At 48.3% G+C, this 65,395-nt stretch overlaps 1 protein-coding gene across 3 annotated transcripts; it reads right to left on the reverse strand.

Moving 5' to 3' along the window:
* Window positions 1-391: 391 nt before the first annotated feature.
* STUM (stum, mechanosensory transduction mediator homolog) lies at window positions 392-47,287 on the reverse strand. 3 transcript variants are annotated; one of them, XM_036918422.2, is made up of 3 exons: window positions 46,879-47,266; window positions 5,864-6,043; window positions 392-1,650 (listed from the first exon to the last, which is right to left on the reverse strand). In XM_036918422.2, the coding sequence occupies exons 1-3, from the start codon at window positions 47,063-47,065 to the stop codon at window positions 1,616-1,618; spliced, it is 402 nt and encodes a 133-aa protein (XP_036774317.2). In that variant the 5' UTR covers window positions 47,066-47,266; the 3' UTR covers window positions 392-1,615. The 3 variants fall into 3 exon arrangements, with proteins under 3 accessions (XP_036774317.2, XP_057363853.1, XP_036774315.2); XM_057507870.1 differs by lacking the exon at window positions 392-1,650 and adding an exon at window positions 1,709-2,768 and having other exon boundaries at window positions 46,879-47,287; XM_036918420.2 differs by lacking the exon at window positions 392-1,650 and adding an exon at window positions 2,775-5,680 and having other exon boundaries at window positions 46,879-47,272.
* Window positions 47,288-65,395: the final 18,108 nt, after the last annotated feature.

Consider the following 65,395-nt stretch of genomic DNA (forward strand, 5'->3'; position numbering starts at 1 on the left):
TGGAAGGATTGTCATTAGAAAGCCTAGGGGATGGGGTAGGTGGGCCACTGCCCCCAGACAGGGCATTTAAGAGTGGAGATTCTGCAAGCAGAGGCCTCCAAAACTGCTCACAGCAGAGCAAGGGGCCTGTCCCCACATGTTCCCATCCAGCAACCAGGAAAGGGGCCAGGCAGCCACTTCTCCTGCCCTGGCCGAAATCCAGCTGAGCCCCTGACTGAGCCCCTCAGAGAGGGACACACCCGATGGCACGGAGTCCCGCGGGGTTGGAAACTAGGCTTTGGGCCAGTCCCACACTGGCACTTCCTGTGTTAGAATGAAAAATGAAAGAAGACAGACATGTGTATGTTCACCTCATCACCGTTACTTTGGATCTCCTGTCTCTTAATTTCAGGTCATTATTTCCTGACCCTTGGGGGCCTGGACAGCTTCTGTTGGTTCTTCCCTCTGTTGGGATCTAACTCTGTAGCAATCACTATTGAAAGGCCTTGAAGGGCAACTGGGAGGCATCCGGGTTTAGTGCCAACAGAGTCACCCTAAAGCATCTGCTTGCAAGAAGGATTTTCAGAGAGAGGTCCACAACCCCACACAATTTTTTTCTGCAATTCTGAAACCCCAAAAGCTCTCAAATGGTAGGTTTTCTACTATTCAACTTAAACCATGACGAGGCTATTTACAGTTTTTATTAATCCCATCAGTCTGACGATTCACCTGCTTCTCTGCAGAAATAATCCTGTGCTTGGTGGTGGGAGCTTTTCCAACTCTGTCAGGGTGTCAGGAATTATAGAGCAAATGTCTCTTACCCCGTTTCTTAAATCCTACATTTCTGAATTCAGAGACCTATTTGGCCTTAAGAGTTCAGAAGAAGGACTGTGGTCTAGAATTGGTGTTAAATATAATGTGAGAGGCTGTCAGGCTGGACTCTCTCCAACCATGCTCTCTGTGTGTGAACATTTGGTGGTTCCAGCAGTTTTGCCCAGGGATTGAGCACTGGCCCCCTTCTGGGGAAACAAAGGTCAAAACACACTGAGGCCTAGAGATTTCAGTGGTAAGAAGTGGGGTGGCTGCACTAAGGGAGGGCAGGGCCAGGAGATATTTATGGGGAGCTGCCCCACTGCTGCCTTGGGCCTGCTAAGGGCACAGTGGACCTTTCCATGCTGGGCTGGGGTTTCTCCAGCCTCACTTCTGCCCTGGTGCTGTCCCCAGAGACCATAGCAGAAATGCTTAGGTAGGGGCTGGGGACCCAGAGGGCACATCCACCACAGTCCTACCCCACAGTGGGGCCCTGCTCCCCGGCACAGGGCCCTCGGCAGCTGGCCTCCGGCAGTGTGGTGGGGGTAAGCCCGCACATTCCAGACTCTGCCAGCACCTGTCTCCACCCCACTTCCTGCCCCACTCGACATGCTCTGGGGGCCTGCCCCTACCTTCTGGAGCAGGCAGCCCTCAGAGCTTGTTGAGAAAAGTAGGTGTGTTCTCAAAATAAATAATACTTTAAAAATCTCCCCTTTCCACTCCAAACCCAGGAACCAGCAGAAAAGAACATGTAAAGGTCCTTGTGCCCATCACTGCCTGTGGGGCTTCCATGAGACCACCCGGGCTTCTTGGCAGCTCCTGGGGCTCACAGCTGCTGTGGGATGCCCTGCTCCTTGTAGCCTGTGAGAAGAAGCAGAGGACAGGTAGTTAGATGCCTGCCTCTTTCAGGAGTTCTTCAGGAGGTGTCCCTAGACTAAGAAACACTTATGAGAACTTATTCACACTGAGGTATAAATGACTGCTGCAGTCAGAGTCCAACTTTTCCCAAGAAAATTGGTGTTTTAATGGGAAACAAAAGGAAGAGTGGAGAATTGTGGAACTCTGGGTTTAGGGGAGATATATGGGAGGAGGGTGTCAGGGTGGGGGTGGGGTATCAACATGCTCCTGAATTGTGCGATGTGTATGAAAAGGCCTCACCAGACTGGCCTAGTATGGCTTCCCAATGCAGAGCCTTGGGAGCAGGTATGAGCAAGCTTCCCCAAGGGACGGCCACCAGGTATATGTGGTGCACGAGGACAGAGAAGAGGAGGGAGGAATGGGGGCAGACAGCGCACAGAAGGCGTGCCATGAACACATGCAGCCCACTGAACATCTGTGATACAGGTAGAGGTGAATGAGGGCTTCGGGCCTTTAGATATTGTGGATATGAGACCATCAGGAAAATCTAAGCACTGTTGACATGGGGGAATTGTTGCCAGTTTGTATGGGTATGAAAGGGTGTTATGGTTGCTTTTTTTTTTTTTTTTTTGTAAAAAATGATACCTACAGAAATATTTAGGTTGAAATTAGGAGCCTGGTATTGCTGAATGGTCCTCACCCCATGAACTGGTAACTTAGCCCACAGAGGAGCATCTGTGGACTTACTGTTTTTTCCTTCTTATTTATCAAGTTATTCATCAATTTTAGGTGCCAGTAATGGTCTATGGGGGTGGGGAAGATGCAGGGAAGGTGTCAGATGTAACCGATGAAACAAAGTGGCCATGAGCTGACAATTGATGCTGCTATGGGTGTTTGGGGCTTGTCATACTGGGTCTTCCCCTTTTGTCCATTTTTAGATGTGTTCCCGAACAAAAAGTTAAAAATAAAAGCCCAGTGGCCAACTGGGGGAGGACCCCAGATCTGTGCATCCATCAGACTCACCTTGGGAAACTTTGGAGCAACACAGGGATGTGAGGCAGCATGAGGAAGGGGAGAAAAAGAGAAAGAGAAAGCACTCTGAAAACCAGGCCTGGGCCTACCTGAAATATAAATAGGGAAGGATGTGCAGGCTCAGGTGTTCATGGCAGCCAGCAGCCAGCAGCCAGCCCCATTGGCATGTGGCAGGGAGCTGCAGGTGTGCACAGCAAGGGCTCCATCCCCAGGCTCACACCTGGTGGAACTCCGCCAGGAATCTCTCTCCAACACATCGCAGCCACTCATGCTCTTCTGCTCACCTCCTGTCTCTCACTTTTTTTTCATACCCAACCCATGTTTGGCTTGAAAAGAATTCTGAGTGGGCCTCAGGACAGACAGCAGCAGGACAGGTTTGACTGTGACCACCTGAAGGTGTTGAAGTGACCCTCCTGGCAGTAGCTTGGCTCTGTCTGAAGCCATGTGGCTTGCCTTTTATATGCACAGGAGCCACATACACCAAAACCAGTGCTTTGGGAAAGACGCAGGCCCAGGGAAAGCAAACAGGTTTTAGCCTGTGGACATCTTGTATCAATTGGCAGCCACTGCCTGAAGCCCTGCATTGAGAACATGTGAGACTGCTCAGCAGGAGTCATGATTGATCAGCAGCATCCGCCATGGGTACTGCAGGAGAAAGCAGCTACTGTCGCACTAAGTCTGATCCCACAATCAAGACAGGCTGTGGTGTAATGTTACTTGTTATTAATATAAATAGAGCAGCGTGATTGTAAGTTCCTGATTTGAACCTCTACTGTGATCTTTATTTCTCTGATTCCCCTCTTAGGAGTTTTTCCTGATGGTGTGTTTGTTGGTGACACCCTAGACAATGCTGGGAAAAATCATCTATATTGTTGACAACTGAAAAGTCCCTTTATTTTTACAGGCAGGGGCTGGAGGGACACCAGAAAGCACTGTCCCTTCCCAGCTGTGTACTAGGACAGACAGGTCAGTCATGGTTATTCCTTTCAAAGTACTCATTCTGGGACACACACACTCCATTGCTGCTTGGATTCATCCCAGCCTACGGCACCATCTCAAGAATGATGACTATTCATCCTTGGAGGGTGGGCTGGCTCTCTGGAGGAAGCACAGAGGCACCCCTCCTGAGATGGGTGAGGGAAGGGGTGGCCAGGAGGGTTTAGTGGGGAGCAGGCAGAGGGGTTTTCTGGTGCAGTCTGCAAGTCCACCCCCAACCGTGTTCTAAAAGGTCTGATGCAAGGAGCCACCTCTGACCTGAGCAAAGGCATGGGGTGGGATGGGGGCTCTCACACTTGATTATCCTGCAGCTGGTGATGGCCCTCACATCAGCCATAAGGAGGCGCTCCTGGCTGAGTCAGCAACCCAGGGTGGTGGAAAGTGAACAAGTGACTGGGTCTGTCTCTTCATCTAGGACACGATAAAGGGAGCTCCCTAGGTTAGCCTCCCATCCAGACCCTGCAGTTCCTGAGTACAGAGGATGACCAAAGGACACCAGAAAGTCTAGGGATCAGATTAGACATCAACATGCGTTCATTGGGACAAGCCTGTGATATAGGTGTGTCTGCTTTAATGGCGAGGGTCCGCTGAAGCCCCGGGGGCACAGGCACTGGGAGGGGTCAGGGGCTTTGAAGGGCAGAAGTGTGGCAGCCTTCACTGGTCTTGGAACTGCTGCTGAGGACGATTTCCTGAGCAGATGCACCTTCCAGGTTCCAGCTGGGGGCAGGGCCAGGAAGCTGGCAGCCACCCCGCAGGCCCCCAGGGAGGTGCCAAGCGCCCCCTGGGAGACTGTCAGATTTTGCAGCAGCTCATTCTTGTTGGCCATGTCCTGTGGCCCCAAATGGAAGCACACCCTGGGCACAGCCACAGACCCTCACCAGGGCACTGGGTGGTGTGTCGCGTCTCTGCCACTCTGCCTGCTCACCTGCCCTGAGGACAGCCCTCCCCTGCGGAGGGGCACCCCTGACCGCTCCTGGAGCTCCCCTCCCATTTTCCAGCTGTTGGAGGTCCAGGGTTGGCCTGGTTTGCCCTAGAGCTGGACACCCCAGCAATCCAGCCAGCCCCTCAACCTCAGCTGCTGGAGGACCTGCTCCAGGCAGCCTGTCTGACCAGTCCACAGGCCCTGCTGGACCTTGCACAGGCTCTGGTATTTTCCCTGGCCAGGTGGCTTGACTGATCACTGGCCTGAGGCCCTGCCTGTCCTGGCATATGTGTGCCTGGGTTTTGGACCCTCACAGGATCCTGAACTCAGGCTGAGTTGGCTACAGATCATTCTAGAACATTCCAGGCCCTGGGCTTCCCCTCCTGTCTCTGCTGTCCTACCTGGCACGGCTTACCCCAGTAACAAGACTGCCTGCAAATGGCTGGGCTGGGTGTAGGATGCAAAAAAGAGAAGGGCCAACTCCCTGAGGGGAGGTGGTTCCATTAGTGAGGCATGCTGCCTAATGAGGAAGGGCAGAGGGCAGGCATGGGGGCACATGGCAGTGTGCTGGGCTGCTTAAAACAGGTGGTGTCTGTCTTAAGACCTTGGTAGGCTATCTATAAAATGTTAATCAAGTCCTCTTTGGTAAACTTGATTTTGTAATGTTAAGCCCTTTTGCAAAACAGTTTTTCTAAATCGATTATTTGTCAAATTATAGGTGAACACAACAAAGAGCTTAGATGAAAAGAAAATTACGTAATTTCTGGCAGTAAAAACACAGTTATAGAGTTTCCTGTGGGCAGGCATTCCACATGGCCTTTCCCTTCTTTCTGGAAACTGCATGATGGAGAGGAGAGAACAGTGGGCCTAGGGGCCTGAGCTCCGTGGGCCACATACTTGCTCTCTGGCAATGTCAGCTGTCTGCATCCTTGACAAGCAGGCTGCCTGCCATGCCTGCTGAACAGAGGTCCCAGGTCTGCTACTCATATGCTCTGGTCAGGTCTGCCACCCACATCCATGATTCCCCTCAGCATGGGGGCTGGGCCTGCAGGGAGGATCCTCTAAGGCCAGGAGCTCCAAGCACTAGTGGGGAGGACACAGGTGAGCCTCTTGAGCACCTGCCCTTGCGGGGTGGGGAGCAGGCCCAGCTCTGCAGGCCTCCCTGTGAAGTGCTCACACCCTGCAGGGCCACCAACACCCAGGCCACTCTGGTTCTTGCCCCCCTCCAGCCCTGCTCCCAGAAGCATGGTGCTGGCAGCTACTCACTGGCGAGGATGACCATGTCCATGCCCCAGAAGATGCTCATGATCCAGCCCACCATGACGATGGCTGTGAGGACCTGGATGAGGGCCGCGGCAATGTTCAGCCAGAAGACACAGCACACGTGCCTGTCCGGGAGGTCAGTGCGGGCTCCGCACAGGACAGTGAAGGCTGAGACGAACGTCCCTGTGAGAGGCCAGAAGGGACAGATTTCTGAGCACTTGGAGACACAGTGTGGTCACTTGCACTTATTGCCACGTGGGGTCTAGCTCTCCACCTCCCAGGAGCTTGGAGAGAAGCAGCTGGCATCCAGCACCTTCCCACTCAGACCCTAGCCCACCTCTGGTCTCCACATTAGAGACCGATGCTCCACCTGGGAGGAGGCATGGCCAGGGCTACCAAGGACCCAGCATGGTCCTGGGGTCTTTAGGGGAGCACAAATGTCCTGCCATTAAGGAGCAAATGTGCAGCCACCTGCAAGGACCATGGGCAGCAGGTAGAAAGGGCACAAGCCTCGTGTGGCAAAGATTCTAAGGGCCTAACAGTTCAGAAGTAGGAGTCGGTGTCCTGGGGGTGACATGGAAGCCACCCACAGAGGTCAACTCCAGGAGTGATGCCCAGCACATTTGCTGATTGCTGAGACTCTGCTGCCTGCAGAGTGGAGAGAGCTCAGGCCAGGGCAGATCTTTTTGAATGCTTCCTGAATGGGGTTCCCCCAGCTGCCCCAGATGAGTATCCACAAGGCACAGAGCAATGTGGTAGGTATGTCCAGGTTCCTTACAGTGTCGACGACTTCCCAGAGCCCTACAGGTAATGTCCTCACGTTTACCGATGTTTTCCTCAAACCTGATTCTTTTCCTATGTGGGCTCTGAGTCTCACAACAGCTCAAAAGGCAGCTGGCCTTCTCCCTGTCTGTATTAGTTTCCTATGGCTGCTGTAACAAGTTAGCACAAACTTCGTGGCTTAAAGCAATCCCAATATATTCTCTTAAAATTCTGGAGGTCAGAAGTCAGAAATGCATCCTCAGGGCTGGTCCTCTCTGGAGGGTGTTGGGACAATCAGTTTCCATGCCTTTTCCAGCTTGTAGAGGCTGCCTGCATTTATTGGCTCATGGCTCCCTCCTCTACCACCAAAGCCAGCAGCATCAGGTCTCTCCTCTGACCTCTGCTCCCATCCGTCTGCTCTCTCTGCCTCAGATCCTCCTGCCTTCCTCTCACAAGGACCCTTATGATCACATTGGGCCCACTGGATAATCCAGGGTAACCACCCACATCTCCAATCTGTAATTTAGTCACGGCTGCCAAGCCCCTTGTCCCATGTCAGGTAACATATTCACAGGGTCTGGGAATCAAGGTGTAGACACCTCCAGGGAACATTATTCTGCCTACCACAGTATCAAATACACAGCTTTAACCAGAGTTTCTGATGCTTTGACATCTGGGTCTTGCTGGCTCTGGATGATAGCCCCTCCAGGGCTGGCTGAGTCCTAGAAATAGGAAATGACTTTCGTTTGCAAACCAACTAATCCAGAACCCACCCCACCACTGTATGTATCAGCCTGTCACTTAGGGATGTTATTCCCCTGCCTTAATCACCCAGGCCCAGATACCAGACAATGAGGGGCCACACCTACACCCCAGATACCACAGACGTTATTCAAATGAGCCAGTCCTAAGTCTGCTTACCCTGCCTTGCCCCTTCCTCCCCACAGAAACCACAAGAAAGGCCCATGTTTTCCCTCACTCCTGTGCCTCCTGACCATCTCTGGTGCTTCCCCAGGTAGCCCCTCTATGGCACGGGAGCCCCTTCCTCTTAGGAACCATGAGTAACAAACTGTCTTTTCAATAGCAGTCATTTCCTGATCTGGTGCCCTCACCATATGTAAATAATAAGACCTATATTTTAAAGCACACACACACACACAGAAGAAGTGAGTATCTTGTCCAAGGTCCTAATCACAGGTAGGCATTAGCCCCACCGCTGCTGGATGCCAATGGATGCACCCTGCTGCCCTGCACTGCCTCACAGGTGCAGATGACCTGCCAAATCAGGTCCAGATGAGAACACAGTTCACATGGGAAGTCAGCCATAGACCAGTGGCCATTCTCCCACTGCTATCACAGTTCCTGCTCCTTGAGTAAGTTGTGCAGCCATCAGTTTTCCTCTCTCTCTGCACTCTGGCTCCTGGCCCTTCCCTGACCAACTGGTAGCTCCCCTGAGCTTCTTGGGGCCTTTCCCTTATCCCATGCCCTTGTGTCTCTGATCTGAGGCTGACCCCTAAGACCATGTGCTGATCTCTGCTCCATCCTCCTCCTCATCTTAACAACTGCCACTAACCTGTGTGTTTCTGCCCGACTGGTTGACCTCTGAGGTCCCAGGTAGCATCTCATTCACCTGTCTGCCCCTGCCCCCAACACAGTGCCTTGTATAAAGTAGGTGGAATGTGGAGGTCCAAGGAAATGCAACCAATGTTAAGTGCATCCTTGGATCACTTGCATCATCACCTGCCCTATTTGTTCAAAATGCATATGCCTGGAGGGAAGGACATCACCAAGATGGTGACATAGGTCATTCCTGACTTCATTCCCCATCACAAGAACAGCTAACAACTATACAAGAGCAAGACACAACTGAGAGAATCCTAGAACATGGGGGTGAGGATGAAGCAACCCCCTGGAACACAGAGACCAAGACAGATGGCATTAGACGGTCAGAGAAGTGGCCACATGCTCACTGCATTGCCCCTCCCCCAAGACAGCACACACCACATGCAAAGATCTCCCCTGAGCCTCCAGTTCTTCCAGTGGGAAAAGAGAAGGCAGGGAAAACAACCAGCACCCTCAACATTGGGTTCACTTTGTGGGACCCCTTACTCTGATTTTGTCCCACAAGGATTACAGGAGAATCTGCATGACTCAACTACTGGGAATCTGTGAAGGAGAGATGGGAGGAGCTTGCAACCATCAGCACAGAGATCCTGGCAGCCTGAGTTCATACCTGCAGTGCCCAAGTAGCCATCCCAACTAGCAACCAAAACCAGTAAAGGACACTACCAGGAAAGAAACTATAGGCCAATATCCTTGATGAACCTAGAAGTGAAAATTCTAAAAAAAAAAAATAGCAAATTGAATTCAATAGCCCATTTAAAGGGTCATTCACCATGATCAAATGGGATTTATCCATGAGATGCAAGGATGGTTCAACACAGGCAAATCAATCAATGTGATACATCACATTAATAGAACAAAAGACAGAAAAAGCATTTGACAAAAAAAAAATCCATTTGTGATAAAAACTCTTAACAAAATAAGCATAAGAAGGGGCACATCTCAACATAATAAAGGCCATTTATATACTAAACCCACAACAAACATCATAATATTGAAAGATTGAAAACTTTTCCTCTAAGATCAGGAACATAACAAGGGTGCCCACTATCACCACATTTTTCAACATAGTACCTAAAGTCCTAGCTAGAGCAATCAGGCAAGAAAAAGAAGTAAAAGGTATCAGAATTGGAAAGGAAGAAGTAAAATTGTCTCTATTTGAAGATGACATGATTTTATATATAGAAAATCCAAAACAATCAAAAAGCTGTTAAATCAAATCAACATATTGAGTAAAGTTGCAGAATACAAAAGTAACATAAAACTTTCAGTAGCATTTTTATACACAACAAACTTTCTGAAAAAGAAATAAAGAAATTGATCACATTTACAAGGTCAAAAACAATAAAACATGTTGGAATAAATCTAATCAAGAAGGTGAAAGATCTCCACTCTGAAAACTACAGACATTGAATAAAGAAATTGAAGAAGACACAATAAATGGATAGGTATCCTATGTTCATGGATTGGAAGAACTAACATTCTTAAAATGTCAGTACTATGAAGAGCCTTCTATGAATTCAATGCAATCCCCATTAAGATTCCAATGGCATTTTTTACAAAAGTAGAAAAAACATTCCTAAAATGTATATGGAACCACACACAAAAAATAATTTTAAAAAACTCCAAATAGCCAAAACAATCCTGAGAAAGAAGAAAAGCAAGAGGCATCACACTTCCTGATTTCAAGCTTTGCTACAAAGCTGTAGTCATCAAAACAATATGGTACTGGCATTAAAGCAGACAAATAGACCAATTGAACAGAATTAGGAGCCCAGAATACACAAGCACATACAGACATAATTTTACTGCATTTTGCTTTACTGCACTTCTCAGATACTATTTTTTTAATAAATTGAAGGTTTGTGGCAACCCTAGGTCCAGCAAGCCTGTAAGCACCATTTTTCTATCAGCATTTGCTCACTTCCTGTCTTTGTGTCACATCTTGGTAATTCTCACAATATTTCAAACATTTTTCATTATTATATTTGTTATGGTGATCTGTGATCAGTGATTATGACTTGCTGAAGGCTCAGGTAATAGCATCTTTTAGCAATAAAGTATTATATATATATAATTATAGGTAGACATATTATTCCATTAGATATTATTATAGATATTATACATATATGTAATAAAATATATATAATAGAATATTTGTTTTGATATTATACATATATATAAATATAATAGAATATATATATACACATTGTTTTTAGCCGTTAAAAAAATGAGCAAATCCCGTCATTTGAGACACTGATGGACCTTGACAGCATTATGCTAAGTGAAAACAGTGAGATAGAGAAAGACAAATGCTGATGCTGCATGATCTCACTTCCATGTCAAATAAAAAATAAATATATAAATAAATTCACAGAAAAAGAGATTGTGGTGGCCAGAGGCAGAAGATGGAGGGAGTGGGAATTGGAGGAAGGTAGTCAAGAGTACAAACTTCCAGTTACAAGATAAATAAGCACCGGGGCTGTGATGCCCAGCATGGTGACTAGAGCCCGCACTGCTGTGTGACGTGCGGGGAACTTGTTAAGAGAGTGATTCCTAGAGAGTTCTCCTCACAAGGAGAGTTTGTTTTTTCTTTCCTCTTCTTTCTTTTCTTTTTATTGTATCTCTGTGAGATTATGGGTGTGAGCTGATGCTGTTGTGGGCATTTTCTAACGATGTATGTAAATCAAACCACCATGCCAGTCACCTTAAACTTAGAGTGATGTATGTCAATTACTTCTCAATAAAACTGGGAAAATGCAGGTGCCTGGGTCCCACCTGAGATCTGAATGTCTAAGGAGTGGCCCAGGAATCTGCATTTCTAAGCAAGTTTCTCCCTCCACTCAAGTAATGATAATGCTTACTGAAGTGTGAGAACCACAGATTCAAGATCAACCGACCTCTAGCCCCTCCTATTCCGGCACAGAGCCCAAAGTGGCCCTTGGGGGAGCTCAGAGGTGAAGTCTGAATAGAACTTCACCAAAGAGAAGTGCAGCCAAGGGTGCAGAGCCTCTGCTGGACCCTCCTTTCTAGGGGGTGATGCTGGGTTGCAACTCCTAAGTCTCTAGGTGGCTAATTCAGAAATCTGACTCAGTCCCTGCCCCCAGAAGCTCCCAGGTTCATGAGGAAGCTCGTTATCATGCCTGCAGAGGAGGCAGGGGACTAAGGCTTGCCCACTTTTGCAGAGGAGCAGTCAATGGGACTGGCACTCAAACCCCAGCCTCTTCCCGAGGGGAGGAGTAGGGCAGGGGTGCTGTGGGGGCTGGAGTGGTGACTTGGGGGAGGGCATGGGGATGGGATGGAGGGCTGCTCAGGCCATTTGTGGAGGACTTTGATGCCTGGGTAAGGAGCTTGCCCCTAATCCAAGGGGAGTAGAATTCAGACAAAGAGTTTTGAGTAGGAGAGAAACATAATGGAAGCAGTGATTTAAGAAAATTAATTTATCAGCAGGGTGTTGGGTGGACTGAAAGTGTCTGAGATGAGGAAGACAAACCGGGAGGAGGCAGCAGCTGAGAAATGGGGGGAGTCTCGGGGCCTAGTAGTGGACACAGGAGGGAACAGGGGACTTAGAGACCATTGGGAGATGTGTGTCACCATCCTTTGCCTCTGCTAGTGGGATATGGGATAAACATAAGATAACACCACTGAAAAAGAGGACACTGAAGAAGTAGAAAGGTGGTAGAAGATGAAGAGTACGTGGGAAAATATTAAGTAAAAATAACAGATGCCACTTACCACACACCTACAACGGGCTACACCATGCTCTTCTCTCTCTTCCTACCTTACCTCCAACTCTTACAATAGCTGGAGGTAGTTATTAGTATCCCCGTTTTACAGATGGGGCAAATCTCAGAGAGACTGAATGATCGAGCCATATAGCAGAGCCTAGATTTAAATCCAGCTCTGTCTAGTTTAGAATCCTGAATTCTTTTCAGCCTAGGATGTTGCATCCCTACATTTAAAAGTAAGGAAAATTAGTGTAGCTGCTGTGGAAAACAGTATGGCGGTTCTTCAAAAAACTAAAATTAGAATTACTGTATAATCCAGCAACTTCATTTCTGGATATACACCCCAAAGAGTTGAAAGCAGACTCTCAAAGAGATATTTGCACACCCATGTTCATAGCAGTGCTAGGCACAATACCTAAAACGTGGAAGCAACCCAAATATCAGTGAATGGACAGATAAACAAAATGTGGTCCATACATACAATGGAACATTATTCATCCTTAAAAAGGAATGAAATGCCAACACCTGCTACACCATGAAGGGACTTGGAAGACATGCTAAGTGAAATAAGCCAGACACATAGACAAACGGTTCCACTTATCTGAGGTCCCAGGAGTCATCAGACTCACAGAGACAGAAAGTAGGATGCTAGTTGCCAGGGGCTGGAGGTGGAGGGAATGGGAAGTTTGTGCTGAATGGAGTTTCAGATTTGCATGATGAAGAGTTCTGGAGACAGACGGCAGTGGTGGCTGTGCAACTGAACCACCACTTAAAGATGGTGAAGATGGTAAATTTTGTGTTACGCGTTTTTACCGCAATAAAAAGAATTGGAAAAAATAAGGAAAGAAACTTCCTCCGTAATGATTTTCAAAATATCCCTGAACCTCTCCACCCGCCCCCTGCCCCGGCCGGAGTCCTTCACAGAAGGCCCTCAAGCCGACAGCACCCTCGCCATGGCCCACAGTGTCCTGCCTTGATGGGAGCCGACTGAGATTCTGTGGCCTCTGCCTCTGTAGCTGTGGCCTTGCCTCAGTCTCCCTGCCTGGTCTCACTAGACGGAATCCCATGGAACCAACTGAAATTTCCGCAGGTCCAGAAGAGCTGAGTAACAGCAGTTTCATATGGATCAGCCTAATGGGAACCTGAAAATTCTGAACAGAAGGAAACTCTGTCCCTGAACTCAGAGATTCTTAGTTATAAAGTCACTGAAGTCCATCTCCTGTCAAAAGATGGGATGTATCCGGATTTACCAGACTGGCTGGAGGCCCCTGGGCCTTCCTGTACACTTGTCTGCTTGTGGTGGAGATAAGTCATCCTGGGAGCCCGCCGCTCTGCGGACACACGGGGCTACACGTATGAGGGACACCCGCAGAGACGCGGGCTCACCTGCTAGTGAAGAAGGGCAGTGGCGCTTCAGTTAGGAGGTGGCAGCCTGTTAGCCAGTTGGCAGGGCCTCCGATCACTACTCTCTTTCCCCCACACTGCCACACCTGTGACAACTCTAAGATGTGAACAAAAATGTAAGCATCCCGTACACATCTGATTGTACCATGTATATACATATTTCCAGCAGTTGCATTCATTTGGATAAATTAACAATTAATTAGTTATTATTAACTAAGATAAGTAATTCCACTAACTAGGTAACAATGGTAATAGGCCCCTTTTGCCATATAAGATGACATGTGCCATAGAAGGTTAAGGATTAAGAGAATGGATTTATAATAAAAAACATTGTTTTAATCTTTTCAGCAGTAAATTTGAAAATGGTTTTGCACATTTGCATATGAAGAGGTGCTAATTACTTTAAATGAGTCTTACTCAATGGCAACATGCTGATTCTAATTTACTCCATTGAGCACCAGCCAGGCACCAGTGCTGGGCCCACTCCCACTCCTGCCCGGAGCCATGCTCTGGTGGGGATGCTGGGTCACAAAGGGCCAATGACTGATTCTGTTTGGTCACATGGGGGCGTTTTCACAGAAGAGTGAGTGGCTGGGTTTGGAGGAAAGGTCTGGAGAGCTGTCGGGAAATCTTAGGAAAAGAGGGGAAGGAACCCCCAGTGCCCGTCTGAAGACGGGGGCTCTGAGCTGCACCAGGTGCATGCGGGGTGATAAAAAGCAAAGCTGGCTCAACTCTGGTTAAAAAACAAAAACAAAAACAAAACAGAAAAACAACCCTTCATAAAGGAAAAGAATGAGACCATGGTGGGTGTGCAGTGGTCAGACGGAAGAGGACCTGAGGCCCTGGCTGTGGCGTCGGACTTCCTCTGCCAGGCAACGGGGAATTGCCTTTCATGGGGAATCGCACCATCAGGTTGGATTTTAGCACAGACACTTTGACCCCAAGAGGGGTCAGAGACAGAAGGGGGGAGAAGAGCCAGTTGCCAAGCCCTGAGAGGGTTGGGGGTGGGTGAGAGAGGGGGAAGGGAAACAGTGAAGGCGAATGTTTGATGTCTAGATGGGAACGATGGTTACAGGAGAGGTACATGTGTCAAAGCTCATCAAGCTGTACACTGAGATTTGTGCATTTTAGTGTATGTACCACAACTAACTAACTAACTAAAAGCTGATGTTCAAGAAAAAAGGCAAAAACCAAATCCAAGATCCCCATGGGAGGGGACAAGAAGGGAGGTGAAGCGAGTTGGCAGGGGAGGAGGCAGGGGCTGGGCTCTGGGCTTGCTGCTCCTGGGGGTGCCAAGGCCTGGCCAACACCCCTTGGCACAAAGGAAAATGAGGGCGGCAAATTGTACTGTTAACCACCCAAATCAGGGTGTTTTAAGATATCCAGAACTCAGGTGCAGGCATGGGCTTTGCACAACCTGCCATGATCCTGAGGAATAGAGGCCTGAGGAGCCCCCCATAGACGCTTTGAGCAGACACCAGAGGGCTTTCAGCCACAGCCCCTCTGGCCACCACCACCTCTCCTTGGAGGTTGCTGTGCTGGCAGCTTCCCCAAAGGGCTCAGACTCCTCCATCCTCCTCTGTCCTGGGGAGACCAGAGGGCTCACTGGGGACGGGCTCCTGGACCTGGCTTGTTCCTGGGCACGTAGGAGGAGCAGCCCAGAATGAGGAGGTGCAGGATCCCACCAGGAGGAGGCAGCTTTGCCCCTCAGGATCCTCTGAAGGAAGGCTGGCTGGGCAGGGAGGTAGGGCACCAGGCCGGGAGCCGGGAGCCAGCCGTGCCTTGTACAGGCTCCCAGGCCAGGAGTCGAGGCTGCATAAGTCTGTGAGGGTGGCTGTGTCCTCATCCAGAAATGTTTTGTGGACCCAAACTGGTCTGCGCTTGCATCTTGCTCAACAAGGAATTTGCAAAGCGGAGACACCCAGAGCAAGGCAGAGCAGGGCTGGATGGGGCTATTTGAGAATTTTTGTCATCCTGACTGCCCTCGAAGTCTGCAATGAATCTGCTAGTGCCTTCCACCCAGATATCCTGGACCAGTGGTCAAAGGGGTCTGTGAACCGTTTTCAACACTCCACACAGTGCACACTCCCTGCATCCACCCCGCCGCCGACACACACACAGGGCACACACCCATGGGACCCTGGCTTAGGAGGGTTTGGTTGGAAACACATCACCGCAGGGCAGTAACTGGGGTCTCCTGCTAATACTGACCATCCCATCTGCCACTGTCACTTAGAGATTGGGAAGTACATTCATTATGTCCTAGATCTATCCAAGCACAGGTTTTATGGAGGAAAAGTAATGCAGGGTGGACAGGTGGGCCTTCTGTCCCTCCAGCAGAGGGGAGGAGTTAGAGCCAAACCACCCTGCTCTCAGCTCCAGCTGCTGCCCCGGCCTGGCCCCTCCCTCCTCTCCCCAGAGAGCACCAGTTTGGGCCCACACTCCATGTTCCTCCCCAGTGTCAGGCAAACGCTGAGGGTTGGGACCCAGGGCCGAGCAGCTCAGGGAAGGCAGTGGATGGAAGTCTTCAGACATGTATGGGGGCTTTCAGGCGAGACCTCGGTAGGTAACTATCCTTGGCGCTACCGCAGCCAGGTGGCGGGCCTTGCATTTTCCAACTGAAAAGGTCAGTGGTATAAAGGAAGGGGGACAGAGAGTCCCCTTGGCTGCCTACAGATAAATCTTTTTTTTTTGAGGACAGAGAAGATGAGACCAGCTCTGTCTTCCATCCCTCTTAGCCCCACCATGACATTCAGTTGATTATCCTGCTGGAGGCTAGGTTGACTGGAGCTGGTAATGAATTTAATGTCGCTGTGCATTGCATCAGCCGCCCTGTACTTGTTAGCATGTGTCCTCTGCCTTCAACCTCCTCCCCTGCCTTCAACCTCCTCCCCTGTCCCCCAGACCCCTGACTGCTCCAAGATGTGCCCCCAGCCCTAGACAGACTGTGTGGGACTGGGGGCTGCAGAACAGAACTGCCTACCTTCCGTCTCTCACAGACCCTAGGCGGCCCTGGGATCTCCCCAGGATATTAATTTCACCACATGGAATTTCTCGGTTCCTGGCTCTGAGCCTTGTTATGACAGATTCTGGGCTTAAATGCTGAGGGTGAGCCAAGGGAAAGGGATATAGAAGGGGTGTGTGTGGGGGTCAGCTGTGCAATGTCCAGGGCAGGGAGCTGGTCACCCAAGGCCCCTGGGGACAGGGCTTGTCCTTCCTGCCCTCCAGCAGGATGGGGGTTAAGGGGGCCAGTCGGGTGGAAAGCTGGGCAAGGACACTTGTTGGAGAGGACAACACAGCTTCCATCTCCTTAGAATTTGCAACCTGACAGATGAAATTTCCACGGGCAGGTAGGCGCTGCAATTAACAACAGAAAGGGGCTCTGCCCAAGGTCATGGCTGCCAGGGAGCCTTTTTGAATTAACACAGTGAGAACCTGCAAATGAGGAAACCCAGAGGCTCCTGGGGAGGGGCAGGCGACTGCTGCAGCCTCTGAGCAGGGGGTCCCCTAGTCTGGCACTGACCCTCTGCCTGAGTGAGGTTTTCATGCACGGGACGAGGCTAAGACATCCTGGCTCAGGGCTGAGCTTCATCCAGTCATTCCAGCCCCCAAATAATACCTCCTCTTATCTATGAAGCACCCTCCATGTGCTCAACACTGAGCTTGGTGAAGGTGAGTCCCTCTCCGTATGGACTCAGCCAGGGAGGAAGGCTGCCTTGGGCCTCTGGTGCCCGAGTGTGTGAGGCCAGGTGTGCAGCCACTGGATGAGCTGTCCCTGGGCTGGACCCCACACTGTGGCCACACAGAGGACCTGCATCTGCCCTCAGAGCGGAGGCCTCGTGGGCTTGACGTGCCTCACTGGAAGCCGCAGAGCATTCCCAATCATGCAACCCAGGCCCGTAGGCTGGCCGGCATTTCTGGGCACAACGTTGTCTGTGCCTTAAAATGATCCAATTCGTCTCATCCATACCGTTTTCCACGGATTCAGGTAGCATTTGGGAATTATCTGCCAGGTGCCAAGAGCTGAGCTGAATCTACATGTACCCAAATAGAAAGACAGTGTCCCTGCTCCCAAGAACCTCCCAGCCAGCAAGAGACACATAAGCCTCCGGACACGCAATGCTGTGTGGTCAGCATTGCCAGGATAACGCCGTGTTTACCAAGGTGACTCTGGTGTCTGAATGCTGAGGGCCCAACTCCAGCTGCACCGCTGATAAGCCCAGAGGCCTTGACAAGGGACGTGACTTCTCTGACTTCAGGTTCCCTGTCTGTGAAATTAGGATCATGACAGCCCCTGGCCCCCCACCGCCAGTGTAAGTCAGGGCATATGAAGTACGTAGCACATGGTACCCGCAGGAAGGGGTAGATGGGAGGGTGAGGAGGACCCTGGCCTCAGCCTGGGAGGCAGGCGACCGGAATAGCCTCTGAGAATCCTGCTCTAGGGCTGGTTCTCGGCCAGCAGGGTTTACTCCTCCACCCCCTCTTGAAAAATTTATGATAATCACTAAGGTCACTGTTCAGCCTCATGAGGCCCAAGGGGAACACAGAGAGTTAGTGCTCAGGAGATACAGAGGTTCTGTTCATTTCTGAGATGTTGGGGGTGATGGTTGCACAACAATGTGAATGTGCCTAATGCCACTGAACTGTACACTTAAAAATGGTAAGTTTACATTATGTACATTTTACCACGATAAGAAAGTGCCCTTTGGAGGCTCACTCACTCACTAGTGATTGGCAACCTTAATGAGAGGTGAGCCTCTGGCTGGGACACACCTGCTTTGGACGGTGTGTGGACACACACACACAGCCGCTCGGACCCTTGACCCTGTGAAGTCTGTCTGCTCATGACTGGGTTTTGTGTCATCATGGCTTTTCGAGTTGTGGAGAATCCCTTTTTCTTCCCTGACTAGAATGCCAACATGATTAAAGAGGTGCAACCCATAGGGAGGTAGCCCGTGAATGCCAAAGTCAAGTCTCCTGGCCCTGTGGGGGCCCTCGTAGCAGGGAACCCCAGAACACACAGCCTGCCCGCCCCCAGTACCGGCTCTGCTCCTTTACCTCTGCCCCTCCACCCATCTGGCCAGCCATTCCAGGAGACGTGTCAACCCCTTTAATGAGGGGACTGAGCACTGAAGGACAGACCATCATCCCACTGAACAGGGAGCAGCTGGGAGAAAACTGCTCCTTCCAGGTGATGCCCATCTGATCACTGAGCCAAAGAGGGAATCAGGGGCCAGTCAGCCGCTTCTGCAGCTGACTGGTTTCTCAAAGCAGAGCTCATCAGGTGCAGGAAGGCTTATCCAGGGCTTTGTGACCTTGGGCAGTCCATCATCTTTGCAGCAGTCTGAACAGGCAGGAAAATGATGGAGGTGGCAGCCTGGAGCTGGGCAGGGCAACTCGGCCCCAGGCCTGAAGCCAGAGCAGGCTCAAGGGAGCAGCTCGCCTCCAGACATTTCCTATTAGGGCAAGAAGACAGTGAACGTGAAAGGCGGCATCTGCACTCTGCATTTAACTTTGGTAGCTGGAACCAGCCATTGTGGCTCTAATCCACCTGAAAGAGGGCAGAAAGTGGCTGGCTGGGTAAGGCCGGCAGTTTTTGTAGAAATAGTGGTTATTTTTTTCCCCTTGGAAACGGCCTTTTGGGATTCTTGTCCTGTGCTAGACCCCCAGAAGTGCCCCCATGTTTTCCCAGCAGGGGCTATGCAGGTGAAGGCTGACCCATTGCCGCTGCCCTCTGCCCCCACCCACTACCCCAATGCCACTTAGCCACCCCCACCCAGCTCCCCACCACGCAGCTCAACTTCATCCTGCCTGCCTCTCGCCTGCCCATCCTGGGAGCTCTGCTAGGAGGACCAGGCCAGACCAATCTGTCTTTCCCGGCACTGTCAGCCCCCAGCTGGGGTGGTCTCCCCAACCTCTGTGTATGACAGGGCAGTGTGACAGCCCTCACCTGCCCTGAGGTTGGCTCTGAGCCAGGGCTGTCCCAGCACTCTGCCTGCAGTCTCAGTCGGTCCTCACAGAACCCCTCGAGGTGGGCATTTCTTGCAAGGGAGGTGGGGAGGGGCTGTCAAGTGGCTGCTCCTGGGGCCAGAGCCTGCATTTACCCGGCTCTGCCCCTCCTGACCTGGGGCAGGGCATGTAGGGTCTCCGTGCCTCAAGTTCTCCTTCTGCATGATGGCAGTGATATTAACAGCACCTGTTCACAGGTGTCAGCTCCTCCAGGGGTGTCCGCACGGGGGTCACAGGTTTGCACAGCAGCCATAACACCATTATGCTCTTTGACACTGATTTATTGACTGTGCTTCTTCAAACGTGTTTTGCTGCCTCTCTGATCTGTCTGTCTGCTCATGCCCATATAGGGGCTCTGCAACATAGGTTTTTTTGTTTGGTTTTTTTTGCAGTGTAAGTTTTTAAGCTGTTCAGGAACACAGAAGTACCAAGTAGGAAGATAAAGAAGGTAAGGGGTTGTCAGCATAGACCCAGGACCCACAGTCCCCTGTCATCCATAAACTAGAGCTGAAAAAAATCAAATGTTTATTCTCACTAATCTCTAACTCAATTGTAGCATTTTTTTTCATTGTGGATATAGGCAATGACCACAATAATAATAGCAGAACCTGGTCTTGTCACCAGTGGCAATCACATGGCAGTGAAATCGATTTCTCAAAATATCATTGAGTCTCATTGCTATTTCAAAGTTACAGTGCTTATTAGACAGGCTGCTGGACCTTATTTACCACACTAATACCGAACCACAGTGTTTCTATATACAAATTTTATTTTTTAAATATTTTGATAAACTGTTTTTCAGGATCATTGGTTTTTCTTGTAAGCCTACATATTAACTGCATTTTAAAAAAATTAACGCTATTCTGAGAAGGGGTCCAAGGCTTTACCAGACTGCTAAGAGGTCCAGGGGAACCAAACAAGGGGTCAGAACCTCTGGTTTGAGTCTAATATCTCCTCCGGGGCTCAAACCTGCCCCTCTTCAAATGAAAGCTTTTGGTTGGACACTGGGTGTCAGGGAAGGAGGGAGATGAGGGGAATGAGACAAGCCCTCGAGTGACAGTCTCAGTGGTCAGGGGGAAGGTGTGAGCCTGGAAAGAAGCCCGGTGCAGGCAGGAGGCTTGGCATCCATGGGTTAGACCTTTTCTCCCCCTGGTGCTCGACTCTAAACCAATGGCTGCTGCATCTGTTCAGGATTCTCTGAGTTTTTGTACCTGTTGGAGGTGTGTGCTCATATCTCTCCTGCTCCACAGATTTTTATTGTATCAGATAAGGTGCCTTCATGTTCTGACACTGCTTTGGATGAGCCCTGTTGCTAAGAAGCAAATCCCAGCTGTGCCTTTAAACGCACATTCCCATAATGGCTCACCCCCCTTACTCCACCCCATACAGTCTTCTTTAGGGCTGCTGAGGTTAAACTGCTAGCTGTTTGCCTATGGCCTCATTCAGAGCCTTAAGGAACATCCAGTGAACTGCTCTAGTTACCCAAACAGATGAGCTACCTGCAGAGCATGGGGTGTCGGCCTTAGGCAAAGGAGGGCATCATCCTGGCCAAAGCTGCCTGGGAACCCCACAGCAGGCTCCTGAACAGGGGCACCTGAGAGCCACCAGCTCAGGCAGAGAGCATGAGAGGGGCCCCGTGTGTAGATACCTGGAGGGACTGGGGAGCTGGGGCCTGCTCCAGGGGTTCCTATCATCATTTCTAGGAACCACTGACCTCAGTTCCCTACAGAGAGGTTCCAAGTTAAACATGCTGTAGCCCAAATCCAGCCCCACTGTCTCTTTAGGGAAGGCTCCAGTCTGCCCCAGTGTTTCTACCAGACAGTGAAGAGCAGGGCCTGGGGCCTGGAGCGCCCCCTCCCCTCCCTGCAGAGAGGCTGAGCCGGCAGCTGCTCCTGGCTCCCTTCTCCCCCAGCCCTGGCTTCGGGGCCACAGTAGAGTGGCACAAACTGAGGTTCCCCAGGAATGTTTCTCAAACGGGGTTCTTTTTAAAAAAAAGCAAGTTCTCCAGCCCCACCCCACCCCTACTAATACTAAATCATACTCTCGAGGGTAGGAGCTGGAATTGGACATTTAACAAGCTTCCCAGAGGATTCTGATGCACCCGAGTTTGGAGAACCACATGTCCCTGGCTGGGAATTCTGTTCCACAATGACTGAGCACTTGCTAGGAGCCAGGCGTTGTATCAGCCTTGGAGGTGCAAAGCTGAGGGAGGCCCAGCCCTGAGCTCAACAGGCCCACAGTCTGGCAGCCCTGCTGGCTCACACAGCATCAGTCCTCCCAGAGCCAGGATGGGAGGGCTGGCTTTACCCCAGTACAAATTCCAGGGATAACAGTGCTAATATTTAATTTAAAAATGGGGCAAAGGACCCGAGTAGACATTTCTCCAAAGAAGACACCCATGGCCAGGTACAGGAAAAGGTGCATAATGTCACTAATCATCAGGGAAATGCAAATCAGTACCACAATGAGATGTCACTTCACATCTGCTAGAGTGGCCATCACCAAAAAGATAGATAACAAGTGTTGGTGAGGGTGCAGAGAAAAGGGAACCCTCGTGCCCTGTAGGTGGGAATGTACATTGGTGCAGCCCCTGTGGGAAAGAGCATGGAGGGTCCTCAAAAAATAGAATTATCCTATGACCCAGCAATCCCATTTCTGGGATACATCCAAAGGAAATAAAATCAATGTCTCAAAGAGACACCTGCACTCCCATGTTCACGGCAACATTATAGCCAAGATATGGAAACAAGCTAAAGGTCCATCGGTGGATGAATGGATAAACACACACACATACAGGAATATTATCCTGCCTTAGAAGAAGAAGGAAATCCTGCCTTTGCCAAGATGGACGAAAGTTAAGAGTGTTATGCTAACTGAAATAAGCCAGACAGAGGAAGACAAACACTCCATCTCACTTACATGAAGAATCTAAACAAAAAAGCCAAACTCACACTAGTGTGCACCAGAGGCTGGGTGTGGAGGAAAAGGGAGATAAAAAAGAGACATTTGACCCCACTCCCAGGAATTCCACTCCTAGGAATTTACCCTAAGAATGTAGGATCCCAATTTCAAAAAGACATAGGCACCCCTATGTTTATCGCAGCACTATTTACAATAGCCAAGACATGGAAGCAACCTAAGTGTCCATCAGTAGATGAATGGATAAAGAAGATGTGGTACATATACACAATGGAATATTATTTAGCCATAAGAAGAAAACAAATCTTACCATTTGCAACAACATGGATAGAGCTGGAGGATATTATGCTCAGTGAAATAAGCCAGGCAGAGAAAGACAAGTACCAAATGATTTCACTCATCTGTGGAGCATAAGAACAGGGCAAAAACTGAAGGAACAAAACAGCAGCAGACTTACAGAACCCAAGAATGGACTGGCAATTACCGGAGGGAGGGGGTGGGGAGGGTGGGTGGGACGGGAGGGAGAAGGGGAATAAGGGGCATTACGATTAGCACACATAACGTGGGGGTGGTGCTCGGGGAAGGTAGTGTAGCACAGAGAAGACAACTAAGTAGTGACTCTATTGCATCTTACTATGTTGATGGATAGTGACTGTAATGGGATATGTGGTGGGGACTTGATAGTGGGGGGGTATCTAGTGACCACAATGTTGCTCATGTGATTTTACATTAACAATAAAATATAAATAAATAAATAAATGAACGAATGAATGAATAAATAAATAAATAATAAATAGAGCCTGGAAAAAAATTTAATCCTTGTATGTACCAAACACTATTCCAAGCACTTTATGTGCAATAACTCATTTAATCTTCAAGAGTCCTTCAAAGTGAGTACTGTTGTTATCCCTATTTTGCGGATGAAGAAACTGATGCACAGTGATTAGTGGGCAAGTAACTTGCCCAAGGTCACACAGCTATCATATGGTAGAGTGGGATCTAGGAGGTATTCTCTCAGCAAAACAAAAAAAGTTACAGCCAGAAAAAGTCCCAGGATTCAGGGGAGTGCACACACTCACACACACAATTCGGGATCCCTGACTCCCCAACATCAAATGTCTTTACTCTCAGGAACCCACAGGACACTGCTTCCTCCCAGGTCTCGTCTTCAGGGCAGTGGGGCAGGTGGTTTTGCTTCTACTCATCCCTCCCTTCGGAAGAGGAAATCTTTCTGTTCCTGGAAGGGCCAGCCCTGGCCTTCCCACACCCTGTGTCATCACCCCAAAGGCAGCACCCAGGGACCAAGCTCTCTTCTGCATTGCACACTTGCAGGCTCAGCCCAGAGGGGACAACAGGCAGAAAGGCGCCGGTTGTGGGGCTGCCGCATTCTTGGCTCAGCAGCCTCCTTCCATCTCCTCCTGCCACCCACCAGCCCCAGCCAAAAAAACCCCCACCACTTTAAATTAACTTTGTTTTGAGGGAGGAGGCTGACACAGCGCTGCAGGCACCGTCCTGGTTCTGATTCCCACTCTGGACAGGGCAGTGGGCCACCTTCCCGCAGCCTTCCATGCCCAGGTCCTCTGGGCTCTATCAGGGCAAAAAAAAAATGCAGGGGGTTGGGGGGCTCTCTGAGCAGCCCTGGAGGGTGTGGCTGTGGGCTGGCCTCCTGGTAACAAACAAGTCACCCCACCCAGGGTTGACAGCCAGCACACCAGCCCCAGACTGGGAAGCCCCAGCAGCAGAGGCGCAGGTCCCTGCCTGCATCCAGCGGGGCTCCGCCCAGGTCACCCTCAGGACTAGCCTCCCAGCCTCACTGCTCTAGGAGCACACAGACTGTCCTACACCACACACTCACCACAATTTCCTTTTCAGTAAACACTCATTAACAAATCTTGAGTCAGTAACAGCAGATGTCGCCACAGAGTCTGTAGACGGACAGTCCACTGGTCTGTTCCCACTGTATGGGGCCGAGATTTGTGTGGTGGAGCTGGAGTTCTGCACCTTTTTAACTTATGCAAACTTCTGAAAGTGCCCTCATCCCAGGCACTGGCATGCAGGCACACACCAGGCAGGCAGGCTCACGCCAGGTGGGCAGGCTCACGCCAGGCGGGCAGGCTAACGTGTGTACACTGGACATGCAGACAAGCTTCTCTGGGCATATGGGCTTGGCTTTCAAGGAACAGAGACCAGCAATCTGCCAGGCAGGGTGTCTGGCACATCCTCCTCTGGGGGGCCCTGTTCGAATTTCTGGTGCTACATAAATAATATCTACACAATGGCTTTCTAGTAATTCATAATCCCTTATGATTCATATTCCGTATGAGTCAAACAGCCGGCTGCGCCCAGGTGCTCAGTGAGGCAACGCTTGCATCCAGGACCTGGCCTGATCACTAGAGAGCCCTTGGTGGAATGTTTTCATGCTGACACACTTCCCCATTTAACTCCTTTTCTGGTCTTTTCTTTTTTCAAAACATTTTTAACTATTAGAAAATTCTCTCTCTCTCTCAACGAAGAGAGCTTCTCCCTTGATCTCTTGGTATATTCCATTTTCTGGGAAATAAAGCTTAATGGTGGAGCACATCTGTTTGGGAGCCAAAACAAATGTCTAGCATCATTGTTAAAAAATGTGGTTCCATTGGGGCCATCTAACTCTTCTAATTAAATCTGCTTTCCTCGATTATTGGCATTCAAAATGACCAGACAAAATATTTCTTATTCAGTGTTCTCGTTTTGTTTAACAGCTAATGCTGTTCCATTTTTATGTTATTTTCCATTACAAGTGTTCGGCATTTTAGCAGTATTGTGCATTAAATGGGATTTTTTTTTGTTTTTTGAGGAGTCTGGTTAAAAGGAAGAAAGCTTGCAAGTTCTTTACCACCCTTAGGCAGCTCCAGGGTTTCTGGTCCTTAAGGACTTTGTGAAACCAACGTTTGGGGAGAGAGGGCAGGTCGCTCTGACCTGGACAGGACTGATGTCCCGCTGCCCTGCTGACTCATCCAGGCAGCAGGCTGGCCTCCTCACCTGACCAGGCACACTTCCCAGAAGCCTCTTGTGTCAACTGTGCTGTAACACAGATCCTTGGAATCAGATCTGCAGAATTTGAGGGAGGCAGCAATGGGGTGGCTGCCAAATTCACCACCTACTTTCCTCCCAACACTGCGTATCAACCTCAGCCTTCAATGTGCAAAAATCCCCACAAAAATCATGTTTATGGAAATCACATCACCATGGCAACTGTAAAGGTCTCACAAGTATTTTTAAAATAGCAAATTAACAAAACCCACTTATAAAAATCTAAAATCTGTTCCTTTATGGGGATTAGTGAACATACAGATTCTAACAAATACAAAATGGGTTCTGTGATGTGATGGCCAAAAGTCAGTAAAAAGGGCTCATGACCCTGGATTCACTGGGACAAGTGGCTGAATTTGTGAGAGCAAAACTGGATTTTTCTAATCAGAGGTTGCACTTTGGTTTATTCTAGAAAATGACACTAAGATCCAGTGCAGAAAAATGTGGGTAAGAGACCTGAATTGCTGAAATACTAATTTTTTTACTTTCTATTTCCACATCACTGATATTATTACCTTCCGCACTCTGCAAGACGATTCCATTTTTAACTCATAGGTTTTTAGCAGTTGCATAAGCTTCTGCTGCTGTGAGTTAGCCTGGCTGAATCTCTATTATAAAACCTGCTTCTCAGAAGTCTGCACACAAATCACACAGGAGGGGAAAAAAGCCAGACTCAAAAGTACCTAACTAGAATGTTTCTGCTTTTTAAAAATGTAATTGGCATGGGTATCAAAAGGGATCCTTTTTAAGTAGACGAGGCACCAATTTTTTGTGTCTTTTGTAAAGACTTAAAATGTAACAGGCATATTTTGATGAGTCTTCTCATAACAAGGAATCATTGGGGGCTTTACCAACTCAAACGGTGGAGGTTCTATTGTGAGTGGAGGAAGAAAAATCAAGCCATGTAACTGCCGATTTCAATCTTTAGCAAGTCTCAGTCTCCAAAGGCAGTGGGGGAGCAGAAAGGAATGGGAGCAACACGTAAAGGGTGGGCCCTGGGAATGGAGAGTACCTGGGACTGAGGCAGTGGCCTGCTTTGAGTATCTTCTGGTCACTGAAGAGCACACAGGGAGGAATCACTGGGCAGGTGCCTTATCTTCCCGAATGACCACAAAAATGGAGGCCCTCCCAAGCCGCTTGTGAAAGGTGCACTAATTCTGAAAAGGTCTGTGCACACCGTGGGGGAAGGTGGGAGTGGCAGAGGTGTCTAGGTGTGGAGAGAAGTGGGGTCTGCAGACAGCAAAGCTCGGCCATCCAGGTTTCCTGAGAGGGTCGGGGGAGCCAGAAGTCTCTGAGCCAAGCGTGAGTGGCCGGAACACCCAGGGAGGCCCCAGGCCTGATATATGTTGGCAACATGAAAAGCCATCAAGGAAAACACAGGGGATTCCTGGCTTGGAAGCTGGGAGAGGCAAGCCCCCAGCCCTCCTGTCTGCCCCACCCTCCGCCTGCCCCTCCCCCGGCCCACTTGGGACCATAGCTTCTCTCCAGCACAAGAGCCATGTGGAAGCTGGACGCCCACACTTCTCAGCCGGCAGGAAGCTCTGGCTCTTGTACGAACTGTTCCAGGGCTTCCAGGAGGAAGACTGCTAGAAACCAGCCTCTTCAGGAAAAGCAGGGGGGCAGGGGCTGCAGCAGTGCCAAGCTGGTGGGTCAGGATCCCACAGCCCAGGGAGGGAAGATGCATACTTGTCACTGGGGGTCTCAGCAGGAAACAGAGGTCTGAGCCATGGTCTTATGAAGGGACTATGGACATGTCTGGGCAGGATCAGGAGAAGCACCCAAGAGTGGAAAGCTATGACTCCAGCAGGAGGCCACCCCCAGGCCTGGCCAAAGGGGCCAGGGAGGGAGGGGTGTTGTCTGAGTCTGGAATGGGCTGGGGTGGAGGAAGGAGGGTAGGACGGAAGCCGAGGTGACAGGATAAGCTAGCACCCAACCTCTCTCCTTCATCCTCCCTCCAGCACGTCTGGAGCAGGTGAGGCAGGCCAGAGAATACAGGTGGGTGGAGGCCTCCTCTCCTGCCCACTCTGTGAGGCCAAGACTCATTTCTTCTGAACAGGAAAGCCTGAGCTCCGCCAGGGTCCAGGGACAAGGCTGCGGCAGAGCACCATCCCTGCCCTGACTCCCGGGGACGGGTGCGCACAGCCCTCAGCTTGCCCTCTACCTACCTCAGCACAAAAAGACAAGAATAGCAGCCACCCCTGCTTAGGACAGGTACAGAGTGGTACCTAGACAGGGACAGTGAGCATGCCAGGCCAAGATGCCCTGTGACAGAGCTCGAATAAGGAGCCGGGAGCCGGATCTCAGCGCAGCAGAGGCCCTGCCCCTCCCCAGCTCATCAGTGGGCAGGGAGGCTTGCAGGCTCTGTGCTGGACCACACGCAGCAGGGAGACACACGGAGAAGGTACAGTCCAAGAGACAAGACTAACCCACATGGCAAATTAGAAAACCCAACATTAGAGTGGCAGGCAGACCAGATAATCTAAAAGAGTCGGTGCTTAGTTTTGATGCACATTCTGTGTGATCCTACCTCCTGCCCCAGTCGGTGCTGCTTTCAGACTCACGTTAAGAATCATATTCACTTCCCCTCATGCTTGGTGGGACGTCTGGGGAAAGGGGACTTCTTGCAGAATGAGAAATGATGCATGCGAACAACACTGGGGAGACCTAAGCGCTCAGGCGTCCCAGGTCTGCCCTGAGGCGTGCTTTGGTCAGTCTCCAGCACGACCTGAGTACCTGCACGCTGACACAGGGTAGAGCCAGCTCTCCAGTCCACATGGGGAGACCCCGAGCCACCTACAGCATCAGCTTTACTAAGCTTAGAGAAGGAGCGAGCAAGGGAAATAAAAAGCACTGGGGTCCCACCCAAGGGTGGGCCCCAACAATCAGCTATCTTGCTAAAGCCATGGCTTTTCTCGGCTTTCTTTTCATTCAAATAAGTATTTCCCAAGCACCAAGGCCCTTCTTCTCAGGAAGCATCAGACTCAGAGTCCAGCCATAGGCCCAGAGGCCCCAGGCCAGCCCATGCCTGGCCACGTCTAGGCTGTGAGCTGCAGTACATCCTTCCTTTCTCCCCTCACTGCCTTGAGCCTCAGAACCCCAGCTATGCGAGCCTGAGATGGCTGTATTTATTTGTTTTCCTTCTGAGTCAGGCCATAGAGTGATTCCTGGAAAGATTCCATGTCTAAGTTCACCCCACGTGAGACCTCAGGGCAGCCAAGGCCACGGGGAGGCTCTCCCATGCCCTCCCGGCATGCCGCACTCACTGCTTCATTTTAGCCCCCTGAATGATCCGGACTCCACACTGGGACGTCAGAAAGGAGGAATAACCAAGAAAAGAAAGACTTCTCCAAAACAGATCCGTAGCCCTGGGATCTGCTCCCACTCTGGCTGGAGATTCTGGTTAGCCCCAAGGGGAAGCCGCAAATGCAGCCCTTTTGTCCCAGCTGGCTAGTGCAAGGGCAGCTAGTTGCAGGCACCAGTCCAGGCCTCCTGGGAAACTCACTGTCCTTAGGGCCAAGCCCACACTGATGGAGCAGGAACAGCTCATGCTCCCAATGGCTGCAACCAGCTTGTATGTGACCTTGGGGTTTTAATGGTAGCAGCTCTGGAAAAATCTCCTCTGGGGTTCTGGGCCCCGCGGGCCAAGGCCACCTTGTACCATGACTTTCTTCCTGTGACCCCAGATGGACCCCAAGTCAGTGAGAACTGGTAGACCTTAAATGGTAACAAAGAGCTTAGGATAGAGTAGTTTGGAATTAGGTGGCATTGCTACATCTGATCTGTATGAGCACATTCAGTTTTTAACCATACAATTGCTTAGTTTTTAATTTTAAAATGCTATAAACCTACAGAAAAGTTTCAATAATACAGAGAACACCTGCCTATTCCTTACCTAGACTTTTAACACTTTACTACATTTCTTTTATCATTCTTCCTCTTGCTCCTTTCATAAAATTATTTTTTTCTGAACCATTTGTAAATAGGCTGCCTCCATCATGGCTCTTTATCCCTTAACACTTCAGTTTGTTTCCAAAGACAAAGACAGTCGCTTGCATATCCATAACATGGTCACCAATTTTAGGAAATGTAATAGGGACACAGTATTTTATCCCATCTACAGTCCATATTCCAATTTTGTCAACTGCTTCAATAACATCCTTATTGCATTCTTTTTCCTTCTGGCACAGTATCGAACCCAAGATTCTGTTTGCATTTAGTTGTGATGTTTTTTTTTGTCTCCTTTGATCTTTCATGGTCATGATATTTTTGAAGACTACAGGCCAGGTATTTTCTGATAGTTCCTCATGAGTAGATTCAGGTTAGGCACCCCCAGCTGAAATGTTTATCAAGTGATGCGTGTCCCTCTGGGGAGATCACATCAGGAGGCATGTGATGTCAGTCTGTCCTGCATGGTGATGCTAATTTTTTAGTAGCTTTATCAAGATATAATTCACTTACCATTACATTCACCTTTTTAATAATCCAGTGGCTTTAAGGATATTCAAAGTCACACTGGGTCACCACTAGCGATTTTGGAACATTTTTATCCCCCCCCAGCAAAAGACCCTGAGACCATGAGGAATCCTTCCTTTGCCCTCCAATGTGCACTACTCCACTCCACAACTACTTTCTGTCTCTACAGATTTGCCCATTCTGCAAGTTACACATAAATGGAATCATGCAATAGGGTCCTTTGTGACTGGCCTCTCCCAGACAGCATGCTGTTTGCAAGGTCCAGGTACTGTTATTATATTCACCCAGTCAGGATGTTGTCTGATTTCTCTATAATGATTTCCCTGGCAAGTTACAAGCATTGTGTGGAGACACACTCAAGATCATACAAATATCCTGCTCCTAAAACGTCCCCCTAGATTCAAGTGATGGCTGTTGGCCAAACCAGTCTTCATTCAAACGGTTTACTAAGCCTGACCACCAACCTGTCTCCCACTCCCACCCCCACCTGCTGGTTGTTAGCTATACGACCTGGGAAGATGGAAGGTGGTCGGGCTCTTCTCAGCAATGCTGGGACTGTCCTCAAGGAATCCCCCACAGAGCAGGCTTCCAAGCCAGTGAAGGGCCAGCTAACATCCCTCCCCGGTCTCCCCAGAGACACGCATGATTTGGTCGGCCCTGCCTACTGTCCTGAGAGCTCTGCCCCTCACTTCCCTGAGCCAGGAAGGCTGAGGGGTGAACTGAAAGCCCTTATCCCTTGCATAATGGCTCACAAGGTTAAAGAAACAAGGACCTGCTCTTGGCTTCCCCTCCACAACCAGGAATCAGGATGCATACATACCTTTGCCTCAACAAATGCCTACTGGCAGGTACCAGGAGCTGTGGGAGGGAAGGCATGTAAAATGTAGCTCCCACTTGCAAGGACATGATTCACGAGGGGGTTAAACCTAGAGAAGAACCAGAATGTAAGGAGAGCAAGAGAAATGCTCTAAGTGGCCTTGACAGTCCAGGAAGGAGGCGCACACCACCTGGAGTGATCAGGGGACCCAGAGAGGAGAAGTACGAAGGGAGCCCCCGAAGTCTGGGTGGGACCCAGTGACTGCAGGAGAGAGATTCCAGGCAGCACCTGGTAAGAGCAGGGTGCCCAGCTCAACTAAGTGGGGGAAGGAGGAGGTGAAGTTCACTGAATCCTGTGTGTCCAACATGGACTGTGAACTTGCCGGGGACAAGAGCTATTGCAGATATCAGAGCGCAAGTGCTTAATGGGAACAGAGAAATGCCATTAAAACGGGAACATAACAAAGACCTGTGTCCCCCTAAACTGTGCTCCCTTCTGCGGCTTGAAGACAATTCCCAGACCCCCAACACCCACAGCCAGGGCCAGAGCCTGGCTGTCCCCAGAGGGAAAGGCTCCCTCATTTCAACTGACGCCACTGGCACCATGCTACATTTTCATTGAGTAGGTTTTCCTTCTTGGTGAGATGCTTCTTTTTAAAACAAAACAGAACATGAAATATGACAACCTCCCAAACAATGTTTGTTACAGAAGCCTCCAGGCTGCTTGCGTCTCACCCATCTGTGGCACCCATGCAGGCCCGGCCTCCTGAGTTGTGAATTCCTGCACCAGCAGGGCTCTGAGGCCACAGCGACAGAAGAGGCCCCAGCAATCGCTTTCCTCAGGTGCCCCTGTGCTGGGGCGTTCTTGTCACATTAAGCTTCTGAGGGCCGAAAGAAAGTGATCAAATGGTGAGACTGGAAGACGGGGCAGGGGAAGCAGCAAAAAGCTGCAAATTTCCTCAAACAAGCAAATTGTACACTTGAAAGAGTGACATTTATGCTATGTACAGGCAGTCCTTGGAGACTGCAGGCTGAGTCCCAGACTGTGCACTAAAGCAAATATCACCACAAAGCAAGTCAGGTGGGTTTTTGGTCTCCTGGTGCATACAAATGTTATGTAGGTGTGTCACAATAGCATTATGTCTAAAACAACAGTGCACATATCTTAATTAAAAAATGCTTCATTGATAAAAAGGCTAACCATCACCTGAGCTTCCAGGAGTTGTGATCACTGATCACAGACACCTTAACAAGTATACTAATAACGGAAAAGTTTGAAATATTGGGAGAATTGCCAAAAAGTGACCCAGAGACACAAGGTGAGCAAATGCTGTTGGAAAATGATGCCCACAGACTCTCTGGCTCCATTTGTAAATGCTTCATGTGCGAAGCCCAGTAAGATGAGGCATCTCTGTAAGTGTATCCCAGTGAGGCTGGTAGGAAGGGAAGAAGGCTGGGAGTGAGGAGAAGGACCGGGGTGGGTTCTCATGCTGTCACAGCACGCCGTGCGTCATCCCCCACAGCCCCGGCAGACCTTTATAATGTCACACTCACAGAATTCAACAGCTAGTACTTAACCCTCCACAACAAGCCAGGCGGAGGGGCCTTGGGCTGCACTAAGTGATGGGGTTGGGGTGAGGAGGCCTGTTCTCTGTAAGAAGGAGGTGCTGGGGTGGCCCTAAGGCTGCCTGGCCCTAGGAAGTTGGACCATGGCCCGTGTTGAGGTTTTAGGACAGGCTCTTTTCCACAAACACTGAGTTATTCTTGGCCCTGGGGTCAAGTCTCTCCATTGACAGAGACCGAAGCCTGGCTGTGGCCCCCGTACCTTCTAGGTTCTGGGACAGTCCTGATCTCAGGTTATTTGATTCCTTTCAACAAAAATGAGTTCTTCAGTGAATTTAAGACTTTTCATACAATAAATGCATAATCAACCCCTGTGTTTTGCCTTTTGCATAAGAAAATAGTGCCCCCATACCATTGCTTCAGCCTCCCCCTGGACATGCTGTTCCCAGTTCACATGGCACAGAGGACATGTTCTCAGCCCTGAGCATGGAGACCCAGCTCTCCATTCAGGTTAGGAAGCTCCCAGGCTGCAGACACACCTGTCCTTAAAGTACATCCTGCCAAGGCCTTCCCACCTGCCCAGGTAATCGGGCTCCGAGGCAGTCAACCACTGATCTGTGCCTTGAGGAAGCGTGAACGAGCTGCTGTGGCCTCCCGGGATTGTAAGGCTGGGGTGTACAAACAGGACCTCGGAAGGGTCTTTAATTTTTACAGTGCCCTAAGTAGAGGTAAGGCCTGTGAGAGCATTCATGTGCCCAAGTGCATGTACACACACACACACACACACACACACACACCCTCCAGCTGATGCTTCCACAGCCTCTTACCAAACAAGTCATCTCAGGGTCATGACCCAGCACAGCCTGGGTGGGGGGAGTATGATGGCAACCCACCCTGGGGAACCTGTGTTCTTCCTGCTCTGCCCAGCACACAAGGCAGGTCAGCCTGGGCTGCTGCCCAGAAGGAATCCAGGCCTCAGTACAGAGCCACGCAGGCCCAAGATGTGGAAAAGGGCACCAGGATGTGGAAAATGACAGAAGTACTTGTTGGGTCCCTGCCCACCCCTGGTGCCACCAAGCAAAACCCCTGCTGGGGACAGAAGCCTGTCAGCTCCTTGGCTTTCTATCTCAGCCCAAGCACAGGCCTGGCACACAGTAGGAACAAAATGCATGCCTCCGAGTGACATGCTGCCAAAGGCACTCAGAGTCCAGGTCTCCTCTACTTAGCATGCAGTCTGCACTCCATTGAAAGGCAGACTTCCCCAGTGTCGTCTGCTGAATGACAACATCCACACTTTGCAACATCTCAGAAGAAATTCAGGTGCCATTTACATTACTGAACCGGACACAGTCACTTTCAAAGTGTCACTGTCCAGGCTGCAACCCAGCCCATGATGGGACACATCCCGTGAAGATTCACTGAGCAGGTGTCACTCGGTTCCAAGTGTGACAGGGAACCTCTGACCCCACTGCAACACTAGACACAGAGACATCTACCCATTGGACTGTAACTGATCCTTGTGTATACATACACATGGGTATGAATACAGTGGGACACAGACATGGCAGTGCTGGACATTTTACAGCATGCTCCACTGTCAAAACACTGCCATATTTGCATTAAGCATCCTAACCTTGTGAGAATGTTTTTCCAAAACAGTGTTTATTTAGTTTTCTAATTATGAAAATAATGCACATTTTGCTCATTTTAGAAAACTTGGAAAATAAAGAAAAGTATAAAGGAAAAAATAATCACCCACACTCCTACCATCTGTTAACATTTTAATGTATTAAACTTCCAATCTTATCTGTCATTTACCTTATATATTCTTGATTTTAAGATGTCATTGACTATAAAACACCATTAATTTAGCAACAACTTTTTAGGGAAAAAAAAAACGAAAGAAGGGAAAAAGGATCCCAAACTCAGAAACTTCCAAAATGTTGGAAAAGGAGATGCCTTAGAATCAAGCAATCAAAAAATATTCAAGATCATACTGACAGCACAATTTCCAACTATTTCTTTCCCTTTCATCCTACAAATTTCTGCCACATCATCAGAAACTCTGTGTAAACACATTTTAGTGGATGTATAATATTCTACCATAAGGATAACCACAACTTATTTAACCATTCTTCTATTGTTGTCCTTTAGGTTTGTTCATAATTTTCAATGTTATAAATTATGTTCCATGGCACATCTTTGTGCATAAATTTTGGTCCATGTTTCTGATTGTTTCCTCAGGATGAATTCCTGTAAGTGGAATTACTGAATTAAAGGGTATAAACATTTTAAGACTCCTGACACAGAAGTGCTAAACTGTTTTCCAGAAAAGATGTCCCAATTTACAGTCCTATCAGTAGTGCATAAAAATCCCTTCTCCTTCTATAGCATCAACTCTTACACTTAAAAAAAAAAGTAATACATGTATACAGTTTTTTAAAATTAAAATAGGAAAAAAAAATACTTTTTAATGAAAAACAATTGTCCCCTATCATGGCTTTCCCTGCTTTGAGTCCAGCTTCCACAGTGCAATCACTTCCATTCCTAGTTTAGCATATTCATCCATTCATTCATTCTCCATTCAACTTCTATTTACTAACCATTTATGATTAGCCAGGCACCATTCTAAGGTATAGGGATATAGCAATGAACAAAACTCACCAAAAACAAAACAGAAAACAAAAAACCCCCAGCCCTCAGGGAGTATACATTAATAGGGGTGACAGACAAAAAAAAAAAGTAATATATACACTATGATTGATAGTGAAGGTGCCTGTGAGAAGGACAAAGGAGGGGAAGACAGGAAATTTGGGGAGGTGGGGGAGAGCTGTGATTTTAAGTAAGATTATCTGGGAAAGTGTTTGGGCTGAATTGTGTCCCCTCACAATTGTACATTGAAGTCCTAATTCCTAGGACGTCAGAATGTGGGTCTATTTGGAAATACGGTGTTTGAAGAGGTAATTAAGTTAAAACAAGGTCTTTAGAGTGGGCCATAATCCAATATGACTTGTGCTCCTGTAAGAAGAGGAAATTAGGATATAGACATGTGCTCACACAGAAGGAAGACCATGTGGAGACATGGGGAGATGGCAGCCATCTACAAGCCAAGGGGAGGGACCTCAGAAGAAACCAACCCTGCTGGCACCTTGACCTTGGACTCCCACCTCCAGACCTGTGAGGAAATTAATTTCTGCTGTCTAAGGCACTCAGTCTGTGGTATTTGTATGGCAGCCCTAGGAAACTGATGCAGGAGGCCTCACTGAGTTGGTGACGTTTGAGCAAAAACCTAAGTATGTGAATGAATGAGCACAAGATACCTGGACAAGCACTCCAGGCAGAAAAAACCACGAATGCAAAAGCCCTGAGGTGAGAAGGTGCCTCTGAAACATTCAAGAAACAGCAAAAAGGCCAGTGTGGCTGGAGCAGTACCAGTGACAGGGAAAGTGAAGGAAGATGACATCAGAAAGGCCGGGGATGCCATGGCTCCATCCAGCGTGCAGTCATGGTGGCTCGTCAGCACTGGAAGGGACCAGTCCAAGCCAAGATGCACCGTAAGTGCAAAATTCACACTGCATTTTGAAAACGTAGTATGTTAAAAAGGAATACATAACTTCTCATTAATAATTTTGATCGATGTGTGCTGGGTGGTAATATTTTACATATATTGGGTTAAGTAAAATAAACTATTAAAGTTCATTTCACCCGTTCCTTTTTAAGTTTTATAATATGGGTACCTGAAAATGTTAGGTTGCATCTGTTAGGAGCTCATGTTATATTTCTTTCGGGAAGTTCTGGCCTGGGGCCTCATGAGTTATAAAAAGGACTTGAGATTCTGCTCTGAGTGACATGGGAGCCATTGAAAGGTGTCCAGCTCAAAGTGACATGATCCAGTTCTCTCATATTTTAAAAGGATCACTTTGGTTGCCATGTTGAGGACAGATAGGAAGAAATGTCAATAAAGGTGAGTGGACCAATTAAGAGCCCATGCAATCTTTTAGGAGAACATGGAGACTTGGACCAGTGAGGCAGAGGTGAGCTGGTAAGGAGTGGTCAGACACAGAAAAGAGTCTGAAAGCAAAGCCAAGAGTACTTCCTGACAGACTGGGCATGGGGTGTAAGAAAAACAGGAGTCAAGGATGAGTCCAGGCTTTGGGCCTCATCTGCTGGAAGGATGCCATCTGCCAGGGTGGGGAGAGATGAGAGAGAAGCAGGTTTGGGGGAGAGCAGGAGTTTAGTTTTGGATAATTTAAGCCTAGGATGCCTTTTGGTTTCCAAGTGGAGATGTTGGGAAGTAGTTGGATATAAGATTCTGGTGTTCAGTGGGGAGGGCTGGACTAGAGGTCTGGATTTGGGAGTCATCACCATAAGGGTGCAGTTTAAAGCCAGCAGACAGCTCAGTCACCGAGGGAGTGAGTGTAGGTGGAAAGAGATCAAGATCAATAAGAAGATCAAGAGCCAGAATATCAAGCGCCCTGGGGATCTCCCAAGTTTAGAGGTTGCTCTTAAAAGGAAACAGAGAAGGAGCTGTGATCTGTAAAAAAAAAAAAAAAAAAAAAGTAAAGAAAGAAAGAAACAGGAGAGGCTGGTGTTCCAGAAGCCACATGAAGTCAGGGTTTCAAGGATGAGTAGTGAGTACCATGTCCAGCCCTGTTGGGAGATCCAGGGAGTGAAGCAGAAATGACCACTGGATTCAGCAACCTGGAGGTGATCCTGCTCAGGACAATTTAGGTAGTGATGGAGGAAAAACATAAGTAGAGTGATTCAGGAGAAAATGTCAGGAGAGGTCTTGGTGACAATGAATCCAGATAACTCTTTCATGGAACCGTGCTGTCCAGGGGAGCAGAGAAATGGGCAATGGCCAGGGTGTGGCTGTAGGATCAAGAGAGGCTATCATAAAAAGATGAGAGGCTGGCATGAAATATTTAATGGACTGAAACAGAAGGACCTTCAACCAAGAATCCTCTACCCAGCAAGATTATCATTCAAATGTGAAGCAGAGATTAAACAATTCCTTCATTAAACAATGAAGGCTCAGGGATTTTATAACCACAAAACCAGCATTACAGGATATGTTAAAATGACTGCTGTAGATGGAAATGTTCCTAAGGCTAAAGAGTTTTCAATAGTGAAAATAGTAGGCCAATTAATTACCAAGCAAGTGTGAAATTAAAACAAAACAAAAGGAATAAAACCAACCATACACAAAATCAGTCAAGGGATACACAAAAGGTACAGATTATGACATCTAATATATAAAGCGTGGAGGAGGAAGAAGAAGAAAAAAGAAGTAGTTTTAGATTATGTTTGAAATAGAGCAATCAGCAACTAAACACAGACTGTAACACAGGAAGCTATCCTTGGACCTTATGGTACCACAAACCTAAAGCCTATAATAGATACACAAAAAATTTTAAAAAGAGGGATCTAATCACAACACTAAAGAAAACCATCAAATAATAAGAGAAGAGTTTAAGAGAGGAATAAAGCAACAGAGAGGAGCTATAAAACAAACAGAAAGCAATTAATAAAATGGCAGTAAATACATACCTATCAACAATTACCTTAAATACAAATGGACTGAATGCACCAATCAAAAGACATAGAATGGCAGAATGGATAAAGAAATAAGACCTATCTATATGCTGCTTACAGGAGACTCATTTCAGACCTAAAGACATACACAGACTGAAAGTGAAGGGATGGAAAAAGATATTTCATGCAAATAATAGTGAGAAAAAGCAGGAATAGCAGTACTTATATCACACAAATTAGATTTCAAAACAAAGAAAGTAACAGGCAAAGAAGGATGTTGCATAATGATAAAGGAGTCAATCCAGCAAGGGAATATAACCATTATAAATATCTATGCACCCAATATAGGAACATCTAAACACGTCAAACAAATACTAACAGAATTAAAGAGGGAAACAGACTGCAACACATACATTTTAGGAGACTTTAACACAGCACTCACATCAATAGACAGATCAACCAGACAGAAAAAAAATAAGGAAACAGGGGCACTAAACAATACATTAGATTAGATGGACTTAAAAGATATCTACAGAACATTCCACCCAAAAGCAGCAGGATACACATTTTTCTCAAGTGTACACAAAACATTCTCCAGAATAGATCACATACTAGGCCACAAAAAGAGCCTCAATAAATTTAAAAATACTGAAATTATATCAAGCAGCTTCTTAGACCACTATGGTATGAAACTAGAAATAAATTACACAAAGAAAACAAAAAAGCCTACAAACACATGGAGGCTAAACAATGTGCTTCTAAATAATCAATGGATCAATGACAAAATTAAAACAGAAACCAAGCAATACATAGAGACAAATGAAAACAAAATATAACAATCCAATATTTGTGGGATGCCACAAAGGCTATTCTTAGAGGGAGGTACATAGCATTACAGGCCTACCTCAAGAAACAAGAACAATCCCAAATAAATAGTCCAAACACACTATTAAACTAGGAAAAGAAGAACAAATGAAACCCAAAGTTACTAGAAGGAGGGACATAATAAGGATCAGAACAGAAATAAATAAAACAATAGAAAAAAATCAATTAAACCAAGAGCTGGTCCTTTGAGAAAATAAACAAAACAGATAAACCCCTAGGCAGACTTATCAAGGAAAAAAGAGAGGGTACATGAAAAAACAGAATCAAAAACAAAGAAGGAAGAGTCACAGTGGTTACCACATAAATACAAAGAATTATCAGAGAATACTATGAAAAATTATATGCCAATAAATTGGACAATCCAGAAGGAATGGACAAATTCCTAGAAAAATATAACCTTTCAAGAGTGACCAAGAAGAAATAGAAAATCTGAACAGACCAAATACCAGCAATGAAATTGAAATAATCAAAAAACTCGCAACAAACAACCCTTCAGGACCAGACAGCTTCACAGCTGAATTCTACCAAACATCTAAAGAAGAGCTAATACCCATCCTTAAAGTATTCCAAAAAGTAGAAGATGAGGGAATACTTCCAAACTTATTTTATGATGCCAGCATCACTCTAATACCAAAACCAGGCAAAGACACTACAAAAAAAGTAAATTATAGACCAATATCCCTGATGAACATAGATGCAAAAATCCTCAACAAAATGTTAGCGAACTGAATTAAAAGATACATCAAAAAGATCATCCATGACCAAGTGGGATTTATTCCAGGGATGCAAGAATGGTATAATATTCATAAGTCAATCAATACCATGCACCACATTAACAAAGAGAAGGATAAAAAACACAATCATCTCAATAGATGCAGAAAAAGCACTTGACAAAATTCAACATCCATTCATGATAAAAACTCTCAACAAAAGTACAGAGGGTACAGACCTCAACATAATAAAGGCCATATACAACAAACCCACAGCTAACATAAAACTTAAATGGTGAAAAACTGAATTCTTTTCCTCTAAGACCAGGAATAAGATAAGAATGTCCACTCTCACCACTCATTCAACATAGTGCTGGAGGACCTATCCATGTCAGACAACACAAAGAGATAAAAGGCATCCAAACTGGTTAAACTGTCACTATTTGCAGGTGACATACATAGAAAACCCTAAAGACTCCACCAAAAAACGATTATAACTAATAACTGGATTCAGCAAAACTGCATGATACAAAATTAATACAGAAATCTGTTGCAATCCCATATACTAACAACAAACGCAGAAAGACAAATCAGGAAAACAATTCCATTTACAATTGTACCAAAAAAGAATAAAATTCCTAGGAATAAACCTAATCAAGGAGATGAAAGACCTGTACTCTGAAAACTGTAAGACACTCATGAAAGAAATTAAAGAAGACACAAATAAATAAATCTATCCCATTCTCACAGATAGGGAGAATTAGTATTGTCAAAATGGCCATCCTGGCCAAAGCAATTTACAGATTCAATGCAATCCCTATCAAAGTACCAACAGCCTTTTTCAGTGAATTAGAACAAATAGCTCTCAAATTCCTATGGAACCACAAAAGACCCCAAATAGCCAAAGCAATAGTGAGAAAGAAGGACTTCAAGCTGTACTACAAAGCTACAGTAATCAAAATAGTATGGTACTAGCACAAGAAGAAACTCATAGATCAATGGAACAGAACAGAGAGTCCAGATATAAACCCACACATATATGGTCAATTAGTATATGAATATGCAATGGGGAAAAGACAGCCTCTTCAATAACTGGTGTTGGGAAAACTGGACAGCTACAAGCAAGAGAATGAAACTGCATTACTGTCTAACTCTATACACAAAAGTAAACTCAAAATGGATCAAACACCTGAATTTAAGACAAGAAACCATTCAACTCTTAAAAGAAAACATAGGCAAAAGTCTCTTGAACATAAGTATGAACAATTTTTTCCTGGACACATCTCTCAGGTAAGGGAAACATAATAAAAAATGAACAAGTGGGACTACATCAAACCAAAAAGCTTCTGTACAGCAAAGGACACCATCAGGAGAACAAAAGGCAACCTACATATGGGAAAATATATTCATAAATGATTTATCCAATAAGGGGTTAACATCCAAAATATATAAAGAACTCATACACCTCAACGCACACACAAAAAACAAATAACCCAATTAAAAAATGGGTGGAAGACCTGAGCAGACATTTCTCCAAAGAAGAAATACAGATGGCCAACAGGCACATGAAAGATGCTCCACATCACAAATCATCAGGAAAATGCACATCAAAGCCACAATAAGATATCACCTCACACCAGTCAGAATGGCCACTATCTAAAAGACAAGAAATAACAAGTGTTAGCAAGGATGTGGGAAAAGGAAACCTTCCTACACTGTTGGTGGGAATGTAAACTGGTGCAACCATTGTGGAAAGCAGTAGCAGTATGAAGGTTCCTCAGAAAACTGAAAATAGAACTATCATACGACCCAGTAATTTACCTGAAGAAAATTAAATCCCTGATTCTAAAAGATATATGAACCCCTATGCTTATTGCCACATTATTTACAATAGCTAAGATACGGAAGCAACCAAAGTGTTCATCAACAGATGGTAAAGAAGATGTGGTACATATATACAATGGAATATTATTCAGCCGTGAAAAAGGAAATAAATCCTGCCATTTGAGACAACATGGATGATCCTAGAGAGTATTATGCTAAGTGAAATAAGCCAGGCAGAGAAAAACAAATACTATATGGTTCCACTTATTTGTAGAATGTAAAAAGCAAAACATAAGGAATAAAACTGCAGTAGATAGATTCATAGACACTGAGAAGTGACTGATGGTTACCATTGGGGAGGGGTTGGGGTGAGTGGGTGGGGAGGGTGAGGGGGATAAAGGGGCACAAAAATTCTCAATCATAATATAAGTTGGTCATTGGGATGGTAGTACAGCATGGAGAATACAGCCAATGGTTACATCTTCCTATGTTGACAGATAGTAACTACACTAGCGGGGGTGAGGATTTAATAATATGGGTAACTGTTGAACCACTGGGTTGTATATTTAAAACCAATATAAGATTGTATATTAACAATACTTCAATAAAAATGAAAAAAATTAAAAAGACAAGAGGAAATTTCAGGGTTTATGTGTGCTGCTGTGAATGAGCCACCAAAGAAAAAATGATGCCAGAAATGGGAATTCTTCATCTCCAGAGTATGCTTATATTGTTTTCTCATGTTTTCTCAGCTTTAGACATCACTGGTTGACCTTCTGCAGTGATCCATAAGAGCTAGCTTTATTTACATTACCCTCATCTCCCGGCTACTCTTGTTCCAGTATTATCCCAGTACATCACTATTGTCCCAACATACCATTGTCTCAGTTCACCTACTGCTTGCCTTGGTAACCTTTATTTCTTGGTCTATCAACCACAGACAGCCTCTCTTGACCCCCCACTTTATATGGGGAGGTTACCCACACTTCTATCCTACCCTCTGCTTGTTAGTCAGTTTTGGCAGGGTGTGCTGGGACATTAACATTAACAACAAAAAATCTTAGCAACTCAGGCTTTCTCATTCACATGACAAATCTGATGTCCTCTTTATTCTGGAACCAGACTGAAGAGCAGCCCCCATCTGAGACCTGCTATCCTCATGGAAGAGGAAAAGGAACAATGGCCAGACCTCACAATGCCTCCTACAGCATCTGCTAGTCATGGCTTAGGCCACTTCCACTCATACTCAATCGACCAAAGAATGTCACATGGCCAAGCCTGTTATCAATGGGCAGGGAAGGAAGCAGTTCCCTTCCACAGGAAGGTGGCAAGCAACATGGCATCAGGCAGGGATGTGCCTCCTCTTGCAGGGATGACAGTGAATAACTGGGAACAGTAATTTAATCTATCACAATCTACCTGCCGCTTCTACAAGCTGTGCTTTTCATTTTATATTGTCAAGGTGGAAAATCTTTAGATCCTCCCTTTATAGCTATTATACAGTCTTCAGTGCTTTGTGGTTGGTTTTGGAAGTTGAAAATCACTGAGCAGCATTTATATTATTATGATTAAGCAAATATTCTTCACTGCAGAGTCAAAGAGAAGCTAACAGCCCACATAGTATACTACTGTTCCAACGACCCAGGCCCTATGCACGTAAAAGAGCCTTCCTTCATTCCACCCCTTGCTCAAAATCTGGCCATATTCTGATGTGCTTCTTATTTGAGCTATGCCTTTCATGAAAAATTTTTTTTTCTGAAGCTGCTGATTACTTCTTTTTTATGGTTGGTTGAAGAAACACGTGCCTTCTACACCATGTTCCTAATATCCTCCAAACTCTCATTCCAGTCAATTTGGAATCTTTCTATTCTCTTTGAAGCCAGCTGACCTCCTGATCTAATTGGGCAGGTGATCCATTTTTAGATCTTAATGCTTTTGCACAGCTTTTGGTCTTCACTACAGTTGCGAATTGCCTTCCATTTTTGCTTGCTTTCAGTTTATCACAAGTTTAGTTTCTTACAGTGTCCTGCTACTACTCTTTACTCTGTGGAGTGTCCCCTTCCCATACGATCCTCCGAGACCTCTTTCCTGGAGCACTCAGCCTCCCACTCTACTGAAGACTGACTGCTCTCCAGCTTGTTTTATCCAGGGGTTGCTTTTCATGGCTGCCCTGAGTTGGACACATTGTTTCCACATCTTCTTTCTTGATTTACTGTCCTGTTTTGCTGAAATACATCCTCAAATAACTTCCTTAGAAAGGCTGAGGAGGATGCAAATTTCTTTGGTCTTTGCATCCTCAGGTCTGCTTCCCTTATGTATAAAATAAAGGAGTTGGATCAGATTATATCTGCTGCCTGCCTATACTCCAGGTATACAATTCTAGTCAATATGCACTCATAAATAAGACTATTATCAAGGAGAAACAAAGTGGTTGCTGCTCTCAAGGAACTTAGATTCAGATAAAGAATAAACTCTTGAAACAGTAACAAAAAGTCAACAGTACAAAAAATGCTACAAGGTGGGCATGATTAATCATCAATTTGAGCCTCAGGCATAGAGGGAAAAAAAGAAATGCCGAGCCACCTGTGGTGTTCTGCCTGGGAAGCAAGACTTCAGCTGAGTGTCAGAGTAGGCAGTATGTTAGGACTAGATTACATATTTATGAATATTCAACAGGAGGTTGATGGCCAACAGGAGTCTGATGGAATAGGTAACCGTCAGTGGGAGCTCTCCTCCCTCCCACTTTCCTTGTCACTCAGTTATCAACATTTTCATTTCACAGTCATTCAAAATTGATGCAATTTTTAAATATAAAAGGATAGTTTCACCCCTGACTAGTGGGGACCAGTGACAGATTCTCTACCCATTTGGGGGCATAACAATGAGCCTGTATCACCCATTAATCATGCCCACCTTGTATGTGCATCCAGGTGCCCAGCTTGTTGAACTGCAAAGGTAGGGCAGTGCTCTTCCATAGCAGGGTTTCACTGAATAGGGCTGGTGGGCACTTTCTTTACCATCTTCCATTTTTAAAATTTGTTTTGAGGAGTGAGGGTGGTCACAGGTCACTTCTTCCTGCTCACTCCCCAGGAGAGGAAACACCCTCCCAAGGAATGCATGTTGTCCTGACTGCACTGTTGCTTGCATCAGGACGGCCCTGGGCTTCTCCCTGGCAGGTCCTGTGTACTAGATGGACCTCAGACATCTCCCTCAGAGAAAAACTATGCCCTCATTCAGCCCAGTGCTTGCACTCCATTTAACTTGCAAATGAGGAGAACACTTGCAGGGAAGTTTCCAGAAAAAAAGAGACCTTGGGTTCAGTGGTCTGACCAATTCCCAGAGAGTGGGAGTAGAGTAAGGATGGCAAGTGCTTCAGGCCACGTGATCGGTGTTCTCAGCAGGATCTTAACCAACGGAAGACTGTCTCTGGAAAGCTTTCTCCAAGTCCCCCACTTCCACCTAGGAAGAATTTAATTGCTGTGAAAACACTGTTCCTGCTGCCATGCTAGCACTTACCAAATTCAAAGTTTGCGTCAATTTTTCTCAACAGTCTATGACATTTTGACTGATTTATTCATCGTCACATCCCAGTACCTGGCATGTGGGGGTGCTGTTTGTTGAATGAATGAGTGAATGGATTGAAAGAAGCTGCAATTTCACCAAAAGGCAGAGCGTGACATGAATATTCAGTTTTCACAGGAGCTTCAGATAAGCCAGAAGGACCTGGAGAAGTGGCTCTGGGCCAAGGGGATGATTTCCAAGAGCTGGGGCCATTCACTCTACCCACAGGGGACAAAAAGTGCCTGCAAATTTTGCACCCGCTGCTTTGTCATACAGACTCCACTGCAGGTGGAGAGAGATCAACATGTGACCAGAAGCAAAGGTCTTGAAGGGCACCCCACATATACCCAGAGACGGGACCAGTGCTCAGCTTTGCAGGTCTTCACCTCGGTGTTTCTTGAAGTGAAGAGCAAGAGGACCCACCATCTTCCGGGCACTCCCTATACGCCAGACCCCTAAGCTTTATGTAATCTTATTGCCGCTTCCCAGTGACAGGACAGACGGGATGCCTGACTTACAGACGAGAACCACTCCCGGGAGCAGAAACCCCTCCTTCAGTAGGGAGAGGGGCAGGCACCTGTGCACCCAGTAAATTGTACAATCACAATGAAAACAAATGCCTGGATACCGTCCCTGAAAATTCAGACATCTGTTCTCCCGTGGCCCACCTGTGTCATTACTTCTGCAGTTTGCTTATTTTTTTCGCATTATTTTCTTCTGGGTTTTTCTCAGTAAGAGTTCTTACAAAAATCCCATAGGATTCTGATCTAACAAAGGGAAGTGTGAAGAGGGAAACGCGGTATCTATCTCCTGGGGAAGGGGCAGGGGCAGGCTGAGGGTGAGAAAGACAGCTGGGGAGCTGAGACGCAGGAGGGTCTTCACATCATCAGAGCGCTGGACAGGCAGTGCGATCTCACTCCCGCAGGTGGGCAGTTCTGACACTGCTGAGTTGACATCAGCTAGCCTCCTCACAGGGCCTAAGGGTGCACAGAGCCGGCGGGGCAGGCTGCCAGCGGCTCGTGCACGGAAGCTCAGCTGAAGACCACCCAACTTCCTGCCCATCAGACGCGCTGCCCGCCCGCCGCAGCCCCTGGGAGACAAACACCAAGAGAAGTGACCCTTGGCTCTCACCGCGCGGCGCCCCTGCTGAGCGGGCTAGAGCGAGGCCGTGAGAAAGGCCAGAGGGAAAGAGAACCCCTTCCAGCTGGCCTCTGCTCTTGGGAACTCGGAGCTTTGCGCTAACAACGGTCTCCACACAAGGGCAGCGCTCTCCTGGAGAGGGCACCGAGGCCTCTCCGCCGCGCGCCCGAACCGCGGGTTTGGGGAGGGGTTGGAGAGGAAGGGTCGGGGAAACTCCTCACGCCCTCCCTCTACGCAGCCCTCGGCACCACTGTCTCCGTGGTGCGCGTTTTAAAATTTGGGTCACTCGTGCCATCAGGGCCCCTCCAGGAAGCCAGAGTCCCACCCAGAATTACATCGGCGTGCTCTCCACTTTCTTCCGGAGTCGAAGAAATGGGAGGGGGGCTTGGGGTTCACCTCTGGCCCTGTGAGGTCCAAACCACAGACATTAAAGCTAACAAAATCTTGCCTTATCCCCGTGGAGAGGAACGGGGCTGCGGGCCCTCGGGAACCAGGAGGGGAGACTCTGGCAAAAGAGCGCTCGCCCCCGCAGGTTCCGCGAACACAGGCTGGGCTGCGGGGTGTCTCCGAAGTCCCGCCTGCCCCCTTTTGCCCGGCCCGGGCGGCTTCTGTAACGCTTGGGGCTTGGTCGCCGCCACGCGCGGTCCCAACCTCTCTTCTTTCCGGGAGCGCCCCTCGAAGAATGGGGCTCGCGGGAGGGCGCTCGCGGAGAGAAGGGGAAGGTTTCGGGGCGCCCGGAGGGGGACTCTAGTCGGGCCTGGAAAGCGGTCCGGGCCATAGCCCGCGGGCTCTAACCTCCCGGCCGAGTTCTCGGCTCTTCGGACAGGACAGCCTCGCTTATATGGCGGGGACGGGGAGGCGGGCCAGGGGCCCCGCGAAGCCGCCACCTGCTGGGGGACCCGAGCGCAGCACTAGTCCCCGCAGGCACCTCCCAAGGGGCTCTCCCCGTCCCCTCCCCTGCCGGCCCTCGGGGCTCTGCGCGGCCGCGTCTTACCCAGTCCCGGCACGAAAGTGTTGAGAAAGAGGCAGATGACGGCCACGGGGAAGGGCATGTAGGGGATGGCGGCACGCAAGGGGCCCTTCTTCTCGCGGACCTGCACCACCACCCCGCTGGACGAGGACGCCCCCCGAGGGTCGGCTGCCGCCGCCGCCGTCTCGGAGTCTTTGTGCGAAGGCTCCATGGCCGGGTGCGCCCGGGGGCAGGCTGGGGCGGAGGCGCCGCGCTCTGTGCCCCGGGGTCCGCGCTCCAGGCTCCGCGCGCAGCTCGGGCGGGCAAGAGCTCCCGGCTCCGGGCTCGCAGACCCGCCGAGCGCCAGCTCCCCACGCGCCGGCCTCGGCGGCGCTCGCACGCCCCAGCGGGGGCGGAGAGGGCGGCGCGACACGCCGTGACAGCGCTCCAACGCCCCTCCCCGCCAGCCCTTCCCCGCCCTTCTCTCCGCCCCCCTAAAAAACACAACGAACACATCGGGGCGCCCGGAGGAAAGTCGAAGAGGACCGCAGCGGGAGCTGGGTGTAGATCCAGCTCGCCCTCCCCCACAGCTGAGTCGGCTGACTCTGGCGGGACCCCGGGAACCGCGCGCCTGCGCCCCGAAGGCTCCGAGCCCAGGGTGCGCGGGAGGCGGGGCCGCGCGCGCTGCTGCCTGTGCCAGAGAGGCCTGCAGGTCACTCTGATTTGGATGGGTTCGTATCCAGTCACAGGGAAAAAGCGATCTGAGGACCAGTAATGGAGCGGAAGGCAGGACACACCGCTTTCGGACAAGTCTCCACAAGACTGGTTAGATGGGACCCTCCAGTACTCACAGATACACACAGACACACGCAGTCATGCGAAACACGGAAAGGGATGCCCCTACTACTGGGTGGGGGGTCATGTGGGGAGCCATCCCTTGGTTGGAGGAAAACCTGGACCTTCTGTGTGCCCGACGTGGTGGCGAACAAGCCAGCGAGGCCTCAGCACCGTCTGGTATCGATGAAGTTGGCAGTGGGCAGAGGCGAGGGAATTCAATGTTAACTTACAAGCCGGCAAGCCGGGGGCCCATACTGAATTAGATGCTCTGAACAATGCTGCTCCCACTCACCTCCATAACTGGAACTGGAAAAAGTGAACGAAGAAAGCAACCGCCTCTTAGGTGAGGGAGCAGTTAACACCATCGGTATTATTCAGATGTTCAGCAAATCGTCTGAATAATTGAAAGGATGCAAATCTGCTTTCTTCCAATTATCCTCTTTCTCCAGAAATAATAGTGATTGAATGACCCTTAACAAGGCCTCTGGGCTCAGAGGAAGGATGCTTAGAGACATAGGTTACTTTATGTGAGTCTGAATAAAATAATTTTAAAAGCAGATGGTCATCAGGGGTTAGTGGTGATACTGTAACTGGCTTAGGCCTGGCAGTCAGAAGTGAACAGGGCTGAAAGTTTTAGCCTCTATTCAGCCACTTATTATCTGCACAACTTAGAAGAACTCATTTAGCCTTTTCTGGGTTTGAGTTACTGTGGTGGTAAAAATCAAAGTAAGATCCAATTTAATACACATATATTGAAGGCCTGATATGATTCAGATTCTGGGGAGAGAGAAAGGAGGAAACCCCAGCCCCCGACTTCAAGGATCTAATAGGTAAATCAAGGATTACTGATAAAAGCAATGATAGAATGACAGGGACAAATGCTGTCCCTTTGCTAAGCTGAGGGTGTGGAGAAAGCATGGGTTCATCTGTGAAGCCAGCTAGAGTGGGGGAGGCCTCAGGGGGGTCTCCCAAAGAAGCTGATACTTGATGAGACAGGGAGGTTAAGTAACTTGCACATGGTCATCCACTAGTGAGTGACAGAGCTGCGATTTGAATGCAGACAGTCTGCCTCCAGAATCCATATGTACAGAATGGTTGTTTTATTCAGAGACCTAGAAAACAACCCGCATTCTTGGAATATTCTTTCACAGAGCACCTGAACTGTTTTAGGGCTACACGAACACTGTTGTTCCTGGAAAAAAAAAAAAAAGGCTGTCAGTTAAGGAAGTAGATTTACATCCCCCAGTTTTCCAGATAATTCACCTAATATGTGGATGTCAGACATCCAGGTATAGTAAGTATGTACAAAGTCAGGGAAGCCTAGAAAAGTAGGGAATGTCCCAGGAGTTGCAGGGTGCCTGGGACTAGGGCAGAAACGGGAGATGACTCTGGTGGGGTGGGCAGGAACCTCATAATGAAGGACCAAGGCATCTATCTCAGCAGTGATGTAGAATCACTGGAACATGTTAAGAAGGACTTAGCATGAATGTTCTAGGTACTATTACTGCATAACAAATTACCAGAATTTAGTGGATTGACCCAACCATTCTGTTATTATCACAAATTCTATAGATCAAGAAAATGGACAGATTACAGCTGGGACAGCTTCTCTTTGCTCCAGTATGTCTGGAGACTCAACTGATGGCTCAAAGGGTGGTGGCTGGACAACTGGGCTTAGAGGATTCACTTCCCAAATGAGTCTCAGGTCTGGTGCTTGGACTGGGCTAACTTGAAAGCTGGTGCAAACTGGTCTGTTCCCAGAACCTACACACTACCTCTCCATGTGCCTTGGGCTTTTCACAGTAGGGTGGTTGGATTCTGAAAGGAAACTTCCCCAGAGGGGTCGTCCGGACAATGCACATTGCAGGTGCAGTGGAAGCTTCGTGGGCTTTCTGCCCTAACCTCTGAAGTCACACAGGGTCACCTCTGTGAGCTCTATTCATTGAAGCAGTCACAAAGCATTAAAATGGAAAACACACCACCTCTCCATGGAGAAAAGTCAAAGAATTTGGGCCCTAGCTTTGAAACCACCATGAAGGGATATGATTTGGGGAATACCACTCAGTCAATAGCATGAAGGATGGATTGGAGGGACAAAATTGGGCCCCATGAGAGGGGGACTCTTCCTGACCCCATGGACTGGGACTGAAGAGAGTTCCTAAATGAAAACTGGATATTACTAGCAGATAAAAAGGAAACGATGGGTTTGAGGATCTGAAGACATCCAAGATTAAATGGCCTGCAGAGACAATTGTTTATACAAGTGGTCTTGGATATCAGTCAGTTTGAGGCTCCATAAAGCCATTTGGGCTGCAGGTTTGGGAGCCATCCATGTGCAGGTGGTAGTTAAAGCCCTGTATGCAAATGTGGAGTAAGAAAGGTAGAGAGCCCAGAGTGTTACTAACAGGTATTGTAACTATGCCGAAAAGAATACTGAGAGTGTTTCATGAAAGCCAAAAGAGGAAGACTTAAGGAGGAGTGGTCAGGACTGTCAAATTCCACAGAGAAGTAGAGCAAGATCCTAAAAGTGCCCACTGGACTTGGCAGTTAGGGGGTTCAGCCTCACTGGAGTCCTTGCCCCAAAGTCTCACCTACCATGTCCATTTTCAAGGAATTTGTCCTTTTCATCTAAGTTGTTGAATTTATTGGCTTAAAATTATTTATAATAACCTCTTATTATCTTTTTAATGTCTGTAGAATCTGTACTGGTGTCTCCCCTTTCCAGCCTGACTTGGTCCATTCGTGCTTCCTCTCTTCTCTGACCACTCTTGCAGGGAGCTTATACCACTCGCACTTGACATTATGGCCATGGCTGATGTTTGAGGGATGGGTCAAGGTCTAAGGTACTTCATGTAGGAAGAGCCCTCAAAAAAAAACCTTAAGAAATCATCCTTCCCCAAACCAGACACAAACACAACAGGGGAAACAGTTCAGGAGTTGATTGCATCAGCCAGTTGTCACATCTAGGCCAGGCACTGGGTGGTGAAGACAAAATTTGTTATTTGGCATGATTCTGTCACCAGCTGAATAAAGCACTTCAGCTTTGGACCACTTTTCAGCTGAGAAAAGTAATAACTTTGCTGGAATCAGCTTCCAAACTGCACAAGGACTCATACACCAACTGGGATGGCTCCTTTTGGCAAAGACCAGCATCATAGCACTGGATTTGGTATGGCAGCACTGTAGCTCTGTTCACAGCTCTGCGTCTTTGAAAATTTTCTTAACTTCTCTGAGCCCCAGTCTCCAAATCTGCGAATAACACCTATCTCATTTGCATACGTGTACGGATTAGGTGAGATGATAGTGTAGGGCCCTCAGTAAATGACAACAGGAGCCGATTCATCCCACGTGATAGAAACCCAAGTCAAATTTAGCTTCCAGGGTAGAAGAAGGAACCTGTGGATATAATGGCTTTATGATGTATCAACTTGGCAAAGTTGAATCACAGTCCCCAGAATTCCCTTTCTCTTTTGGCTCCATTTACAGTGAGCTCCAGGTGATCATTTCCCTCAAGAGTGGGAGGACAGAAGGGAGGCAGCAGCTGTTTTACAGCAAACATGCAGCTTCTCTGAGTCTTCAATCAGATAGTAATTTAGCTGCTGCAGGTGTGATTAAAGCCCCTCATCAGATACCTGTAAGTGAGTCAGTGGGAGATTGTCCTGGGTGGGCCTGGCTTAATCAGCTAGAAGGACTTTAAAAGTGGGTTTAGGCCTTCTTTGAGGGCAACTCCAAGTAGGACAGACCAGCAACTGCTCTCCCTTCCGTCTAGATCTTCCTTTCCTGACTGCAGCTGTGAACATCGAACTTGGCTCTGCCGGGGTTTGATGTTCCCTCCCTATCTGCCTGACCTTGGCCTGCAGACTTGTTGAGCCAGCCCTCAGCATTGTGTAAGCCAATACCTTATAATAAATCCATATTTATCTATCTATCTATCCATCTATAATATATATATTATAATATATAATATAATAAATCCATATCTATCTATAATATATATATTATAATATATAATATAATAAATCCCATCTATAATATATATATTATAATATATAATATAATAAATCCATATTTATCTATCCATCCATCCATATCCAGAATTTGTATGGTTCTCTGGTTGAACCCTAACTGATACAGTAGACTCACATGGCCACGAGGACCAGAGAAGGGCTCAAATTGTGTCAGTAAATCACCCAATCAGTTGATTTCTCTCCATCTCTCAGCTCTAATCCCCTCCATGAGTGGCTTTGTACTGCAGACTGGTTCTCTCCATGTGGTGGACACCCCAGATTCACATCTTCCCACACAAGCCTGGCAGAGACATCTTTCTCTGGCACAGGGCAGGGTTCCAGCTAGCCTGCCTCCACAATCAGTCACAGTTGTTGGGTACTGTGGTACTGTGGCTGGGCACTAAATTTGACCAGGCTTATGACAAGAAGCACTCTGTGATTACAGTTCCCATCACTCTGCAAAGAATGGGCAGAAGTGCCCCAAAGAAATAGGTGGTACTGCATTTGGAATAGGCATCTAGTGATCCTAGCAGACAAACAGCTGCCGGGACCACAGTCAGCTGCAAGCACAGGAAGTGGGCTTCACCTCGACGACCAAAATATGTGAGCCACATGTTTTGGACTTCCTTCCAAACACTGACTTCCACTGACACAACCGGCCACCTTGCCCAGATACAACATACTCCTGTGACATGTGGTCTTACAGATAGAGCACAGCCTGGTTTCTTCTTGACTCTCCACTCTTACCCAGCTGGGTGATCTCAGAGCAAATCATCCCTCTAGGCCTCCATTTACCCATTTGGTTAACAGGAATTTCCATGCCCACCTTCCCACTCCAAAATCCCAGGGGTGGGATTCAGTCACTTATCAGAATAGTAGTATTCAGGTCTTTGGATCAGCTGGTCCATTTCCCTGCTCCCTCTGTGGATGGAAATTCTCACCCTCCTTCCTAAAGTGGCATTTGCCTTCCCTGCTCCTCCTCTGAGGCTGTAACAGTGTAATGTTTGCAGAGGAACATGATGAGGAAAAAGGAAAGTTGGTGAGGCCAAGGTTAACAGAAGTGACGGTGCCGTCCCCCACCCTCCCATCTTCCCAGCGAGGGGCATGCTTGGAGGCAGGGTGCTCCACCGGACTCTGTGCCACTCCAGCAGAGGGGCACTCCTTCTGTGGGTCTCCTTTTTAAAGTTTAACCATTTCTAAAAATGTAGTAGGGTGAGCATGATAGCAGCCTTGGAGTGGAGAAATAATCAGACCAGGCTGTCTAGGTTCAGACGCTGGCCAGCTGTTCACAGACTGTTTGGAAACCTAGTGCTCACAGGAAGTCACCCCGCCTCCCAGGGAGGGGTGAAGGAGGCCAGAAGCCGATGCCCCTGGGGAAGGTGAGCAGGCATAGCATCTCCACACCAGGGAGGAGGACCCAGGGCCCGAGGGAGCACCAGGCTTCTGTTAATCTTGCTCCTCACCCTACACTGTCTTTAAGGACCAAGGGAGAATTATTACCACACTGAATTTTGAGTCCTGGTGATCTAAGAAAAGCATACTGAGGTAAACCCTGGCAAGGCCAGCGAGAGGGAGACCACTGGCTCTTCAAGTGTCTTTCAGAGGCCTCAGAGCTGGAGCTTTACCTTGGCAAGCCCTCCTTCTTACGCAAACTGTTTCATATTTTTCTAAAGTTGGTAAGGCTGCAGCTCCAGACCAGGTCACCAAGGAAAATGCAGAATGCTGTCAAGAGAGAGAACAGGAGAGTCAACAAAGGTCTTTCTGATGTGAAAGCAGTTGAAATTGGGCAGATGTGCATTCTTGAAAGAGCCAAGGACTCCTAGGCCCCTGCACGCTCAGAATTCTGGACCACAAGGGGAACCAAGGAGGACCCTGCCCCAGGAGGCTTTCCCTAATGCAGGGAAGTAGCTTAAAGGGCAAAGGGGTGTCCCCACAGGGCACACCCGGGACACAGAGGAGTTAATATGCTGCTCAGAAGGGTAGCCATTAGCCACCTGTGGCTACTTAAACTTAAGCTAATTAAAATCCACTCAAACTTAACACTTGACCCCCAGTCACATAGCCTCACTTCAGTGCTCAAAGGGCACCTGTGGCTAGTGGACAGTCCTACCATACTGGACAGTGCAGAGAGAGAACATTTGCTTCATCTCAGGAAGTTTGACTGGACAGCACTGAGTCTGAATATGATGGGCTGCATGTTAAAAAGGTACAACATCAGAGTGGGTTAACCAAGATACTAGTTTCTTTCTATAAAATTCTGGGTCAGTAATGTAGCTCGATCCCCGAAGTTATCAGGACTGCTTATGCTCCCATGGTGTCCTCAGAGTCATGGACACTGCCATTCCTGGGATGCCCGTCTACATGGCCCAGGATGGGCACCAGCCAGGGCAAAGGGGGCAGGAGAGGGCTCACCCCCTGCTTTGAAGGCGTCTAGCCCTGCATCAATCACTTCCACTTACATCCATTGGCCGGGATTTGTCACATGGCCTCAACCTACGAGGGACGCTGGGAAACTTTATTCTGGTCAAAATGAAAAGTTTATCACCGTCGAAGGAGGGGTGCTCAGATGTCGGGGCATGCAGCTGCCTCTTCTGTGGCAGCTGCATGCAGCCCTGCCGTTGCTGTCACCTTTTCTTGCCTTCATGCTCTCTCCCTTCCCGCTCCAACCTTCTGCTTCCTTAGTCCCATCCTGCTCCCTGCTGTGCCCCTCTCCGGAGCAGGCGCCATGCCCCGTGCTCCCGCAAGCACAATCTCACCTGACCTTCACAGCGCCCCTGAGGGAGGTATGAGTCATGCTCCTTCCACAGATGAACACACTGTGGCTCAGAACAGTTAATAAGCCAAGCCGAACTAGATTGGTCCCAAAGCTTTTTCCCATAGTCACTAAAGTCCCTTGCTTCTTCCTGTCGACTGTCCAGACCTGGCTCTCCCTCTGAGGTCCTCTCTGCTGCCTGTCTCCCTACACCCTAACCGCCCCCACCCACTAGGTGCCAGGCTCCCTTCTGTGCTGTCTCCCAGTGTAGCCTGACAGCCTCAGCCTGTTGCTCCCAGGTCACACTCAGCTCCTATAAATCCGGTTGTAATCAATCCATAAATCAGCTCTCCTGATTAAACCTGGCGGAGATTAGGTTTGCATTTCCCTGGAATTACAACTGAAGACTAAACAATAAAGCAATTTGGCTGAGACAAAATGGGGCCACCTCAGAACCCCTGACCTCTTTTCTGCTGTGGTCTGTCTGGCCAGGCCCCATGCTGTCCCCTCCCCACCTGTCCCCAAGGCTAAGGCTGTGTGGGCCAGAACAGACCTCTGACTTTGGGCTGGAGGTCAAGATCCTGTCGCAGAGAAAGGAGTCTCCAAAGTGGGCAGGACTCCCCCAGAGCAAAGACCCCTCCTCCCCCAGGTCTTGGGTGCTGCTTCTCCCTCCTTCGGTTTCCTGGGGTTTCTGTCCCTCCACGTGGGTACACAAGCAGGAGAGGACAGGACTTTCTGAGAGCTGGCAGTCTCCCTAACTAGTTTGGAGACTGCATTTGATTTGGGTGATTCCTGCCAGAAACAGGAGACAGGCAGCCATGGGCCTGACGTGCGGACCCAAGATGGGGAGGGGTGGCCAAGAAGGACAGCCGGGGAAGATGCCCTGGAACCGGGAGCTCAGGCTCCCCCTCCTCCCTCTCCACAGCCCCAAGTGCAGCAGAACAGGGGTGCTTGGTGGAGGCAGAGCCGGTGACCACTCCCGCCTCCCATGAGGCTCCTCCAGCCCCTGGGGCTCCTGCGGCCTCCTCTCCCCACCCCGAGGCCTCCTCCGGGCAACACACTCCCACCCCTGAGCACAGAGGCCGGCACATCCTGGCTGTTTCATCAGTGTGAATTGAATTCGCCTACTCATTCAGGCGCCAGTCAATTCGTGTATCTCCACAGGCCATTTTTATCATTCAGCTGTCCCAGGCATCCCCAGTTCATGATGTCTCTTTGGAAGCTGTGGGAGTCCTAGAACAGATGACTGGCCAAGGGGTGGGAGAAGCCTGCAGGAATCAAAAGTAAAGTAGGAAGAGAAGAGGGGAGAAAGGGGAGGTGGGTTTGGGAGAGGGAAGGAGAGAGGCAGAGAGAGCTTGCCTGTACCTTCAGGTCATCTGTGCCAGAGCACAAAGGTGGACACGTGCCTCTGCACTCATGACTCTGGCATTTAGCAAGAGAGTAACATTCTAGAAACAAAACACAGAGAAGCATCCATTAAGCCCAGCCTACCTGGAAGGCAAGTGCTGTCAGCCCCAGGTATCCTCTGTCACTGAGGCTGGGTCAGAGCAGAGACCCAGGGTCTCCTTGCTGACCTGTGTCCAGGCCCGTCACCTGAACTCCTGCAGGCCTGAGACTGAGAGCCTCACCTGGCAGCACCCCTGCAGCCAGGCCAGCGTGGCTTGGCTCTTCAGTGCCCTCCACAGGCGGCAGGCAGGGCCTGGCTGCTCCTACACAGTAGGGCAGGCTCATACTTCCTGGGATGACACAGGGAATGTGAGGCTGTTGTCCCGGTAGGCCCCACGGACAGGGCCCTCTGGGCTTTAACTCCTGCGCATAGGCAGTGTTTCTCTCTTAACCTCTCAGCACCTGTGAGCACTTCCCAGGCTTCAGGGTGCTGCTGGAACTCTTTGCTGCAAAGCACCCCCAAAGGCCCCAGGTGTGTGCCCAGGGCAGCTCCTTCGGCCCCAGCACCGCTCTCCCAGGGCCGCTGGGGCCTTCTGACAGCCCAGGGCAGCTGGAGGTGCCTGGGCACACACACATGCCATACCCAGGACCGTGGCCCATAATCTCCCTAATAAAGCCTTTGGTTTTGGTATCATATTGGGAGAGGAAGATACTGTAATCCAGCTTTGATATCTTTGCACAGAAATCCCTGAAAGCTCATTTTTAATAAACAATTAATGGCAGCTAGTCAGACTGCTTTTTGCCCCTAACTACTTAAAACTCAGCAAACTTAATTCTCTGTAGCATTTCTTGTGGATTGACACCATGTTTACCAAATGTAAATGTTATAAATGTCTTGTTTCTTTAAAACTCGGGGCAATTCTCCAGCCCCTTTCCTGCTTGCCCTAACTCTACAGAGCCAGCCACCATGGCCCTTGGGCACCCCGTGTGACCGGACACCTGCTGTGTGAAATGTGGGACTGTGCTAGCTCAGGAGGCTCCCTAGTTTTTTCCAAGAAATTTCACATCAGAGACAGAAGTTGTGAACTCTGGGCAAATGCACTATTGTTGTCCTTGAAACCAAACTTTCAAGATTTGCTTCTGGGCAGGCAGCCCAACGTGGGAGTGTTTTGTGTCCAGCCAGCGCCACCTGCCCAGCCCGGCTCTCCCCAGGTACCTGTGGCTCCAGGAACCCATGGGCACATGGAACGTCATCCCACTGTGAAGTTCAAAAGCAAGAAAATGTATGTGCTCTTGCCTCCCTGCACAGTGGCTGGCTGTTCCTCTCACCTTCTGGTGGCACAGACCCGAGGTTGCCTAGTCACCTGCGGGCCCCCTGACCCCCTCATGGGAAGCCAGCAAGGCCCTTCTGCTGGCAAAGTCAAGCCAGGCTCTCTTGGCTTAAACCCAGCAACTCCCTCTCTAGACCTAAGGGGTTTTGAGGGCTGGCTCAGAGGTACCATAGGGTAAGTGGCCAGTTACCTAAAGAGACAGGGCCTTTGCTTTCTCCCCTTGCCCATTCTCTTTCCCTCTTTCCCTCCTTCTCCACTAAAAGGAAGGAAGAAAGGAGAGTAGGAAGGGAGGAAATAAAACTCCACACTTTCAGTTTCTATGAAAACAGGAAGTAGATATAGTAGTTATCAGATTAGGGGGAGGAAACTGAGGCAGTCCCAAGGGTGAAAGGGCAAGCAGGTGATGTGGGTTGAAGCTAGGTGGGCCACACCTTTCCCTGGGCCTGGGTCTGCACCAAACCACTGCAAAGGCAAAAGCCCAGAACACCATTACCAGGGGTGGGGGCCAAACACACAGCCCACGGCCAATCAGTGCTTGCAGAGCTGGGCTGTTCCCGCTATGGAAGTGTCTGCCATGGGCCCTGGTTTCCTGCCTGGCTCTTGCCTGGTACCTCCCCCTCACCAGCCCTGCTCACCCCCCTACCCCCCGTGGTGTTATGCCCCGTGGGCCCGTATTTCCTTTCAGGTGCTATTAGCTAGTCTCTAACTGGACTTCATCAGGGCAAGAGGGTGGAAAAGAGAGTGGCCCAATCTCCCAAGGCACATCTGTGAATGGTATTTTTTCCATTTTTAAGGAAAGAAATACTCAGTGAAAGCGTGGAGACATACAGGAATGTTTCCAAAAGAGAGAATTCACCCATAGTTCCACTTCTCAGAGACAACTGGCATTAATACTTTGGGGAGCAATTTTGCCCCACTTAACACCTTTTACTTTTTTCCAATTTAAGAAGATAGAGGTAAATAGTGTTAAACAAAGTGGTAATTATCAGAACATGAAAGTATTCTCAATAAAAGAACTATCCCCTTAAGCCCCTAGTGAAGTTTCTCCTAAAAATCATTTTCTCAAACTATTATAATGGGGGGGGGGGGGCGGAAGTGTCTTTCACTCTCTTCTTATGCTTCCTAAACAGTTCTCTATTTAGTACTTGAACATAATATTTGCATTACTCTGAAAGATTACAAGTTTATTCTCCAGTATCTCCAAAAGCCCCACACAGAAAAGATCTTAGGCATTTGTCCAAGTCTAGACCCAATGTGGCAGATTGAAAATGGTCACAAATTCTTGTATGACCAAAATTCATATGTTGAAGTCCTAACTCCCCAGTACCTAAGAATGTAACTGTTCTGGAGAGAGAGCCTTTAAAGGGGTGATTCAGTTAAAATGAGGTCATGAGGGTGGCCCCGTTCCTGTGTGACTGGTGTCCTTATAAGAAGAGGAGATTCAGGCATGCAGAGACACCAGTGATGTACACATATGGGAAAAACCATGGGAAAACCATCTGCCAGGCAAGGAGAAAAGTCTCAGAAGATAGCAACCCTGTGGACACCTCGACCTTGGACTCCCAGCCTTTAGAACTGTGAGGAAACAATTGCTGTTTAAGCCCCCAGTCTGTTATTTTGTTAAGGCAGCCCTAGCTAACTAATACACTAGCTGTGTGGCCTCAGGCAAGTCACTGAACCTTTCTGAACCACAGATCTCCATCTAAACCCAGGTCATTGCAAAGATAAGAATCAATATGTGTGATACACAATGATCTCTTAGATATGGTGACTAACGCAAGGTGCAGAGTGGCATAACTAGAATGCTTCCCTTGTATAGCAAAGATGTTTGGGTTATCTACTAATGCATAACAAACATCCAAAAACATAGTGGCTTAAAACATCAACAACATTGATGATCCCTCATGAATCTGTGGGCTGACCAAGCAGTTCTGATGCTTTTCCTTAGGGTCCCTCATGCTGCTGCAGTCAGATGGCAGTTGGGCTGGATTTCAAGATGACTCACTCGCTTGGTGCATTGGCAGGATGCTAGGACCTCTCGGTCTCCTCATGGCTAGCTTGGGCTCTTTTATTAGGCAGCTGCATCTTAAGTCCCAAGGGTGAATGTGCCAAGGAGGAGGTGAAAGCTGCAGTTCCTCTTAGGCCTGTAATTGGCAGAGCATTGCTTCTCCTATATTCTGGGTTAAAGCAGTCACAGGGCCAACCCAGATTCAAGGGAAGCGAAACTTTATCTCTCAATGGGAAGAGTGACAAAGAATTTGTTATCATCATTAATCTACTACAAAGTGGGAGGAGGGAATGTGAATATATGTGTATATATATGTGTATTTATATGTGCACACACATATATAATACATATTTGCTTATATTTTTAAAAACTGATAAATGGGTAAACCAAATATTAATAAAAAATTACCCATGTTATATGGTTATATGGAAAAATTGCCTACATTATTAAAATTACCTAGGCAAAGAAAGTGAACAGAGTGGAGAAGATAGAGATGGAAGCCAGACTTCTGTGCATGTGTCTTGTTATATAGTTTTGACTTTGAACCCACAATTCTTTTTTAGGAAAACAAAATTGCAAAAAAGCATGTCTTAAAATTGAAAAGGAAATAAAGACACTTCATTGCACATCAAATCAATGGTGTAACACAGAGAAAACGATAGCTTTGAATGACTTTAAAATATAGAATTTTGATGATACTGTCCTGATGGGATATAGTCTAAGGACAAAACAAACCACAAAGAAATGCTGTATTGTATCCAGTAATTTTATTATTAGCAGCAATATGAACATAGCTATTTTGAAACTATTATACTTGTATTATGTAACAAGGCAAATAAGTAATTGTGTTAAAATCATTAAATACCAAACTTTTCAGCAAAGAGAAAAAAAATGAAAGTGTAAATTCAACCAAGTTAAATAAAGACCCTGTATTTCTAATTGGAAATACTGGTATCATTCATGATTTATTTTCCCCTTTAAAAAGTATGAGAATACAAACAGCATGATTATACTTGTACAAATTTCAAAACTAAACAAAACCTATGACGTTAGAAATCAGAAAAGTGGTTTTTCTCTGTGGGGAGCTGGTGCCCGGGAAGGGGCCTACGGGGGCCCTCCAGCTACTTATAATCTATTTCTTGATCCAGCTACTGATTAAAGAAGTGCTCTCAGTCTGTTGCAATTTCATCAAGCTATATGTTATGATTTTTTCACTTTCCTGTTACATGGGCTATGCTTCAACAAAAAGTTAAAAAAGAAAAGAAAAACCTGACTGAATACTGAGAAGACCTGGAGGCAGTGACAACCCAGGAGCAGTAAACACCTCAATAACCAGCTGAGGTTGTCTAAGAACAATTTCCTCCCAAAGGAGCCAAGGCCAATTCTAGGTCTGGGGCAATTTCCCTAAGTTTTCCCTAAAGGAGGGTGGGAAAACAAGGAAGCACTGAGGTTCGTGTCAGACAGACAGAGGAGCTGACCCCAAGGTGTACCCATCGGCCTAAGTCAAGACGATGTCAGCAACACAAAAGAATGGAAGCTGTAAAAGATTAGGTGTCACACATGTAAAAATCCATGTGCCCAAGTGATCCTAAAAACAAGTTCATTGGTCCACATTCAAGGCTGCTAGGGCACCAACTCCTTTCTCTGAAAACTGACGAAAAGGAGAGAATTCTTTACAAAAGGCAATCATCAGATAACACCACCACCACATTAGAAGAAAATACAGTGCTGAAAAATCACTGTTTTGCAACCCCTAATGAAATAATGAATCTGGGCTGCTAAAATCATCAGGCTGCACGACTTGAACCCATTTGACAAAAAGAAGACAAGCCAGACCTTGTGCCTTGTGTTGTGATATAATAAGAAACATACAGCACTATCTGTGGGTGTCCTCATCTAAAAAATGGAATCCAGTGTCATGTCAATGAAGGGATTGAGGGAGGCAAGGGTCTACCTGTGTGCAGACAATTGGCTACTTTGTAGAGAATTTTAAATCAATACTAAAACCAACCAAAAGTCAGGCAGCTTTGTATTATCACCAGGCACCAGCAATTCTAAACAATAGTGGTGATAAAAAACACTTTCCCTCTGGGATGTCTGTTCCCAGTGGTTCTCCATCCTTAATACACATTTGCCTGACTCTTATCAAGTTTCTAGATGTAAATAACAGCTTATAGGAAATATGGAGCATAGAAGAAGAAGTTAAATGACATCATGAAGATGTGTGCGTCCCAATCCAGAATATGGAGCGCTGAACTCAGCCTATCACCCAGGTTCTCTAGCAAATCAAAGGCATGAAATGGGGAGGGGGCTGGCACAGATGAAGGAATGGAGGGGTCTAAAGAGACTTATGCAGACCTCATGCGGCTCCTGATTTGAACAAACTAACTGGTTTAAGGTAATTACACAAAAATATGCTACGTGTGATGATGGCAGTTTATATATGTATATCGAAAATCAGTTCAAAATGACTGAGATTACTTAGGACTGAAGTGTCATCTAGGATTTGCTCTAAGATACTCCAGTAAATGAAGTAACAAGGATCCAAAATGGGTAGAACAGAGAACATATGGCCATGAGTTGCTAATTGTTGAAGCAATGGCTACATGGGGATTCCTTACTATTTCTTCTTTTGTATGTTTGAAACATACACAGCAAACAGGTGGCAGATAATCCAGGCATGGGGGTGGCATCAGGAGGTAAGGCCACAGTCAGACCTCCCTGGGGAAGGGAACCTGTCCTCCACTGGCTGAAAGGACTCAGGCCTGAGGGGGTAGGGGAGAGAGAGGGAGGCTAGGGACAAAACAAGGGGCTGGCTGTGGTGAGGAAGGGCTGCCTCCCTAGGACCTGGGACTGCTACCCACGGGGCAGTAAGAAACGTCATCACTGACTCAGGTTCCCAGGGGCCTGAGGTCTAGACAGCGTGGTAGGGGGTTTCCAGGCTCTCATCCAGGTTGGAGGGGGTCCTGCACTGGTGCCCAAGGCTAAGCTCTGGACATTCCCCAACCCAGGACAAGACCCGCCAACTCCAGAGAGCAGGGAGTGGTGGGAGCCAGTGAAGGGGACTCAGCCACCCCAAGAGGAGGGTCAAAGCACTGAACAAGTCACGAATGTGAACCTTCCTACCCACCCCACACACATGCACACACGCACGCACACATTGCTTTTGCTGTTGACTGTGTATTAGAACAACGGTGTTGTGCTGGGTTTATGTTAGTCGTCTGTGCTCTCACAGTTTGTTTATGTAGCTTCTTGCACATGTAACATCATTACATACTCCACTTCTTAAAGTAGACATGCCCTCCAGCCAGCCAGGAAAAGAGGCCTGGGCCCAGCATCCTTACCTGAGAAGCAAGGCTAGTGGCCGAAGTGTTGGGCGCCTGCATCTGTACAGAGAGAAGCCAGCTGGACTTGCCTGCCGAGCAGACAACTTAGTAAGAAGTGAACTGCAGGAATTTGGTTGCCCAGCTGCACAATGAGAGAATGCATAAATCATTCTAAATGAGGTAGCTCCCCTTTCCTGTTGTGTGTGCATGGCTGCAGGTGTATGTGTAGGTGTGTGCACAGGTGAGTGCGTGCACGTGGGTGGAGGTTAGTGTCTGCGCAGGTGGGTGTTTGGTGGTTTGTTGGCAGCAGTCAGGGCAGGATGACCATCTCATGAGGCCTTTTCTTTCCATGTCCTGATGTTTTCTTTTTTTGCCCCATCCCCACAGTGGATAAAGTGAAGGTTCCTGTGGCCAGGATTCTCACCTGACCCTGGTCAGCTAGCTCACTACACATGTGCGGGCAATGCATTGTTGTTGACTCTATATAAAGAGCTCCACCCAGTGCTTGGTGTGACATGGTGGCAGGGCTGTAAGGCTGCAGGAAAGCAGAGCAGAGGCTGGAGTGGTGGCAGCGCCGAGGACAGAGGCCCAGAGGATGGCTGTGTGGGCAGAGGGGCCCAGAGGCAGAGACCAGCTTGCTTCATGCAGACTCACTCTGAGTGGGATTCTAGTGATTGACCTGCCACTGTGGGAATAAAGTTGGGTATAACCCTTTCACCTCAAGAACATCCTACTGTCATTTCTTTGGTCACACTGAATCCATTGTGAACTCGCCTGCGCTGAAACCCATTGGCAAGACAGCCACTTCTCTGCCTTTCACTATGTTAAGCCTGCCCCTGTCCCTGCCCAGGAGAATCTTCCTGGCTGAGGTCTGCTTAGGGCAGGAGCTGGTGAGAAAAGAGAACATCAGCCACTGGCCTGCCCCTTGGAGACGGCCTCCTGGGCTGTGGAACCCTCTTCTCTGCACCTGGAGGTCCTCTCCTGACAGCTTGCTCGCTCTGGGGCCTGACGTGGAGAGGGAAGCTGTAGAATGGCCTCCCAGGAAGATGTGGTGTGAGGCTCTGCCACGGTGCTCCACCTTCTCTTGCATTGTTTGTGTGCAGGGCGGGGGCCTCCACAGCCTAACTCTATTAATGTGGTGTCCCCGAGCTCAGTGTGGGCAGCCAAGAGCTGCTGGTGCAGTGAATGGAAGCCCACTTAGGAGCACATCCCAGTTTCCCTTCCCCTGCATCTCGTACCCCAGCTGCCTGAGCTGGTGGGCCAAGTCCTCTGCTTGGGGACAGAGGTGCGTTGTGACAGCACCGGTCTCCTCAGAAACCCCTGCACCACCTGCTAAAGGTAATTCTTAGAGAAACCTTGGCATCTCCATTGCAGAGAGGTGCTTTAATTAGTTCCAGGGCTGCTAATTAAGGATCCCAGCTGCCACATTCCAGGGCTCTCGTGTGCTAGGACTGGGCCAAGGTGAGCAGCAGGGGAGGAAGTCCAGCGCGGCTGGGTCTGTACAGGGGCAGTCTTTAGTATCAGGCAAGGAAATAAATAAACCTCCAAAGGCCCTTTAATGTTCACATTTGATTATTTGGTTATTTTGATAAGAAAGGACTGAAGCCTCGTGATGATTTGTTGGGCAATTTGCAGACAAATGAGGGGCAGACTCGGGAGCTGGAGCTAATCCTGCCTCTATCCAGGACGAGCTTCTGTCTCCCATTAATTGGGGTCGTTAATGTCTCTAAGGAGAGGCTGTCAGACTCGCACATGGGCTGAAGCCACTCTGCAGGCAGCCGGCATGCTGCTGGTGGCCTGTGGCAGAATCAGTGGCCCTTCAAGACATAGGCAATTTCCAGCAGAGCTGGCCTTTGCTCACCACCCCAGAGGGAGTTGACAAAGAAGCAGCCAGATCCCGGGCACCTGGGTGTGTGGCCGGCCAAGAAAGGCAGGGTAGGCACCTCCTGGCAGGGCTGTGGTTCCCACGCAGAGGTGGCAGAGGAAGTCCTGCCCCAGCCAACCCCATGGAGCTGGGTGGGCAACGCAGGATGGGGCTCGGGAGAAGAGAAAGGGCGGGGGTAGGGGGGCAAATGGGATGGAGGGAGAAGATGGTGCGCCTGGTCACCGGGCCAGGCAGGGAAGGCTCCACAGCCACCCTAGGATGGTGCTCACCCCCCACTCCCCACTGCAGGGAGGTGGCAAGGCCTGAGGCTGCCTGCCTGCCTTCCCTCCGGGGCAGGCGGTGGCCGCCTGTGAGCCACCTGTCTCTCTGGCGTCTCCTCCATTAAATGGAGGTGGGCTTGTTGGTTCCATGCCGTGGCAGTGCCTCCAGGCAGCTTGGAGGGTCTGGGCGGAGCGAGGTCAGGGTTCCTTCCTGAGCGGGAGACTTAGCCCAGACACCAGACAATCCCTGCCCCGCTCCTGGTGCCGTCTGCGAGGACCCCACCTGCCTGCCTGCTTCAGCAGCACTCTCCAGCCAACGTCACTGTCCCCAGGGCTGCCCCCCACACCCTGTCCCCCAGACTCCCTGCTGGTGCAGCTCAGCCCCTGTGCCAGCTGCTCCTTCCAAGCAAGCTGCACTACCAGACATCATCAAATCTGTGCGTCTGCTTGTCTGTCACCTGGCCCCGTGGCAGGAAGGAACAGGGTCAGCTCTGATGGCCATAGCACATGGGAAGTGCTCAACAAAGAAGTGTTAAACAGGCAAAGGCGTGAGTGTGCTGCCTCGTGCCTTAGCCCCCGTAGCATCCCCTGCCCACCTGCCCTCCCTCCAAGATCCAGCATCACCACCTCAAGTCTCCCCCACCTGCCTTGGGAAGCCTTCCAGCACAGCTTGCTTGGTGCCTCCCTTTGCTCCAATGTCTGTAGTGCCAGGGTTCATGGACATGCTGCCCTTTGGGTCTTGGTGGTAGCAGTGCTAGGAACTCAGGTGT

The sequence above is a fragment of the Manis pentadactyla genome, chromosome 9 (genome assembly GCF_030020395.1).
Source record: "Manis pentadactyla isolate mManPen7 chromosome 9, mManPen7.hap1, whole genome shotgun sequence".
NCBI classification, from domain to species: Eukaryota; Metazoa; Chordata; class Mammalia; order Pholidota; family Manidae; genus Manis; species Manis pentadactyla.

Excerpts from the sequence above, each read along its gene's own strand:
- STUM (XM_057507870.1), bottom strand. The coding sequence starts at position 47,065 with ATGGAGCCTTCGCACAAAGACTCCGAGACGGCGGCGGCGGCAGCCGAC. Across the intron at positions 6,044-46,878 it reads CACTTTCGTGCCGGGACTGG|GGACGTTCGTCTCAGCCTTC; the intron begins GTAAGACGCGGC and ends GGCCTCTCACAG. Across the intron at positions 2,769-5,863 it reads GGACATGGTCATCCTCGCCA|GTAGGCCCAGGCCTGGTTTT; the intron begins GTGAGTAGCTGC and ends TTTATATTTCAG.